Here is a 72089-nt window from a genome sequence, read left to right on the forward strand (position 1 = left end):
TGGTGTGGCTGGCCTGGCATGCACATGAAGGATTGTGTGGATGGTGTGGCTGGCCTGGCCTACACATGCAGAAGTGTGTGGATGGTGTGGATGGCTTGGCCTGCTCATAAAAAGCCGTGTGGATGGTGTGGCTGGTCTGGCCTGCACAAGAAGGGCTGTGTGGATGGTGTTCCTGGCCTGGACCCCTCATGAAGGGCGATATGGATGGTGTGGCTGGCCTGGCCCCCTACATGGAGGGCCGTGTGGATGGTGTGGCTGGCCGGGGAGTTCCGGCGTCTGGCTGGCGATATACCACCTGCCTAGCTCTCACTTGTGTGGCTTCCGTCTAGCATTCTTCCCTTGCACTTATCTCCACGAGAGGTCAGACCTTGCGTCTGAGACACATCTAGGTTATCTTCCTTGTCAGGCACGCCTAAGTTATCTTGGTAATGAGATATACCTATCTTATTCAGAAACATCCAAGTGAACTTTCTAGTGGGAAATACGTAGGTTTTCTCGCTACTGAAACAAATTAATATTCTCTTCCTGTTGAGACTCATCCAAGTTATCATGTTAGTGTGACACACCTAGATTATCTTGCTAGTGACACAGCAATGTTATCTTGTTAGAGAAACACACAAAGGGGTTTCTTGCTCGTGAAACACAACGAAATTATAACACTACCGAGACAACCAAGTTATACTAGGTTACCTTGCTGGTGAGACACATCTAAGTTATCTTATTAATGAGACACACCAGTTACCTCGTTAGTAAGACTCTAAGTTATCTTAACGAGACATCTAGTTTATCTTCTTAGGGAGACACCTTTGAAATCTTGCTACTGATACAACTGGCTTATCTTGGTAGTGAGATACACGGATCGTATCTTGCTAATGGTACACTAAGTTATCTTGTTTGCTAGCGAGACTTCAACGTTATCTTGCTATTGAGAGATTCGTCATCGTGCTAGACACACTCCTATGTAATCTTGCCAGCGAGACACGCCTAGGTTATTTTGTTCGTGAGACAATCTTGCTTGGAAGACATACCAAAGTCATCTAGGATTTTTCCTTAATCGATTTCACGTCTACAGGTGGTATTTATTTCTGCCACGTAGGACTACCAAGATTAGTTAATCACTTTATACAAAGTAATACTTTGCACCCGATAGATAATCCAATACTTCCAGCGCATCACAAACACGGCTGCCTCAGCTGATACTGTTCCAGATCAATTTTCGTGTATACAAATATTGCTGCCCATACCCTGATCACCTGAAAATACCGTTTACTTTCCTAGACTCGGTTACTACTCAAAAATCATCCCAAACATAATCATGTGGATCTGAAGAAATAGTTTTTAAAACAATTTGACGAGAGCTCATTATATTCAAGCACCAGTAATCTTAATCGTCCTATAAAAACCGATTGACTAGGATTGTCAAACCAGCCAAGTCGTTTCATTTGCGTAAATGGGTCATAATATTAATCAAATTCTAAATTCAACTCAAGGATAGTCTTTAACATATTTTAACCAATACTTACATATTTGTAAATTTTACTCAAAGAAGATACTGCTGTCCATACCGAAATGTTATACAAGGTTGAAGAAAAGGTAAGATACCATCATGTTTTTAATACTAAAAATACACTATCAATTCACAATGGAAATTGTGGTGGCCGAGTGGTCTATCAATTCACAATGGAAATTGTGGTGGCCAAGTGGTTATAGGATTCGTGACTAATTTCACAGTTATCACTTCAAGCACACCTCGGTGCTTAGTCATATACCAACCCCACTTATTTGACTCGACCGTAACACCTCAGCTCGAGATGAGAGAAAAAAAAAAGCGGTCGAACGTAACTGACCTTTAAAAAGATCCCTTTTGCCCTTAGGTTACGAAGCTACTGTACTATGAGTAACCACAGTGACCTCCCTCGGCTTAGAATGGGAGAGACTGCCTCCCCCATCTTACATTTCTATATACATATGTACACATATAATACTTTAGCATATGATCAACCTAAATATTCACGATTATCATTCGACTGAGAAAGGTGAAAATACTACTCCTAGAAATGACTACAACATTCAGGTACAGTACTAACTTCGGTGAAGCGCAAGTGGGTGATAAGGAAAAAAAATCCTTCTTTTGTAGCAATCACAAGTTATTGAATCTACATATAAATTAAACATAAATGATAGCAGCTAACGTTTGTACAGCTATGAGGCGCGTATCACAAAGCTAAGCCTTAGAGCTATGGAGAAGCAAAATGGTTTAATGACGTGGTGTAAACGTTCAAGTTCCACACGAATCCGGCGAGGGATGAAGATGAAGAGAGGCATGGTTGAGGGCACTGCCACTCGTGTTGCCATTATTATCAACGAGGACAAGAAGAATCCATCAAGGTGTGTAGTATGCGAGGCGGAGCGGTCCGTCCGGGAGTTACAGTATGCTCCACTTACACGGTCCGTCTCCGGTGTACATGCGTTCGTTTTCCGGCAATATCCCCACCTGGTAATCTCCAAGGGACTGCAGCGCTTGGGCGGAGTGGCCGGCTCCGCGGAAAGCGAGGGTGGCGTCTTGGCCGGCATGTTCCATTATGATATCGTCACCGCCAGGATGTTCACTCAGGAACTTTGTAACATCAAATACCTGTCAAGTATAGTACACACATTAAGTTTACCCATAAACATTAACGTTTCCAGTATGATTACAGTTCATTGTTGGCAACAAGATTCGACAAAAATAATGTTGGGTACGAGCTAGGCTTTTGTACACACCTTGTCATACAAAATGATCCAGCAATCGTGCCAACTGTCGTGTTCGGCAACTTCTCTGATGCTGAACACGTCGAGGCCAGACTGCTCATCCTTCGGCCGATCACGACGTTGCTGGGCGTTCTCACTGTTGCAGGGGTCACGGTATCCTAGAGTGTGGGAGGCGAACTCTAATGTCTGGGCAGCGAAGTTGATAAGTGCGTTGGGCTGCAACACGTACAGGGGCACTCCACCATATGACTGCTTCATCCTGATGGAAGAAAAAATAAATACAATTACAGCTAAACGGTTCTGTTCGTGTTTTTTTTTTCGGAAATATAAAACAATGTAACGTTAAGAGGAAGTATTATGCTTAGCGATGCAAGATACCAGAACAGGTCGACGGAAAATTTCCAAGAGGGCGATCGACCTCCGCTGGCTCGCCAGCAGGTACGGAACTTTCCATATCATCACTGCTCTACCTGGACGACCGTACCCTTTGTAGGTCCTTGCGATATATATATATATATATATATATATATATATATATATATATATATATATATAACTATCTATATATATATATATATATATTTATATATATTGCTATCATTATCCCTGGGGATAGGGGAGAAAGAATACTTCCCACGTATTCCCTGCGTGTCGTAGAAGGCGACTAAAAGGGGAGGGAGCGGGGGGCTGGAAATCCTCCCCTCTCAATTTTTTTTTAATTTTCCAAAAGAAGGAACAGAGAAGGGGGCCAGGTGAGGATATTCCCTCAGTGGCCCAGTTCTCTGTTCTTAACGCTACCTCGCTAATGCGGGAAATGGCGAATAGTTTGAAAAAAAAAAAAAAAAAAATATTGCTATCATACCTATCCTTTGAAAGTCATAAGCATCATACCTATCCTTCGCGGGTCCTAAACATTTTTTTTTCTCGGATTCCCTCTCGTACCTAACCTTTGAAAGTCAGCCATTATACCTCGTAACATAAGCCCTATTGTTTCTACCCTTCGTAGGACCTAGCCATTATACTTTGTAACAGAATTCCTATCTTGCTTCTTTAAAAAAAAAAAAAATCGCTAAGGAAAAACTCACCACATAACAATACTCGCTTAAAATCGCTTAAAATTTTATAAAAACTGCCGAGAATAGAAAGCGTTTATGCTGCTGTTTTTTTTTTTTTTTTTTTGGACAGCTAAGGTTATTCGGCCAAAATTTTGTAACACTCGTCACACATTCGAAATGAACTGGACCGAAATGGAAGGCTGTATTATATATATATATATATATATATATATATATATATATATATATATATATATATATATATATATATATATGCTGATGACCACAGGTGAGATGTAACACTAAGTACAGAGCTCATTTTCGTGTAAATTACATCTTGTATCTCCCTGAAAGATGCAATTTATACTGAAGTGCACTTAGAACTTATTATCCGTCGTCCGCCTTTAAGTTGTCACACCGCAAGCGAAAAGTCACTTTGGCGAGGCTGTATCATTAGGAGTGCAGACAAGTTAAAGGATTTCTCACCCCAAAGAGGAGTCTCCTTTCCATGTTAGTGGAAATAAATCCTTGAGCTGCAAGTGCCATCAGTATATATATATATATATATATATATATATATATATATATATATATATATATATATATATATATTGAAGTAGGTCACAATCATGCATTTGACTTTTCGTAGTTGCTGGTAACAACGAGGAAAAACGAAACACAAAGTCCCAAGTACACTTTCGTGTCATAACATCGTCAGAGATACAGAAATAATCTGATGTAATCATACGAAAGTGCACTTGGGACTCGCTGTGTTTCACTTCATTGTGGTTATCAGCATATATACATTATTCATTTACCCTAGAACTTTTTTCTAAAAGCCAAGGTTGTGCTAGAATCATTTTCAGGGACATTATGGCCTCCTGATGAGAACTAATTGTCGAAAATTTATTCCATTCCGTTGTGACGATATATATATATATATATATATATATATATATATATATATATATATATACACTCACCGAAACTCTTTACTCGCAATTTTACCAAAAACAGACGAAGCCCGGTAATATATACACTTAACGAAGTTTATCTGTCTGTAGACATGGGAGGCAAAATATGAGGGTTCTCACCTTTCAATTTGAAGCTTAGATGTTTCCCTCAAACTAAAGTTGTGCGAGAACTTTCTAGCTGCGATGTGTTCCCTTGTAAGCTCAACGGCCAATCGACACTGACAGAATCTTAGGTTCGCCGTCTGCGCACTGCTTTATATACCGGCACGCATCATGACGACACTTTTGACAGTGTTGCTGAGACGGCATCACTCTCTCTCTTTAACCCATCCTCGATTAACATCATCCTTGCCCTAAATCTCTCATATATGTGTGGCAGTTATCACGACAAATGAGATGATACGTTAACATTAGAAACTTTTCACTCTAGAAGAACAGAGGCCATGGAAATGTACAATAAAACAGTATATTTACGTAGTGTCAACTTACAGTTCGAATCTATGAGAAGCTCGCCAGCGGCGCTTGAGTGGGTCTGGCTGGTTGCGACCAATGAGAAACGAGAACCTGGAGGGCGTGGCAAGCCCCTCATTGGTCAGTTGAACATGGTGCCATATTCACTATGATGGAATTCACGAAAAAGTACAGGTGCATTCGCTGAAGACGTAGTTACGAGACGCAGTATTTACGTTTTCATAGACTCTGTACCTTAGAGCTCGCCTCCTACACGGGATAAAGCGGCGTGTTTTTACAACAATGACCTTGACATCCCTAACTCTAAAAGTAATGTAAAACTACGTTAATGTGACATATAAAGGCTTATTATTGAGTTAAGTGATGAACGTTAGGCAGCATGCACCAATGAAGAGCTAAAAAAAAAAAAAACATGTCTGCTGGTGAAGTTAATAGGAGAATGGGTTCGCCATCATAATTTGCAGTTCCTATGTGCAATCCCTATTTCTATATGAATATTACTTATTGACGGAATCATAAGGAATTGGGTTACGTAAGATAATGTTCAGTCTTGTCTCTGCTGCAGTCAAACTGATATATGCCGTACAACCAACAATATTAAGATAAAACAGTAAAACACGGGAAAAAAGAGCTCAATATGCAGCGCAGAATGACTACATCGACACATCGTCCTGGCGGTCAGGTTGTGGTAGACCAGACCGGTCGTCCAGCCTGAGTAACCACAGGAAGCTGATGTAATATTTACCTGACTTAGAGCAGACGGTACCTGGGTCAGGAGCTGGGGTATCAGACGTTTTGATTTACGTTATAAAGTACGGGAAGTGCCCGAACCATATTGTCAATTATCTTTATGAATTACGTAAATCATCTAGTAAATTTTTACGTTAATGATGGAACGTGCGAGGAATAAACATCCAGGTTTCAAGTTCCTAAGCTCAGGCGGACGGCCTGGCCGGCTCTCCCGCCACCGTCCAACACGTTCCCATTAGCGATCCAGTTTTTGTTGGCTTCACTGAAAACAATGCCCTGCAGTCGACTCATTTTAGCGTTGTTAATTATTTCTCCTAAGAACACAAACTCCCAACTTTGACTCCCGACACATGTGCAGGAAAATGATATTTCAAAGTAAATGAGTTTACCGTAGCTAGTGAAAAAAGAAAAAAGAAATCTCAAAGACGATAAATGAAGGTTAAAGAAAAAATGGGGCGGTGCATCGAATGCGCCCCAGCTCTGCGCAGTCACTCCGCCTTTGCATACATCGTACATTCTTTATTGCATTTATACTTATCGTGATCATATCCCCTTTTGTATGATTAGCTCATGGTTGATAATCTTCGTATATCCCCTTTTGTATGATTAGCTCATGGTTGATAATCTTCGTATGAATACTAATGATGTGATCAGTTTGCTTCATGAATATGCCAATAAAAAAATTCCCATTCTTAATTGAAGGGTTTTGTGATGTGACAACTATTATCATCTGTTCATCCTCCCAAAATTCGTACCAGATCTTCATTAAACCCAAGAAATTCCTTCAGAGAATGAGTGTATTTGCAAGATATGTCTAAGAGAAAAGGCACACTATACCACACTATACCACAAAAAAAGTTGTCGAGTTGTGGCATACCGCTCGCACACTAAGAAACATGAAGCACACAGGGGTTAGCGTCGCTGGATATTGTTCATGCGCGGGCCAATGTAATTGGAAACATGAGGCGCGCCAGTTGTCCACAACCAACTCATACAAGTGTACATGGCGTAGGTCAGTATATGCGTGATTACTGTCTGTATATATATATATATATATATATATATATATATATATATATATATATATATATATATATATATATATATATTTCTTTTTTTTTTTTTTTGCTGTCTCCCGCGTTTGCGAGGTAGCGCAAGGAAACAGACGAAAGAAATGGCCCAACCCACCCCCATACACATGTATACACATACGTCCACACACGCAAATATACATACCTACACAGCTTTCCATGGTTTACCCCAGACGCTTCACATGCCCTGTTTTAATCCACTGACAGCACGTCAACCCCGGTATACCACATCGATCCAATTCACTCTATTCTTTGCCCTCCTTTCACCCTCCTGCATGTTCAGGCCCCGATCACGCAAAATCTTTTTCACTCCATCTTTCCACCTCCAATTTGGTCTCCCACTTCTCCTCGTTCCCTCCACCTCCGACACATATATCCTCTTGGTCAATCTTTCCTCACTCATTCTCTCCATGTGCCCAAACCATTTCAAAACACCTTCTTCTGCTCTCTCAACCACGCTCTTTTTATTTCCATACATCTCTCTTACCCTTACGTTACTTACTCGATCAAACCACCTCACACCACACATTGTCCTCAAACATCTCATTTACAGCACATCCATCCTCCTGCGCACAACTCTATCCATAGCCCACGCCTCGCAACCATCCAACATTGTTGGAACCACTATTCCTTCAAACATACCCATTTTTGCTTTCCGAGATAATGTTCTCGACTTCCACACATTCTTCAAGGCTCCCAGGATTTTCGCCCCCTTCCCCCACCCTATGATCCACTTCCGCTTCCATGGTTCCACCCGCTGCCAGATCCACTCCCAGATATCTAAAACACTTTACTTCCTCCAGTTTTTCTCCATTCAAACTTACCTCCCAATTGACTTGATCCTCAACCCTACTGTACCTAATAACCTTGTTGTTATTCACATTTACTCTTAACTTTCTTCTTTCACACACTTTACCAAACTCAGTCACCAGCTTCTGCAGTTTCTCACATGAATCAGCCACCAGCGCTGTATCATCAGCGAACACAACTGACTCACTTCCCAAGCTCTCTCATCCCCAACAGACTTCATACTTGCCCCTCTTTCCAAAACTCTTGCATTCACCTCCCTAACAACCCCATCCATAAACAAATTAAACAACCATGGAGACATCACACACCCCTGCCGCAAACCTACATTCACTGAGAACCAATCACTTTCCTCTCTTCCTACACGTACACATGCCTTACATCCTCGATAAAACTTTTCACTGCTTCTAACAACTTGCCTCCCACACCATATATTCTTAATACCTTCCACAGAGCATCTCTATCAACTCTATCATATGCCTTCTCCAGATCCATAAATGCTACATGCAAATCCATTTGCTTTTCTAAGTATTTCTCACATACATTCTTCAAAGCAAACACCTGATCCACACATCCTCTACCACTTCTGAAACCACACTGCTCTTCCCCAATCTGATGCTCTGTACATGCCTTCACCCTCTCAATCAATACCCTCCCATATAATTTACCAGGAATACTCAACAAACTTATACCTCTGTAATTTGAGCACTCACTCTTATCCCCTTTGCCTTTGTACAATGGCACTATGCACGCATTCCGCCAATCCTCAGGCACCTCACCATGAATCATACATACATTAAATAACCTTACCAACCAGTCAATAGTACAGTCACCCCCTCTTTTAATAAATTCCACTGCAATACCATCCAAACCTGCTGCCTTGCCGGCTTTCATCTTCCGCAAAGCTTTTACTACCTCTTCTCTGTTTACCAAATCATTTTCCCTAACCCTCTCACTTTGCACACCACCTCGACCAAAACACACTATATCTGCCACTCTATCATCAAACACATTCAACAAACCTTCAAAATACTCACTCCATCTCCTTCTCACATCACCACTACTTGTTATCACCTCCCCATTTGCGCCCTTCACTGAAGTTCCCATTTGCTCCCTTGTCTTACGCACTTTATTTACCTCCTTCCAGAACATCTTTTTATTCTCCCTAAAATTTAATGATACTCTCTCACCCCAACTCTCATTTGCCCTTTTTTTCACCTCTTGCACCTTTCTCTTGACCTCCTGTCTCTTTCTTTTATACATCTCCCACTCAAGTGCATTTTTTCCCTGCAAAAATCGTCCAAATGCCTCTCTCTTCTCTTTCACTAATAATCTTACTTCTTCATCCCACCACTCACTACCCTTTCTCATCAACCCACCTCCCACTCTTTTCATGCCACAAGCATCTTTTGCGCAATCCATCACTGATTCCCTAAATACATCCCATTCCTCCCCCACTCCCCTTACTTCCATTGTTCTCACCTTTTTCCATTCTGTACTCAGTCTCTCCTGGTACTTCCTCACACAAGTCTCCTTCCCAAGCTCACTTACTCTCACCACCCTCTTCACCCCAACATTCACTCTTCTTTTCTGAAAACCCGTACAAATCTTCACCTTAGCCTCCACAAGATAATGATCAGACATCCCTCCAGTTGCACCTCTCAGCACATTAACATCCAAAAGTCTCTCTTTCGCGCGCCTGTCAATTAACACGTAATCCAATAACGCTCTCTGGCCATCTCTCCTACTTACATACGCATACTTATGTATATCTCGCTTTTTAAACCAGGTATTCCCAATCACCAGTCCTTTTTCAGCACATAAATCTACAAGCTCTTCACCATTTCCATTTACAACACTGAACACCTCATGTATACCAATTATTCCCTCAACTGCCACATCACTCACCTTTGCATTCAAATCACCCATCACTATAACCCGGTCTCGTGCATCAAAACCACTAACACACTCATTCAGCTGCTCCCAAAACACTTGCTTCTCATGATCTTTCTTCTCATGCCCAGGTGCATATGCACCAGTAATCACCCATCTCTCTCCATCAACTTTCAGTTTTACCCATATTAATCGAGAATTTACTTTCTTACATTCTATCACATACTCCCACAACTCCTGTTTCAGGAGTACTGCTACTCCTTCCCTTGCTCTTGTCCTCTCACCAACCCCTGACTTTACTCCCAAGACATTCCCAAAACACTCTTCCCCTTTACCCTTGAGCTTCGTTTCACTCAGAGCCAAAACATCCAGGTTCCTTTCCTCAAACATACTACCTATCTCTCCTTTTTTCACATCTTGGTTACATCCACACACATTTAGACACCCCAGTCTGAGCCTTCGAGGAGGATGAGCACTCCCCGCGTGACTCCTTCTTCTGTTTCCCATATATATATATATATATATATATATATATATATATATATATATATATATATATATATATATATTATATTTATTTTGCTTTGTCGCTGTCTCCCGCGTTTGCGAGGTAGCGCAAGGAAAAAGACGAAAGAAATAGCCCAACCCACCCCCATACACATGTATATACATACACGTCCACACACGCAAATATACATACCCATACATCTCAATGTACACATCTATATACACACACAGACACATACATATATACACATGCACACAATTCACACTGTCTGCCTTTATTCATTCCCATCGCCACCTCGCCACACATGGAATAACATCCCCCTCCCCCCTCATGTGTGCGAGATAGCGCTAGGAAAAGACAACAAAGACCCCATTCGTTCACACTCAGTCTCTAGCTGTCATGCAATAATGCCCGAAACCACAGCTCCCTTTCCACATCCAGGCCCCACACAACTTTCCATGGTTCACCCCAGACGCTTCACATGCCCTGATTCAATCCATTGAAAGCACGTCGACCCCGGTATACCACATCGATCCAATTCACTCTATTCCTTGCCCGCCTTTCACCCTCCTGTATTACCAAGAGAGTTTTACACTCGTGTTGTCCTATCTCTTACCCTTGTATATTTGTACCATGTCTTTATTCCTGTCTGTACACACACACACACACACACACACACACATACCAGCCTGAGCCACGTACCCATTTCTCGACCAACCCAGAGGGAGGATGAACATTTGGGTTGGCTGTAGACCGACTGCAGCGCCAAGGATTCGAACCCATGCAGCTCTGACCTCGGGCTGGCCCGTGGTGACTCATAGTCAGTAACGTTAACCAATTGTACGTCTATACATGCAAGGCATGTAAATACAATTATGTAGGCAAGACAGGTAAAACTAACGGTGAGGTGTTATTGGCACAGTTATTCAGTACGCAGGGATGGCCATAAAAATGCGATCGCTAAACATTTTCATGAAAATGATCACCCCATAAACCTTGAAAATCCCGTTATTTCATACCCCTCTGCTGATTATGCCACACGCAACGTCATTGAATCTGTCTAAATTGCTAATACGAAGAACTTTAATTTGTGCCCAGGCAATTTTGAAGCCCATCCTAGCATTAACCAAATCATTATGAGAGAATTGATAAAACATGAAAACATAAAAGAAGTTAGATAGATAGATATAGATATGATGATTACACTAGTCCGTAATGATAGTATTAAGGTGAAACTGTATACGAAAACCTACTGAAGTGCGATTTCACCTTCATCTATATATATATATATATATATATATATATATATATATATATATATATATATATATATATATATATATATATATGTATTTCATATACTTGATCGGAGTTTCCCCTCCCAGTCACACACACAAAAAAAGAATATATCAAAAGTAAACTGGAATACCTTAGATTCGCAAGGTGAAGACACGTGGGGTCTGAAGTTCCTAGAACGAACAAAGCAGAACTAATTTTTTTTCTATCGACCGAGTATCAGAGGTCAATGGGGTTGACTGTGGGGGTGTACCTCTAGTGGCTGGACCTGATCACCGCACGGCACAGTAGCCTCAGAACTTGAGTATTATCTCCTATGGACCACACGACCGAAGAATGTGATAGTTCTCAGAGATGAATCACACAACGAAAGAAGTGCTGGGAGACGAACGAAGGCATGATCCCAAAAACTGAGAGTAGAAAGGGAAAATATGAAGTCAAATTACGAAAGAAGTGTCGAGACGCAGAGGCATGACCCAAAAATAGATAGTAAAAAGGGAAAATATGAAGTCTAACCATGAAAGAAGTGCTGATAGACGAAGGCACGACTCAAAAATAAATAGTGAAAAGGGAAAATATGAAATCAAACAATGAAAGAAGTGTCGAGACATAAACGCATGACCTAAAATAGACAGTAAAACGATGGGGTAAAAAAAAAAAAATGCAGTCAAACCTACTCCATGAAGACATTGGGAGGCTGAAGTCTGTAATCGTGGAGTACAGCAGAGCCAATAAAAAGTGAGTGGAATATACAGCTAGAGGTGTAGTGAAGTACGTGCCAGCAGAAGGGCATAGGGAGAGGTGATCATGCACAAAAATGAGATCAAACGGAAGTTTGATATGAAGTGTTCGTAGAGGAACATGGACGCACGCACTACGTAGACATGCAAAGAGGTAGTTTGATATGAAGTGTTCGTAGAGGAACATGGACGCACGCACTACGTAGACATGCAAAGAGGTAGAAGTGAAACGAAAGACACAAAACGACTAGAAAGGGTTGCATCATAACTAAGGAGGAAAAAGCGAAATGAATAAGGAAGGAAAAGCCAAGCTATTTCATGAATTCCTAAAGGAACGAGTTGACAGTCCAAGACCAAAATACTAGGTAAGGGACATTTGTGACGAGATTAACTCGAAGTTGAATTTCAAGGTGTGTTTAGTCTCGAAGATATCGAGGTACCGGGGGAGGGTGATGCATCGAAGAAAATACTGGAAGGAATCCAGTGCGAGGTGAGGGGATACAAGGAGCAGGTTCACCGGCACACACCTCCCAGGCTAGATAACATCTCGCCATTTGTACTCAAAGAATGTTTGAAGAACCTCAAGACACCACTGTCGATGTTGCCTGACCTGCCACTTGACATCCTGTTCACCATCGGTAGTGAGCGGTATCATTCATATATATATATATATATTTTTTTTTTTTTTTCAAACTATTCGCCATTTCCCGCGTTAGCGAGGTAGCGTTAAGAACAGAGGACTGGGCCTTAGAGGGAATATCCTCACCTGGCCCCCTTCTCTGTGCATAGAAACGCGCACCTTCATAGAACACACGAACCTCCAACAGCCAAGATCGAACCCGGGACCCCTATGCAAGAGGCGGGAATGCTAACCGTTAAGTTATGGCCCATAGCCTAACGGTTAGCATTCCCGCCTCTTCCACAGGGGTCCCGGGTTCGATCCTGGCTGTTGGAGGTTTATGTTTCATATATATATATCCCTGGGGATAGGGGAGAAAGAATACTTCCCACGTATTCCCTGCGTGTCGTAGAAGGCGACTAAAAGGGGAGGGAGCGGGTGGCTGAAAATCATCCCCTCTCTATCTTTTTTTTGATTTTACCGAAAGAAGGAACAGAGAAGGGGGCCAGGTGAGGATATTCCCCCAAAGGCCCAGTCCTCTGTTCTTAACGCTACCTCGCTAATGCGTGAAATGGCGAATAGTTTGAAATATATATATATATATATATATATATATATATATATATATATATATATATATATATATATATATATATATATATATATATATATTATTTATTTTCCTTTGTCGCTGCCTCCCGCGTTTGCGAGGTAGCGCAAGGACACAGACGAAAGAAAAGGCCCAACCCACCCCCATACACATGTATATACATACACGTCCACACACGCAAATATACATATCCATACATCTCAATGTACACATATATATACACACACAGACTTATGCATATATACACATGCACACAGTTCACACTGTCTGTCTTTATTCATTCCCATCGCCACCTCGCCACACACGGAATAACATCCCCCTCCCCCCTCATGTGTGCGAGGTAGCGCTAGGAAAAGACAATAAAGGCCCCATTCGTTCACACTCAGTCTCTAGCTGTCATGCAATAATGCCCGAAACCACAGCTCCCTTTCCACATCCAGGCCCCACAGAACTTTCCATGGTTTACCCCAGACGCTTCACATGCCCTGATTCAATCCATTGACAGAACGTCGACCCCGGTATACCACATCGATCCAATTCACTCTGATTCCTTGCCCGCCTTTCACCCTCCTGCATGTTCAGGCCCCGATCACTCAAAATCTTTTTTACTCCATCTTTCCACCTCCAATTTGGTCTCCCACTTCTCGTTCCCTCCACCTCCGACACATATTTCCTCTTGGTCAATCTTTCCTCACTCATTCTCCCCATGTGCCCAAACCATTTCAAAACACCTTCTTCTGCTCTCTCAACCACGCTCTTCTTATTTCTACACATCTCTCTTACCCTTACATTACTTACTCGATCAAACCACCTCACACCACATATTGTCCTCAAACATCTCATTTACAGCACATCCACCCTCCTGCGCACTACTCTATCCATAGCCCACGCCTCGCAACCATACAACATTGTTGGAACCACTATTCCTTCAGACATACCCATTTTTGCTCTCCGAGATAATGTTCTCGACTTCCACACATTCTTCAAGGCTCCCAGGATTTTCGCCCCCTCCCCCACCCTATGATCCACTTCCGCTTCCATGGTTCCATCCGCTGCCAGATCCACTCCCAGATATCTAAAACACTTTACTTCCTCCAGTTTTTCTCCATTCAAACTTACCTCCCAATTGACTTGACCCTCAACCCTACTGTACCTAACAACCTTGCTCTTATTTACATTTACTCTTAACTTTCTTCTTTCACACACTTTACCAAACTCAGTCACCAGCTTCTGCAGTTTCTCACATGAATCAGCCACCAGCGCTGTATCATCAGCGAACGACAACTGACTCACTTCCCAAGCTCTCTCATCCCCAACAGACTTCATACTTGCCCCTCTTTCCAAAACTCTTGCATTCACCTCCCTAACAACCCCATCCATAAACAAATTAAACAACCATGGAGACATCACGCACCCCTGCCGCAAACCTATATACACTGAGAACCAATCACTTTCCTCTCTTCCTACACGTACACATGCCTTACATCCTCGATAAAAACTTTTCACTGCTTCTAAGAACTTGCCTCCCACACCATATATTCTTAGCACCTTCCACAGAGCATCTCTGTCAACTCTGTCATATGCCTTCTCCAGATCCATAAATGCTACATACAAATCCATTTGCTTTTCTAAGTATTTCTCACATACATTCGTCAAAGCAAACACCTGATCCACACATCCTCTACCACTTCCGAAACCACACTGCTCTTCCCTAGTCTGATGCTCTGTACATACCTTCACCCTCTCAATCAATACCCTCCCATATAATTTACCAGGAATACTCAACAAACTTATACCTCTGCAATTTGAGCACTCACTCTTATCCCCTTTGCCTTTATACAATGGCACTATGCACGCATTCCGCCAATCCTCAGGCACCTCACCATGAATCATACATACATTAAATAACCTTACCAACCGGTCAACAATACAGTCAACCCCTTTTTTAATAAATTCCACTGCAATACCATCCAAACCCGCTGCCTTGCCGGCTTTCATCTTCCGCAAAGCTTTCACTACCTCTTCTCTGTTTACCAAATCATTTTCCCTAACCCTCTCACTTTGCACACCACCTCGACCAAAACACCCTATATCTGCCACTCTATCATCAAACACATTCAACAAACCTTCAGAATACTCACTCCATCTCCTCACATCACCACTACTTGTTATCAGCTCCCCATTAGCCCCCTTCACTGAAGTTCCCATTTGCTCCCTTGTCTTACGCACTTTATTTACCTCCTTCCAGAACATCTTTTTATTCTCCCTAAAATTTAATGATACCCTCTCACCCCAACTCTCATTTGCCCTCTTTTTCACCTCTTGCACCTTTCTCTTGACCTCCTGTCTCTTTCTTTTATACATCTCCCACTCATTTGCATTTTTTCCCTGCAAAAAACGTCCAAATATATATATATATATATATATATATATATATATATATATATATATATATATATATATATATATATATATATATATTGAATCTTCTATCATTAAATACTTAAAACCCATATTTAATAAAAACATTTTACCCACAATTATAATAACATTTTTTTTTTTATAAAATTTTAAAACCTCAAAACCCCATTATTTTCCATCCATTCACCCTTTTCCCCTTTAAATTATAACAATATATATATATATTTTTTTTTTTTTTTTTAAACATTATTTTTAATTATTAAAAAAAGGGGTTCCTTAAAATACCCTTTTTTTTGATAAAACCCAATTCTTTAAACAACAACCCCCAAACCGTTTCAAGGGGAATTTATAAACAATTTAATTTTATCCCATATTTTAATTACATTTTTCCCAATTTGGGTTCAATTTTCTTTAATTTTTTTTCATATATATTTTTTTTCCCTTTTTTAAAAAAATACTTTTTTTCCCTTTTCTTAAACATAAAAAATTAAAATTTTCCCCTCTCTATTTTTTTTTTGATTTTACCGAAAAAAGGGAAAGAAAAGGGGGGCCAGGTGAGGAAAATTCCCCCAAAAAGGGCCCAGTCCTCTGTTCTTAACGCTACCTCGCTAATGCGTAAAAATGGCGAATATTTTTGAAATATATATATATAAAATATATAATATAAAATATATATATTATATATTAAATATATATATAATATATATAAAATATAAAATTATATATTTATTTTTTTCCTTTGTCGCTCCCTTTCCCGCTTTTGCGAGGTACCGAAAGGGGACAAAAGACGAAAAAAAAGGGCCCAACCCCCCCCCATACACATGTATATACATACACGTCCAAAACACGAAATATACATATCCAAAACATCTCAATGTCCACAATATATACACACACAGACTTATGCATATATACACATGCACAAAATTCCCACACTGCCCTGTTTTTAAACATTCCCATCGCCACCTCGCCACACACGGAAAAAACATCCCCCTCCCCCCTCATGTGTGCGAGGTAGCGCTAGGAAAAGAAATAAAGGCCCCATTCTTTCACATTTCAGTCTCTACTGTCATGCAAAAAACCCCGAAACCCAGCCCCCCTTTCCACATCCGGGGCCCCAAAAACCCTTTCCCCGGGTTTTTACCCCCAAAACGCTTCACATGCCCGATTCTCCATGACAGAACGCCCCCGGTATACCACATCGACCAATTCACTCTTTTCCTTCCCCCTTTCACCCTCCGCATGTTCGGGCCCCAATCCCCAAAAAATTTTTTTTACCCCATTTTTCCCACCCCCAAATTTTGGGTCTCCCATTCTCTTTCCCCTCCACCTCCGACACAATTTCCTCTTGGCAATCTTTCCTCCTATTCTCCCATTCCCCAAACCATTTTCAAAACACCTTTCTTCTGCTCTCTCAACCACGCTCTTTTATTTCACACATCTCTCTTACCCTTACTTACTTACTCGATCAAACCACCTCACACCACAAATTGTCCTCAAAACTCATTTCAGCACATCCACCCTCCTGCGCACACTCTACCATACCCACGCCTCGCAACCATACAACATTGTTGGAACCACATTCCTTCAAATACCCATTTTTTGCTTCCCGAATAATTTCTCGACTTCCCACATTTCTTCAAGGCTCCCAGGATTTTCGCCCCCTCCCCCCCCCTATGATCCCACTTCCCTTCCAGGGTTCCACCCGCTGCCAGATCCACCCCCAATATCTAAAACCTTTACTTCCCCCCTTTTTTTTTCCCATTAAAAACTTACCTCCCAATGACTTAAACCCTCAACCCTACTGTACCTAAAACCTTGCTCTTTTTTACATTTACTCTTAACTTTCTTCTTTCACACACTTTACCAAACTCAGCCACCAGCTTCTGCGTTTCTAATAAATCACCACCAGCGCTGTATCACAGCGAACACAACTGACTCACTTCCCAAGCTCTCCTCCCAACAGACTTCATACTTCCCCCTTTTTCCCAAAACTCTTGCATTACCTCCCTAAAACCCCATCCATAAACAAAAAAAACAACCATGGAGACTCACCACCCCCGCCGCAAACCCAAACACTGAAACAATCACTTTCCTCTCTTCCTACACTACCATCCTTCATCCCGATAAAAAATTTTTTATGCTTTTAAAACTTGCCTCCCACACCATATATTTTTAAAACCTTCCACAGACATCTCTTAAATCTTATACCTTTTCCAGATCCAAAATCTACATACAAATCCATTTCTTTTCTAAGTATTTTCACATACATTCTCAAAGCAAACACCTATCCACACATCCTCTACCACTTCCGAAACCACACTGCTCTTCCCTATTGATGCTCGTAAAACCTTCACCCCCTCAATCAATACCCCCCCATATAAATTTTCCAGGGAAAACTCAACAAACTTATACCTCTGAATTTGAGCACTCCTCTTATCCCCTTTTCTTTTACAAGGCACTATGCACCAATTCCGCCAATCCTCAGGGACCTCACCATGAAACATCATACATTAAAAACCTTACCAACCTCAAAATACAGTCAAACCCCCTTTTTTTAAAAAATTCCACTGCAAAACCATCCAAACCCGCCTTTCCCGGGTTTCATCTTCCGCAAAACTTTACTACCCCTCTCTGTTTACCCAAAACAAATTTTTCCCCAACCCTCCTATTTGCACACCACCTCGACCAAAAAACCCTAATCTCCACCTATCATCAAACAATTCAACAAACCTTTAAATACTCACTCCATCCCTCACATCACCACATTGTTATCACTCCCCTTCCCCTTTACTGAAGTTCCCCCTTTGCTCCCTTTTTCTTACGCACTTTATTTACCTCCTTCCAGAACATTTTTTATCTCCCCAAATTTAATATACTCTCTCACCCCAACTCTCATTTTCCCTCTTTTTTACCTCTTTCCCTTTTTCTTGACCTCCTTCTCTTTCTTTTATACATCTCCCAAACCCTTTTCATTTTTTCCTGCAAAAAATAAATATATATATATAATATAATATTATAATATATATATATATAATATATATATAATATAATATATATAAATAAAAAATTAAATTTTTTAAGTAGGAGAGGGCCAGAGAGGTTTTGGATTAGTTTAATTAAAGGGCGGCGAAAGAGAGACTTTGGAGTTAATGTGCTGAGAGGTGCAACGGGGAGGGTTCTGATCATTATCTTTGTGGGGGCAAGGTAAAGATTTGTAGAGGTTTTCAGAAAGGAAGAAAGAATGTTGGGGTGAAGAGAGTGGTGAGAGTAAGTGAGCCTGGGAAATAGACTCGTGTGAGGAAGTACCAGGAGAGACTGAGTACAGAATGGAAAAAGGTGAGAACAAAGGACGTAAGGGGAGTGGGGGAGGAATGGGATGTATTTAGGGAAGCAGTGATGGCTTGCGCAAAAGATGCTTGTGGCATGAGAAGTGTGGGAGGTGGGCAGATTAGAAAGGGTAGTGAGTGGTGGGATGAAGAACTAAAATCATTGGTGAAAGAGAAGAGAGAGGCATTTGGACGATTTTGCAGGGAAATAATGCAAATGAGTGGGAGATGTATAAAAGAAAGAAGCAGGAGGTCAAGAGAAAGGTGCAAGAGGTGAAAAAGAGGGCAAATGAGAGTTGGGGTGAGAGAGTATCATTAAATTTTAGGGAGAATAAAAACATATTTTGGAAATAAATAAGGTGCGTAAGACAAGGGATTCAATGGGAACTTCATTGAAGGGGGCTAATTGGGAGGTGATAACTAGTAGTGGTGATGTGAGAAGAAGATGTAGTGAGTATTTTGAAGATTTGTTGAATGTGTTTGATGATAGAGTGGCAGATATAGGGTGTTTTGGTCGAGGTGGTGTGCAGAGTGAGAGGGCTAGGGAGAATGATTTAGTAAACAGAGAAGAGGTAGTTAAAAGCTTTGTGGAAGATGAAAGCCGGCAAGGCAGCGGGTTTGGATGGTATTGCAGTGGAATTTATCAAAAAAAAAAAGGGGTGACTGTATTGTTGACTGGTTGGTAAGGTTATTTGATGTATGTATGACTCATGGTGAGGTGCCTGAGGATTGGCGGAATGCTTGCACAGTGCCATTGTACAAAGGCAAAGGGGATAAAAGTGAGTGCTCAAATTACAGAGGTATAAGTTTGTTGAGTATTCCTGGTAAATTATATGGGAGGGTATTGATTGAGAGGGTGAAGGCATGTACAGAGCATGAGATTGGGGAAGAGCAGTGTGGTTTCAGAAGTGGTAGAGGATGTGTGGATCAGGTGTTTGCTTTGAAGAATGTATGTGAGAAATACTTAGAAAAGCAAATGGATTTGTATGTAGCATATATGGATCTGGAGAAGGCATATGACAGAGTTGACAGAGATGCTCTGTGGAAGGTATTAAGAATATATCGTGTGGGAGGCAAGTTGTTAGAAGCAGTGAAAAGTTTTTATCGAGGATGTAAGGCGTTTGTACGTGTAGGAAGAGAGGAAAGTGATTGGTTCTCAGTGAATATAGGTTTGCGGCAGGGGTGTGTGATGTCTCCATGGTTGATTTGTTTATGGAAGGGGTTGTTATGGAGGTAAATGCAAGAGTTTTGGAAAGAGGGGCAAGTATGCAGTCTGTTGGGGATGAGAGAGCTTGGGAAGTGAGTCAGTTGTTGTTCGCTGATGATACAGCGCTGGTGGCTGATTCGTGTGAGAAACTGCAGAAGCTGGTGACTGAGTCTAGTAAAGTGTGTGAAAGAAGAAAGCTGAGAGTAAATGTGAATAAGAGCAAGGTTATTAGGTACAATAGGGTTGAGGGTCAAGTCAATTGGGAGGTAAGTTTGAATGGAGAAAAACTGGAGGAAGTGAAGTGTTTTAGATATCTGGGAGTGGATTTGGCAGCGGACTGAACCACGGAAGCGGAAGTGAATCATAGGGTGGGGGAGGGGGCGAAAGTTCTGGGAGCCTTGAAGAATGTGTGGAAGTCGTAAACATTATCTCGGAAAGCAAAAATGGATATGTTTGAAGGAATGGTGGTTCCAACAATGTTATATGGTAGCGAGGCGTGGGCTGTAGATAGAGTTGTGCGCAGGAGGGTGGATGTGCTGGAAATGAGATGTTTGAGGACAATATGTGGTGTGAGGTGGCTTGATCGAGTAAGCAATAATAGGGTAAGAGAGATGTGTGGTAATAAAAAGAGTGTGGTTGAGAGAGCAGAAGAGGGTGTTTTGAAATGGTTTGGGCACATGGAGAGAATGAGTGAGGAGAGATTTACCAAGAGGATATATGTGTCAGAGGTGGAGGGAACGAGGTGAAGTGGAAGACCAAATTGGAGGTGGAAAGACGGAGTGAAAAAGATTTTGAGTGATCGAGGCCTGAACATGTAGGAGGGAGAAAGGCGTGCAAGGAATAGAGTGAATTGGAACGATGTGGTATACCGGGGTCGACGTGCTGTCAATGGATTGAACCTGGGTATGTGAAGCGTCTGAGGTAAACTATGGAAAGTTCTGTGGGGCATGGATGTGGAAAGGGAGCTGTGGTTTCGATGCATTATTACATGACAGCTAGAGACTGAGTGTGAACAAATGTGGCCTTTATTGTCTTTTCCTAGCGCTATCTCGCGCACATGAGGGGGGAGGGGGTGGTTATTTCATGTGATGGTCTGTACAAATTAGATATTACAAATTGTTGATAAGATTTGTAAAATGATAAGTTTATGAACGCTCGTTGTATGTTTTGGACAATCACATGTTTACCAAATGGCGTCCAAGCTTCATCTCTTCGATGTATATCAACTGACTGTTATATTTCTCTCTTGTGTCTCCCCTGATGATGTGATTATTACACGAAAGTGCACTTGGGAACTTCTCGTGTTTCATTTTCCCCGTGGACTCATAGGAACATCTTGATCACGCGCAAAATTGTGATCCTTTCCAATATATATATATATATATATATATATATATATATATATATATATATATATATATATATATATATATATATATATATATAATTAGCCAAGTCCTCCTGCTAGTGGTAACTGGAAAGGGAGGAGAGTGACTGGTTCCTCTCGGTAAAGGTGGGTCTGCTTCAAAGAATGCATGATATCACCATGGCTGTTGAATCTGTTCATGACAGGGATGGCGAGGGAGGTAAATGCTAGGAGGTCTTAGAGTGAAGGGGCAGGCCTGTGGTGTGCCAGGGACAGGGGAGGAACGTAGGGGGTGAACTTTAATCGCTGCTTACGAGATAGATTGCTTAAACACTTCACTCAGAGAAGCCATTCCTTGTTAACACATTTCTCACATTATAACTTCAAATGCACTTCAATCGTCGGGGCACGAAGAGACCCCTACACACAGTCTCTGGACCTTCCGTGCACTCTGCGTCCTCTGTTCCGCCACCTCCCACAGGATGGGTCGCAGCGCAGAATTAATCTAGCCGGTTTGGCGGCAAAAACTAAAGATGACAAGACCTCCTCCGGTGGAGACTTCCAGCGAGGAGCTCAAGATGGGTGAACGGAAGTCGAAAGTAAATGCAAGGCAGCAAGGTCATTGCACTGTGAAGGGGGTTGAAGTCAGGATGGTTCAAGTGCAAACTGAAATGCGGAGGACCTCAAGGAGGATGTAGGTTACTGGAGGTTTCTGGAAGCAGATGGTGTATGGAAACATTGGGGAAGAAAAGACTCGTCAGGTGGAAGAAGAGGGAGGTGCAAGGGTCAAGGATATTTTTGCTGCTATCTGAGGCAATCGTTGGATTGGGTGTACAAGCATGGACTTTGCCATGTATGTAGATCATGGCCTAAATATTTTTTTTTTTTTTCTTGTAAAAGTGGATTCATAGAGAAAAAGTCCCGTGTCAGTCTTAGTTGCCATTTTGCATATCTTGAGTAGTGAGAATCTAATTAACAGACAGCATTCGTGCTGTAAGTGTCAATCTTCGTTGTTAATTGCGTCGATTCTTTCTCAATATTTTTCTCTAGTTCAAGAAATCAGTAAATGAGTGACCATTAAAAAAAAAAAAAAGAAGAAAAACCGGCTGCTAAACATCTTTCGATCAAAGGATTTTTGCATTTTGTTGTAATTAACCGAATTTCGAATATGTAAATGTAGAAGTCATTGGCAAAACAGTGATAGAAAAGATATCTATCTTCAAGAGATAGTGATGCGGTTGGGAAGTTGAGCGGTTAGCAAAACTCAACAACAATGCAACAGGCAAGTGCAATATTTACTTACGAGTGTCACATGTGAGATGACTATATCTCCTTGTTGGTTACGGGATGTATTACGTACAAGACAAACAACTCGCCTCTTGTTTTCACTGCTCAGGAGAAACTAGTCATCAGTCTCCTTGCAGACTGGTGGGTGCGTCGACTCTACTTATACTCTCCCCGCGCTCGCGTCTAGTCAGAGACTTTATGCCCTTCTCACAGCACTGGTCCTAGACTATGTCCATTCGACTAGTATGCTGCAGCTGTGCTTGTGCAGCATGTATGGCAAGACGACCTTCAGGCAGGATGGTTTGAATGTACGTTCAAATGGGGAGAACCTGAGGGAGGGGGTGATGTGAGGTGCTGTAGGTTTCATGGAGCGAAGATCAAAGGCCTTGATAGTGAAGGGTTGATTGGAAACTGATCACTCCACTCCCATCCAGATTGGTGGCATCAGCGAGGCGTAGCCTTTAGACTGTGTGCTGCTCTCCAGACATAGCAGGAGGTCGTATTTGGCTAATAGTCTTGGTTTTACCTAGGCAAGATATTGAGGGAGAAAATGTATCGGTCTTGAGATGTAAAAGAGTCGTTTACTTCGCCATCTCGTGATTAACAAGCAATGTTGAGTCGTCAAAACAGAGACGTGTTATCATTCATAGACGGCTCTTGTGGTCTTGCCCTGGACTTCTCTCTCAGTGGAGGTCGACTAAATAATGATAGTTTGATCTTCTGTCAACGACTGTTTGAATAGAAAATGATCGTTCTATCAGTCACTCACCCAAAACATAATCATACTGTCGTTGCCCTATGTCCTCAGCCTGGTGAACAGAAGATTATGGAGCCGAGTCGATGATGTCCCCTGCTGTCCAGTCTTTAGAGGGTCGTTTTCCCCTTCCAAAAATGAGTCCCTCATTTTATCCATCACTTCAGCCAGACATTGTAGCGAGCAAAGATCCCCATGTGAACTAGATCCCTACCCGTGGTGCTGTATTGACGGCATATTCCCGAGCCTGTCCATGATGGACGCTTCAAACTCTCTGCCGTAAACCTCATTAGATCCAGCCTTGCCACCATTAAGCAACCGAGGACTCTGGGAGTTTGAGGTGCGGCCAACAACTCCAAGGTTACTCTTCTCTTACGAGTCTGGTCAGTGGTCATGCTTAAGAACACCTGCTTCCTCCCACGAACTATGAAGCTGCCATTAGTGCATTCAGCAGCGAATTGTGTGTGTGTGTGTGTGTGTGTGTGTGTGTGTGTGTGTGTGTGTGTGTGTGTGTGTGTGTGTATTTTACCCAGACCAACCCTGTGTCGTATATGGCTTGCCATCCATCTTATATTGTTATGGTCTACGTTAAGCACCCACGGTTTAAGCTTTTTCTTCAGGTAGTCTGCATACAGGGGAAAGCTTGCTGACCGCAGCAACTTGACGCATGTTAAGACGAGGAACTCCAGCAAAAGACCCGTGAGCCAGAAGTGTGGAAGAATCTCTCGTTGCCGTTGAGAACACGACACTGTTGCCTCTCCTCTGGACTCCTAGCTCCAGCGACTTCAAGTACTGGCCGAGGAATTCTTTTTTTCTTTTCTTTTGGAACGAGATGTGCAAACTGCTTGCAGTAGCATGATGTGTACCACTGGTGCGCATGACGTGAGATATCCGCATTAAAGGAACCTTCAGGCATCTACAGATGCTACCTAGACATAGACGAGAATTTCCACATCAACCCGTGTCTCTCAACTCACTCACTCTCCCATCACTAACCGCTGTACCCCTTTGGGTATGGCGTGTAGAGTGGCTGATCCACAGCGATCACTGGTACTTGGGCAGGGTCGAGTTATGCAAATGTTCGTTGTTTCTAGTTGCGAAGTGGTTCTGATATCGGTTTCGATGTGGGTAATTTGTAGCTTGTTATACTTTCATTTGAAAGTATGATTGACTACATGGGCGAGTCATAGGCATGTATATATATAACCCAGACACCCCATTCTATGGGGCTCCAGCAGTTTCCTTCCACACCGCGCTACGATCAGTATCAAGAGAAACGATGGACTCCTTCGGAATGGGAGGAACTTCAATGAGATGGCACCACTTCTCGTCCATTGACGACGATACACAATCTCGCCGTAGGTGACCCGTCACTCTTCGTGTGATCCAACGTGAGTCCATCAGCATCACCACCTCCAACCCTTGTGATGGGGCAGGACGTGTGTCACTGTCGCCCCCGGGCCGCCCACAGGTCAACAAGTCGACCTGAACTCTCTCTCTCTCTCTCTCTCTCTCTCTCTCTCTCTCTCTCTCTCTCTCTCTCTCTCTCTCTCTCGGGAGAGGCCCTTTCTACGTCGGAGGTGCGGTCGCTTCAGTGTAATAAAACAACATGACAGTGTTTTCCGGCCTCTTCCCGCCGTTGAAGTGGTGACCCAGTGACACCACGACAAAGAAATGATACTTCTAAGACTATGCCCAACCTCCCTGACCGAAATCCGTCACTACAATCATCTTGTACCAACCAACTAGTGTTCGTCCACATACCAGAATTACCCCATGCCTGCCTGCTACAGGGTAATCAAACAATGCGTGAACAAGTGCACAGCTAAGCAAGCAAATATAGCACAGGTTTCCCCCCCCATAGGAAGTTTACGTCATCTACTATGTTACTGTAACTCAAACCAACGTGATAATCTTCATCACATAACGTTTATCAGTAACGACATAATGTGCGTCAACGCAGTATTACAGCAGCTGAGCTACGTCGTATGTTACTTTACATCCCTTAATGTTCATTATATACACAATGTATGTCAACACAATACAACTGCCATTCAACCAAACTGTGTAACTTTATATCAACGTTCAACTAATCAACACGAAATAAATGTATGAAGTATAAACCATAAAAATTGCTCAAAAAAAAAAGAGAAAAGATTCCAGTAATATGTAGACATAAAAATTGCCCCAAAAAACAAAAAAGAATCCAGTAATATGTAGACAAACTTCACTCATGTGCTTATCGAAAGCCTGGAAGCCTCTAGACTTACTGTGAACTCAAGTTCTTTTGTGATTTACTTGCTAGTGACGACCATGACCCACAGTCATGTAATACTTCAACTGTATATCTTTAAGCCGAACTGTCGCCCGAATTCAGTGCACAATGATCAAGTACGGAGAGAGAGAGAGAGAGAGAGAGAGAGAGAGAGAGAGAGAGAGAGAGAGAGAGAGAGAGAGAGAGAGAGAGAGAGAGAGAGAGAGAGAGATTTCCGTTAGCCGTTTATCCTTCAGTAAGTTAAAAAGAAAAAAAGAAAAACCGCGTTATGGAACAAAAGTAGAGCGGTGGACGAAGATCCTTGAACACGCAAGATGGAACCTCCACCGTGCCCTCTGTCTCAACAGGTACAAGGCTTAATGTAGCTTCGACCAGACGTGTACTGGGACTCGAGACATCAAACCTCAGTCAAATGTCATAGAAAAAAACACTTTAGCGGAATATTTCATTTTCCAAAAGTCACTCATTCACCTAGGCTTATCGTACTGTCAACATGGGGCATCCACTTTCTTTCTGCCTTCCCACAACATGGGATATCCATTTCATTTTTGCCTTCCCACAAAATGGGACATCCATTTTCCTTTTGCCTTCCACAACAAGGAAAATCCATTTTCTTTTTGTCTTCCCACAACATGGGACATCTATTTTTTTTTTTTTTTTGATTTCCCACAACATGGGACATCCACTTTCTTTTTGCCTTCCCACAACATGGGACATCCATTTTCTTTTTGTCTTCCCACAACATGAGACATCTATTTTTTTTTCTTTTTTTCCTTTTTTTTTGCCTTCTCACAACATGGGATATCCATTTCATTTCTGCCTTCCCACAACATGGGACATCCATTTTCTTTTTGCCTTCCCCACAACATGGGACATCCATTTTCTTTTTGCCTCCCCACAACATGGGACATCCATTTTCTTTTTGCCTTCTCACAACATGGGACATCCATTTTCTTTTTGCCTCCCAATATTCAAAAAAAAAAAAAAAATCATCCAACACCCAGACATCCTTCGTTAACATTACTGTTAACTTTCTAAATGAGATGTGAAGTGGGTCGCTCCACCCCGTACGCGGGACCCCGTGTGATCGGGATTCAAGTTTTTCTCGAATGCCAGCCAACCTGGAAGTATCATTTTTCTGAGAGCTGGCGAACAACACTGAGCTTTTCCCAGAAATCCTTTGCCAAATCTCCTTGGTAGCTGGGGAGGGTACACGCCAGGTCGTCCTTCTTAATAATAGCGGATCACGCGATTCCTATCTACGTGCGTGGGTGTGTGTGTGGGTGGGTGTGCCTGTGTGTGTGTGGGTGGGTGTGCCTGTGTGTGTGTGTGTGAATTCACTTAAGATACAATACCCGAAAGACAGCGAGGAAACATGACCATTGTTGACCTCCTAGCGTTTCCGTGCTAAGGGCCACTTCTAAATCATTACAGTTTGTAAGGTTATATATTTCATTATATATTCCACATAATAAGTTTATGATACACTCGTTCCCTGTCTTGGACAATCATGCGTTTACCAAATGGTGTCCTTCCTATGTCTCTTCGTTGCATATTAGTTGACTTATATTTCTTTCTTGTATCTCCCCTGATGATGTGATTATCACACGAAAGTGCACTTGGGAACTTACCGTGTTTCATTTTTCCCCGTTGTCTCATAGGAATATATATATTATACATGACAGCTAGAGACTGAGTGTGAACGAATGTGGCCTTTGTTGTCTTTTCCTAGCGCTACCTCGCGCACATGCGGGGGGAAGGGAGTTGTCATTTCATGTGTGGCGGGGTGGAGACGGAAATGAATAAAGGCAGCAAGTATGAATTATATACATGTAAATATAATTATATACATGTATATATAAGCCGAAATGTATAGGTATGTATATGTGCGTGTGTGGACGTGTATGTATATACAAGTGTATGAGGGTGGGTAGGGCTAGTCTTTCGTCTGTTTCCTCGCGCTACCTCGCGAGACACCGACAAAGTATAATATATAAATATATATTCTAACGTTTTTCCCACATTATGATTTGGCTGTTACCTTCACGGTCTCCTTGTGATCTTAATGTTGTCCTAGCCAGGCCGTTAAACTCATCCTTGGCGTATGTCTGATTGTACAGTGTTAACGTGCTGGGGGTGGTGGACGTGCCCTCGACTGCTGGAGGTCGCACCGCAAGTTTGTGGATTCACCTTGATAAGAGGCCGTCCAGCAGTCATTCATTGAAAGAGTACCGTCCCGTCAAAGAACTTCTCGCTTCAAAGGAGTCCATCTAATCCCTGCTACTGGACGTAGCGCAGGACCTGCAGGAGCCATTACGAAAGGACGTCTTGGTGTAACACTGGAACCACCCCTTTCAGGAAGGTGTTCCGAGGTACTGATAATAATTCATGACGAATTGCATTTCAAGACTCAAAACACTGCGAGACAAAGTCACTTTGCCGGACGAAAAGTTTAATTTGATCTGATATTATGAAACTTTTTTTTTTTCATTGACTGTCAACTCTAAGGCATTTGCTCCTAAGAAGCTTTTCTTTTTTCATTGAAGTTCCTATGTCAACTCTAAGGCATTTGCTCCTCCTAGTGGTATTAGAAACTTCATGTGGCACTGGCGTATCTCATTCTAATCAAAGACCATTCAAACTTTTGTGAATAAAAGAAATATTCTGAAAGGGAGACATCAAGCAATCTTGATCAAGTTATCACTTTAGAAAAAAAAAAAAAAAGAAAATTCCAAGTTCGATTGTTGAGAGAACCAGTTCAGTATTTCCCGGGAATCTCCCAGAGCTTTCGGCGATTGTCTGTGGTGAAGGCTGTGGTCCTGGGGGTGAAGGTTGTGGTCCGGGATCAGGGTTATGAAGATTGTAGTCCGGTATAATGGATGTGGTCTGATGTGAAGGCTGTGGTCCAGGGTTGGGGATACGAAGACTGTGGTCCGGTAGTATGGATGTGGTCTGATATGGTTTGTGGTCTGAAGTGAGGGTTGTGATCTGGTTGTGAAGGTTGTGGTCTGGGGTTAGGGTTAAGGTGTATGAAATTGTGGTCCATGTTGAGACTTGCGGTTCGGAATGAGGCTTGTAGTCCGGAATGAGGGTTGTGGTCCAGGTTGAGGGTTGTAGCTCGAGGTGAAAGCTGTGGTTCGTTTGAGGGTTGTGGTCGGGGACGAAGGTTGTGGACCGGGGTTAATGATGTAGTCTTGGGTGAAGGGTGTGGTCCAGGATGGAGGTTGTAGTCCAAGGTGAGGGTTGTGGTCCAGGGTGGAGATTGTGGTCCAGGGTGGAGGTTGTGGCAAACAAATTGTGTGACAAGGTGCTAGGCAGGTCCACGTGAACAAAAGAGTAAGCTGTAGAACGTAGTCAGGGAGATATGTGGTAGGGAGAAACTATCGCTGGGACCTGGCTGAAAGGAGAGTCTTATTGGGCCAGGCGAGGGAGCTGATCGCTGAGAGAGTTGGTATTCAGGGAGCTGTACACTGAGAGTTGGTTTTCAGGGAATGACCGCTTGGAGCGTTGGTATCCAGCGAGATGACCGCTGGGAGAGTTGGTATTCAGTGAGCTGAGCGCTGGGAGAGTTGTTCATATAGGATTAGCTTGATAGAGTGGACACCTCTTCAACGCCCCACATCCCCTTCAAATGTCAGCTTAACCACAGTAATGGCGAATTCATGGAGTCAGCTTACATTGCCCAACAGCATCCCGAGTACAGTTGCAACTTGGGGAAGCTGGCAGCTTGAGTGGGCGGGGTTAACGTGGAAGTAAAACCCACTCAACCCCTACGACTATTCCGCGAGCCGTACCCTCGGCCTTAAAACTTCTTACTGTGGTTGACTAAACCTCTATCAACAAGTTTTTTCCGACGGCTGTCCTTGTCAGCTTTGTACATGCCTAAAACGCACTACATATTCATACAAGTACACACGTAACACGCACATATTCTTTGATCGCCAGAGGGCTTGTGACGACTTTATCCCCCCACAGAGAGTCTGTCGATGACATAGAACGTCCTACTCAAATAGAGTGACTGCTCACTACCTAACTGGGGACAGAAGACGTGTCAGTAGCTATTTCCCAAACGAGGCTAGAGTGACAACTGAGGGGTACCTCAGGACACAATGCTGGTACCATTACTATTTCTGGTCTTATGTGAATGATTTGGCCAAGCGAGGTATGTAGGTTCTCGCCCAGATACATTTGCTGTGAAGATGCTATAATTACGAAAGTAGCACCACGCCATAGGGACTGCGAGGTACTGCAGAGAGGCCAAATGGCAGAAGAAATTCAACCCAGGTATAAGTAAAGACATGAAGATATGGAAGGGTTCAGTAGCAGTGGAAATTAGCTGTGAGAGCCGTGATAAGAAAGGTGTGGGGGGGACGTATGAGATGACATCATATCCAACTTGTCACCAGAATAGCGTGTCAAGGAGGACCATGAGGACTGCAAATCACCTATAGGTCGTCAAATTGGCCTTCAAGTATACGGAAAGAGAAGAGTTCAGGAAGAAACAGACGGGTAACGTTCGTTAGAATATGCCAGAACAGTCTGGACCTCTCCCTTGAAGTAAAAGTACAAGAAAAATAATAAAAAAGAACCAGAATCGAATGGAATGAGCTACAAAGAGAGGGTGGAAGCCCTCAATTTAGAAATATCGAATGCAATATCAGAGGAAATTAGAAAGACAAGACTAGTATAAATATATATTTCTTAAGAGACCTTGACGTTAACAGAGCAGAGAGCTTGACAACGTTAAAATAGAACATTCCTTTGGCAGAAAAAATCCCAAGGCAAGATACTTGCACCCAAGTAGATGTTAGGCAAGAGAAGTGTACCTAGGGACGTGACAAAGCATTTCTTCAGGAACAGAACTGGACTCATGGAAGACATGAAATTGAGCCAAGAGAGGATAAATGTGATTATCATTGTACTGAAAAAAAAAGGTCTATTAGACAAGAAAAATGGGATAAGAGGCAGGGCCCCACGAGAATAAAAGCTCCCTCCCCTTACGCACACATGATAAAACACATACACACACACACACACACACACACACACATACACACACACACACACACACACACACACACACACAGTTGACCAAAAGTATTATAATGTCAAACAGCAGTAAACTGGACAATAATATGAAATAAGTTAACGTGATTATCTAAGAGAGAGAGAGAGAGAGAGAGAGAGAGAGAGAGAGAGAGAGAGAGAGAGAGAGAGAGAGAGAGAGAGAGACTCGATATCATTGGGTCTGAAAATCTAAGCAGCGGGAAACGCATTAAAATCATTGTCTACAAAAGCAGATGGATCAGTGAAGAATAGCAGACTGGTAGTTTAAACGCCAAACATTGCAGTAGACTCGTAGATACTCAGTTCCCACAGGACATGCAATGAAATAGTAAGAGGCGAATATAGCGGAGGCAAGTGAGCTAGCCTTGCTAGCTAGACGGAATCAAGGAGTTCAACAAAAAGCACTTGGAGGATAGTCAATCAATTACATTCGTAATATGTGGAACACGGCCGCTAACAGAGATTACGTCCAGTTGTTTTATCAGTATATAGTCATCTGTGATAGGCAGCAAGTCTGGGCAAATACAGATAGAAAAATAAACTGAAGATGTAAAGTAACAATGAGAGAGGCAGAGAGAGCCAAACCACAGAGGCCACTCGCAAGTCGTAGCCTATGCAATAAGCAATGCCAGAATCTTACATTCTCCAACAATTATTCGTACTAATCTTGTTATGACAGCGAAATGCAACTAGAAAAAAACATTCCTTCACCTTTATGACAGGAAACTGTAACAACACAAGCCCTGACGCACAATCGATACCGGTTATCATATTCACTTTCAACAGACTTGGTGACGAGTTTATGTGAATGATGTAATTGCATATACCGAGGATGTTTTCAAATTCGTTCTTATCAAGCTTGTGATCACTTACCAGGTTTACAACACCCACGAAAAACTAACATTTTATCTTCTATGAATATCTTAAATACTGTGGCGTCGCAATATCGAACAGATTTACACAATTCGACTGGCTGGAGAGACGTGCGTTGTTCACATGTCCTTGACATAATAGGGCACTACGTTGTACAAGGGGCGAAGTTATGAATTTCTTTTCCGCACTCGGTCGTCAAGGAATCCTTAAAAAAACGTTAAGTGAATGGGTTGTGTCAACGTACATACATTTTGCTTTACATTTACAACCTTTGAACGGTGCAGCTTGACAGGTACAGAATTCAAGGTAGGATAACACTAGAAATGCGGTGACACAATGACACCTTACAAGATAGAGAGCGTCGCATACTCTCCAATATTCCTTTTATGTTTCTCTTCCCCCCCAAAATGAAGTACTTTATCTTTCAGGATACACAACTTATATGCTTCGTCTATAACATAACCTACACTCTTACAAAATGTTTTCCGCTTTCTGTAACAATACACTAGTCATCCTCAAATTGAACACAAACATACATATAGAAAATGTAGATTTCTATTGGTAGCGAAGCCTGATTGAAAGCTATCTTCAACCGCAAACAATTTCCTGCTAGGATGAATACAACAGAAACCATCGCTATTGGTATTTACTTCTAAATACGCTGGAAAGATTGAATCATCAGGAGCCAGCAGTTTCCTGGTGAAGGACTATACTGTTGAATCTAAGTGCGTAGCCTAGACTGATCCCCAGCTCCGCCCATCAACTACGACAGCTCACCCCACCATCAAGTTGCTCCGCCCACGAGCTTCTGTTGGGCAAACCGACCACCCTCTTCTGCTGTAGTATTCCAGCCCCACCGCTCCTTTTCCGCCTACAGATTGCTTTATCATCCTGTTGCCACAGAGGTTTTTCTATTCTACAAATAATTCTCGGAACCTTTCTTTCCGATGTCCCAACCATTCACGTCTTACTCGAGTCAGGGGAAATATTTACTTTTTTTCTACAAGACGAGGTCTTATTCTTATTTTTTACGTTGGAAGCTCCATTCAGGGACAAAAGTCACGTCACAGCCTAGACTTTACAATGATACATAGAGGATTATGAAAGGGAAAAAGAACAGACAGAGAAAGTGGAGGCAGTGGAAAATCAGTTTACACGAATTTTGGATGAAGTGGGGAAAACCTGTCTTTTAGAATGTACAAGGTCATAGTTATTGGAACAAATATGAGAAGGTAGAGAGTTACAAACCTTCGAGGTGTAAGGAAACTGTTCTGCGTGGTGTGGCTAGCGATTGTGGGACACACAAACAGCCAACTTTCGGGAGCAAAAACCAGATTAATACCCATACAAGTGGGGTAATGAACCAACACTGCGGCGAAGGAGAAGCGGGTCAAGTTTTCAAGTTAGCCTGGGACAGTTTTAGACTAAAGTGTCAATTACGGATGCAGAGCTAGAACCACCCCCGGTGTGAGAGCAGTACTCCACACAAGGATGGATCCATTCTTTGTATGAACAGAGCAACTATTCGGACGGGGGGAAAAAAAGAGATATACTTATCCCTTCGAGTAATGTGGGGTTTCCAAAAAAGAGGTGGATGTCACAGGAATACCAAGTATGTTCACAAGAGTTAAGAGATGGAATTATGGAACCGTCAAAGGGTGCAGGAAAATTACGAGGAATTTTCGATGGAGAGATGTGTAGAAACTGGATCTTGGAGGCATTAAACTTGAGTTTTCGTCTACACCATCCAGAATTCCTAAGTCGAGTTCACTAAGGATGTTATGTCGAATCGAGATGCAGATCGAGAGAAATATCAGAATAAAAGGATGTGTAGGAATGCGGTGTTGAGTATTCAACGTATGAGTGCCTTTGATTTTTTGTGGAAGAGATGAAATCGCTGATAAAATGGAGAGGTGTAGAGAACAGGACAGATCCTTGGGGGATACTATTGTTGGAGAAAGAGAGGAGGCTGATCCATCAACAGATCGGTCGGAGAGGATGCGAGATATGAGGGAGGGAAGCCAAAAGAAGGGAGTTTAGAGATAAGACCTCATTGCCACACCCTGTCAAAAGCTCTGCGTACGTCAAGAGCAACGTCATGGGATTCCCTAAAATCTTTCAGGGATGATGAGCAGACATGAGTAAGGTAGGAAAAATTGTCACCGGTGGATCTCGTTTCACGGAAGTCATACTGGCGATCAGAGAGAAGACACATTCAAGGCATGTATAAGGATGTGGGAGTTCAGGAGGGATTCAAAGACTGTAAATGGAAGATGTCAAGGCAACAAGACGATAGTTCGAGAGTTTAGAACGATCACCCTCATCATGGATGGAATGTATCAAAAATGCTTCCAAGAAAGAAAAGTTTTAACAGAAACGAACAGACGAACGAGCGAAAGTGCAAGTTAAGAGGCTCACACTTTCAGTATACACGGGGATGGATGCCACCAGGACCATAAGATTTGCTTGTGTCCAGAGAGAGAAAAGCGCTTTTCGGACAGACCTATAAGAGATTACGGGGAAGGGCATCGGATTAGCAAGTGGAGCATCAGGGGGAGTGAAGGAATGAGAGAGTCATCCCAGGCGGAGTTAGAGGAGAAATGGGAACCAAAGAGTTTCTTTGTCTACAGGGGACACGGCTGCAGTATCGTCAAAACTGAAAAGCGAAGGTAGAGCGACTGAAGTTTTTCGCTATGCCCTTACTGAAAGACCACAAAGACTCATCATTAGCTGACAAGGAAGGGTTATCGAACTTCCTATTCATTATGATTCTACTTAGCTAGCATGTAAATAATCCGAGACCAATTTTCCATTAGAGCTCTGGTGTTATCCAGGACCTACTCTTAATAGCTCCTGCAACCCAAGGACGCACCACTAACAGGGAAGGTAAATGTAACTCATTAGAATTCAGTTCTCCGACAAGGTTTTATACTCCCGATGACACAGCCTCGCCAAATATGACTTTTCCCTCGCGGTACAAACTAGAGCAGGCGGAGCCTAAGAAGATATACTACAGGACTTCGCCTGTTCAAGGTTTCACCGAGAGTTTACTAGTTACTTTTTGCGAGGCAGTACCGTCAGATGACACGGCCCGGATAAGAAAGAACTCCTCGCTTAAAAGGCGTCCATCTTCGCCCGCAGCGAGTGTAGCACAGCCTATGAGCTGCAGGTATACCACATCGATCCAATTCACTCTATTCCTTGCCCTCCTTTCACCCTCCTGCATGTTCAGGCCCCGATCACACAAAATCTTTTTCACTCCATCTTTCCACCTCCAATTTGGTCTCCCACTTCTCGTTCCCTCCACCTCCGACACATATATCCTCTTGGTCAATCTTTCCTCACTCATTCTGTCCATGTGCCCAAACCATTTCAAAACACCCTCTTCTGCTCTCTCAACCACGCTCTTTTTATTTCCACACATCTCTCTCACCCTTACGTTACTTACTCGATCAAACCACCTCACACCACACATTGTCCTCAAACATCTCATTTACAGCACATCCATCCTCCTGCGCACAACTCTATCCATAGCCCACGCCTCGCAACCATACAACATTGTTGGAACCACTATTCCTTCAAACATACCCATTTTTGCTTTCCGAGATATTGTTCTCGACTTCCACACATTCCTCAAGGCTCCCAGGATTTTCGCCCCCTCCCCCACCCTATGATCCACTTCCGCTTCCATGGTTCCATCCGCTGCCAGATCCACTCCCAGATATCTAAAACACTTTACTTCCTCTAGTTTTTCTCCATTCAAACTTACCTCCCAATTGACTTGACCCTCAACCCAACTGTACCTAATTACCTTGCTCTTATTCACATTTACTCTTAACTTTCTTCTTTCACACACTTTACCAAACTCAGTCACCAGCTTCTGCAGTTTCTCACATGAATCAGCAACCAGCGCTGTATCATCAGCGAACAACAACTGACTCACTTCCCAAGCTCTCTCATCCACAACAGACTTCATACTTGCCCCTCTTTCCAAAACTCTTGCATTCACCTCCGTAACAACCCCATCCATAAACAAATTAAACAACCATGGAGACATCACACACCCCTGCCGCAAACCTACATTCACTGAGAACCAATCACTTTCCTCTCTTCCTACACGTACACATGCCTTACATCCTCGATAAAAACTTTTCACTGCTTCTAACAACTTGCCTCCCACACCATATATTCTTAATACCTTCCACAGAGCATCTCTATCAACTCTATCATATGCCTTCTCCAGATCCATAAATGCTACATACAAATCCATTTGCTTTTCTAAGTATTTCTCACATACATTCTTCAAAGCAATATATATATATATATATATATATATATATATATATATATATATATATATATATATATATATATATATATATTTTTTTTTTTTTATACTTTGTCGGTGTCTCCCGCGTTTGCGAGGTAGCGCAAGGAAACAGACGAAAGAAATGGCCCAACCCCCCCCCCCCCATACACATGTATATACATACGTCCACACACGCAAATATACATACCTACACAGCTTTCCATGGTTTACCCCAGACGCTTCACATGCCTTGATTCAATCCACTGACAACACGTCAACCCCGGTATACCACATCGCTCCAATTCACTCTATTCCTTGCCCTCCTTTCACCCTCCTGCATGTTCAGGCCCCGATCACACAAAATCTTTTTCACTCCATCTTTCCACCTCCAATTTGGTCTCCCTCTTCTCCTTGCTCCCTCCACCTCCGACACATATATCCTCTTGGTCAATCTTTCCTCACTCATCCTCTCCATGTGCCCAAACCACTTCAAAACACCCTCTTCTGCTCTCTCAACCACGCTCTTTTTATTTCCACACATCTCTCTTACCCTTACGTTACTCACTCGATCAAACCACCTCACACCACACATTGTCCTCAAACATCTCATTTCCAGCACATCCATCCTCCTGCGCACAACTCTATCCATAGCCCACGCCTCGCAACCATACAACATTGTTGGAACCACTATTCCTTCAAACATACCCATTTTTGCTTTCCGAGATAATGTTCTCGACTTCCACACATTCTTCAAGGCCCCCAGAATTTTCGCCCCCTCCCCCACCCTATGATCCACTTCCGCTTCCATGGTTCCATCCGCTGCCAGATCCACTCCCAGATATCTAAAACACTTCACTTCCTCCAGTTTTTCTCCATTCAAACTCACCTCCCAATTGACTTGACCCTCAACCCTACTGTACCTAATAACCTTGCTCTTATTCACATTTACTCTTAACTTTCTTCTTCCACACACTTTACCAAACTCAGTCACCAGCTTCTGCAGTTTCTCACATGAATCAGCCACCAGCGCTGTATCATCAGCGAACACAACTGACTCACTTCCCAAGCTCTCTCATCCCCAACAGACTTCATACTTGCCCCTCTTTCCAAAACTCTTGCATTTACCTCCCTAACAACCCCATCCATAAACAAATTAAACAACCATGGAGACATCACACACCCCTGCCGCAAACCTACATTCACTGAGAACCAATCACTTTCCTCTCTTCCTACACGTACACATGCCTTACATCCCCGATAAAAACTTTTCACTGCTTCTAACAACTTTCCTCCCACACCATATATTCTTAATGTATATATATATATATATATATATATATATATATATATATATATATATATATATATATATATATATATATATATTTCATACTATTCGCCATTTCCCGCGTTAGCGAGGTAGCGTTAGGAACAGAGGACTGAGCCTTTGAGGGAATATCCTCACTTGGCCCCCTTCTCTATTCCTTCTTTAGGAAAATTAAAAATGAGAGGGTAGGATTTCCAGCCCCCCCCCCCCCCCCCCCCCCCGCTCCATTCCCTTTTAGTCGCCTACGACACGCAGGGAATACGTGAGATATATATACATACACACACACACATATATATATATATATATATATATATATATATATATATATATATATATATATATATATATATATATATATATATATACAACTTAACGCCAGCTAGCCTACCTCTCACTGCGTGGGTTACATACCATCACGACACCGCTTCCTACACGACACAAAAAAAGTCAACTATCGTCGGTTCGTTACCAATACCACACTGCTTCAAACTTCATACCAGCATCGAACTATACTTCCAGCACTGCAAAGACAGATACAAAAATACTAAATACAATACACAGTAGGTAATATAGTGATAACAATAACATGGAAACACAGGAATATGATGGGAGTTTATCTTGCAAGCTCGAGGCTTCAGGTCCTCACCCCACGCAGGACTGACACACGCCCTGCTATTACGTCACGAGCCCGGGAAATTCCTGGCGTAAGCACTCGCAACAGACATTTCTCTATCTGTATAATGACGACTGTTCCCATCTGGAATTCCCTCAAGGGTGTGGCCACGTCCAGTTTCCATACCCATAACTTGTGAAACATCAAAGCCGCTTCTTAGCATTTCGTGCCCCACCCTTAACAAGCCACTGGCAGAGGACAAACCTACCTCAGTGTTGACCAACTACTTCTACCTAATGCTCTCGCCAACTATTCCTACTTACTGGTTCTATCTAATGTTTCTACTAATGCTCCTAACTAAATGTTTCTACCAACCACTTCCATCGATCGCTCCCACTTGAGGTTACACACGAGTGAAAAGAAACTTTGACGTCAGTCAGGGAGAGGGCCTGGATCTGCTTCAGGGAGAGGGTCAGGATCTACGTCAGGGAGAGGGCCAGGATCTACGTCAGCCAGGGAGAGGGCCAGGGTCTACGTCAGCCAGGGAGAGGGCCAGGGTCTGCGTCAGGGAGTGCACACAAAACAGAAAAAAAAAAAATCTTAATACAACAAGTTACTTCCATTAATCGTCTGATTTTCTTTTCAATTTGCTCAGTGTTTTCAGCAAACCAGAAAACATTTTACTCCATGGAACCCATAGCAGATAATAGATTGGTATTAATATATCTCTACATCTATGATGACTCCCTAGACCCATTTCTTTCTGGTTTTACTTCAGGATCCATCTTCTAGGGTGCTTCTGAGACCCCAAGGCTGCGCTAAGTGCTCTATTCCTAGTAGCGTTGGGAGAAATTTAGCGTGACTACGTATTCCATTTCGTCACCATACGAAAGTGACTCCTCACTCGTAGTGTAACCACAGGCAAGCGGAGTCCGGTAACACCTTGGATCGGCATGAAATGAAGATTAAATAAAGGAAAGTCCATGATTCCACTCCGAAAACTTGCAGTTCAATTGACTCGTTGGTTTGAGAAGGAAACTTTAGACGGATGACGACAAGCGTTGAGTGGTGTCAACGGATAAGAAAAAGATTAACATAATGTCTCTTTCCTTCTTAGATCACCCAGTTCATAATTCACGATTCATGTAGAATACTGAAAGCAAAGTTTATCTACCTTTAATGGCATGTTCTTTAATTCAAGGAAAGAAAAGATAATACAGCGATACTTCAACAGTTGTTGACATTATATTACTAATTCACTCAATAGATGTCGCTATTATTGCAGTGTCTGGCAGCAGCCGCGTGAATACAACATGCACTCAGTCCCGAGCGACTTTCTTGCCTGTTCCTACAACCTGTAGCCGACCTCTTACCGTAAACAAAAACTATAAACAAACCTGTTGATGCAGGTTGTGGGAACTGATAAACGAGGGAGACCATAAGACCCTTAAAAATAAGTGACTTACAATGTATCTGATGAACATAAGATGATTAGTCATCGGAAGTATATAGAAATCAAGCAAACTGCACAGCGAAGACGGGAGAATGATAGAACGTCGATTAAATAACAGGTTTAGTAGGCGCACGGAAATCAACCATAAGTGACTTAAGGTAAGAATGATTGTAAAGTTTGATATTACGGTAGCTAACAGAAATGTGGATCATAATGAGATTGACAAGTTTTTTTTTTTCTGTGATATAAGTTATAACAGGCCCGGCTGATTACCGAAGGGTATCCAAATAAAACTACGGTCTCATATGAGGGGTGTGTCGAAAGGTTTGTCAACTTTAGGGTGGTAACATCAGGTGGGGTTGCCAAGAATTTTCCCTGAGGTAGTAAAGCCATAAAGACCAACAGGGGCTGAAGTGTTTCCGACCCTCGACATGACAGTCGCCCTGCAGGTCATTGCCTAATGAGTGCAATGTAGGCCAATGTTCTCCTTAGCCTGACCTTCAGACTCTCCCTTAATTTTCGCTTAGGGTGAACATTTCCCTAGATTGCTCTCAATATACATTTTCCTACTGGGTGATTTTCTCTTAGGTCGCCAATAGCACTTTGGCCCATTTTGAGAAAAACCACCCGACTACATTAAGCATGTCACTAAAAAGCTGTGGATATTGAGTGATTTAGTAATGCAGTGGTAGTATAATGTTTACAAAATAGGATAAGAGTGACAATGTTTGATATCAAGAGTAATATTGTATTCTCTAGTATTTTGTTAAGCAATAGTAGTGCAGGATATGAAGATTAGTAAAAAGTGATGAGGGTTTATTTAACTCAAAAGTAAGTGGATTACTAGTAGAGTATAAGCTGAAGCTACGAAAGCTCCCTTAAAAGCTAAAATTTAATTTGCTTTTGGTATATTTTGCAAAAACTGGTATGCTAATAATGTGGTCAACTTTTAGAAGTCATTGATAAGACAGTATTTGCATTTCTGTGGTCATGAAATGATACCGTCAGATTCATGTGACGTTGGCCTGCAGACGATGTATTTCAGCAGTAATACAGAATTGCAAAGTAAATTCATGCAGCCAAGATTTACTGTTAATTAAAGTGATATCAGAAATATATCAATGTCTGCAGTATGGCATCACATGGTCTTCAGGTATTCACATGTGTTTATAAGGAAGTAAATAGCCCAGCTTAGGCTTGTAATTAGTGACCACAAGAATCACTTATGTTTCTTAATGAATTAAAAATAAGAATTATTTGGATGATAGAAGAGATTAGGTGAACTTTCTTAGAGTTCTGTTGACTTTTGACGATTTTCAAATTTTATATTACAGAAATTAATTTCACTATTTCCTTGATCTTTGTAACTCTTATTAATATCCTTGTTTAATGTCATAAGGTAAGATTCTGTGCTGCCGATCACACTCCACTCTTATTCTGTTTTGTAAACCGTTCTCTACTATTTCAAGAGAGTATCATATAATATTCAAAGCTATCACTACATATGGGTAAAGTTCTACATTACTAGGTTTACAATGTCAGGAAACATTACACTCTAACTTGGCATATTTTTGTAATATATTTTAGCCAATAATCTGTTTCCAAAACTCAGCCAGAATAGTGGATAGAAAAATTCTTGTTGTCTAAGAAAGTAGCTTATATTATATAAAACTTAAGAGAGAAGAATAACTAACAATGTGAAGAAAGTATTTATGTAGATTTGCATAGAATGATTAAAGAGATATCAGAATAAACATCACTTTGAAGCATATAGCGCTGAAAATAGGAAAAGAAACCCAAGGTATTCTATATTTTTGTTAGAAATGAGTCACTATCCTGTCAGTTGGTCTGGTGATTATAAAAAGCAGTGACTTGGTTCAAAACAGTGAAGCCATAACAAAGAACAGAAATCATTTTTTTTAATCTGTATACACCTTTGAGTATGTAACTCATGTACCAGATCCATTCCCTTCACTAGGAGCTGAAGATATAATGTTTTGCACTAGAGTGAAAGTGTAAAAAAGACAGGCCCAGAGAAGTTTGATACGGGGATGGTGAAAAAAGCAAAAAGCAAGGTAGTTTACTCCTTGACTGCTTTTTTCAGTAAGTTACTTGCTACGAGGAAGGTTTAAGAGAATTGGAAGTTTGCTAATGTGACACAGACATTCAAAAAGCTAACAACTGCTTGCCCAGAAACAATTGCCCAATTACTTTAACATCTGTGGCAGGATAACTTACAGAAATCATCATTTGAACGAGATCATACAGAAAGTCATGTACAAAGGATAACCATTCAATAACAGATTCTCGTGTTTTTCAATGAAATCATTCATATCTTACAAATCTGCTGGATTCCTTTTTTGATATAATGAATGTGTATGAAAAAAGCAAAGTAGGTGATACCACATTTATATTTTCTGAAAATGTTTGATAAACTTCATTCATTGAAACTTCTGCATTGAAACTTCTGCATTGATGATTAATTCTGTGGTTAGACTTGTTTGACTGTTTGTAGACAAAGATTTTCTGTTCCAGTGTCTCACTGTGCATCCTCTAAAGAACTCTGAATGCAGTAGCCCATTACTTTTATGCTCTTTATAATTACTATGTTGCTTTTATTCCTTGTACAGGAGCCACTCCAGCATGCAATCTTCAAGCATACAATCAATATCTGGCAAGGTTGTATCAAAATGCCAACTTTTAGGATGTATTATGGTTCTCAAGAATACTTCGTTAGGACTCTGCTTGCAGTGGCAATTAACTGGAGATCACTGCATGAAGAGCAAAGAGCACTTAGAAGCAGTCATAGTGACAGAGATTCAGGTACTATTAAATTATACTTCACTCCCTTGATAGAGGTCTTTCTTGTTTTATGATAATTATACTATATAAATGGTAGTAAAGAATAATATCCTGTAAAAGCATAGATGTACAAACAGTAATATATACCTGCCAGTGTTTCACTACTTGGCAAAAATTGTATTAGCAGTTGCTTTTGCTTTATTATTCCTGGTTGCATCAGAAGACATTACTTTTGAATGGCCATCATAATTTCAACTATTTTGCCGATATCATACGTTTCATGATCTGTTAAAAGTCTGTTGGTTACTAATGTAACTTATAGATTTAGATGACTTTAGTGCAAAAATGCAAAATGAGTTTTTGACTAGTTATGTGATCATATTTGAAGGCATTTAATAGAAAGGAACATGCTGTCCAGGTTGATTGTAAATAGTCTTATTTATTTGATTATGAATATTATTTTAGTTCAACTGGCTCTATACTCTTTCCATGTGTTCCTTGCCAAGCAACTCTGGTGCTTTTCACAGGCTTATCTTGACTTTTGTAGCATAGCTGTCACCATTCTGTTGATAAGTAAACCAGCATTAAGGTCTGGTTATTAGATATTAACTGTATGTATTTTGGGTAATTTACCGAAGGCATTATATAACTGGTTGGTATCGCTAATATACTAGTAAAACTCACCATGTGCCATACTTTTTTTAATGCAGGCTAATGTGACATGATATAGTTGGAGAAAGATATTCTTTATATAAGCATCAAAGCATAAAATATTTGTATATATAATGTAGGGCATACATTTACATGGGAGCATATTTGAATTATAAAAACAATTATTCTTCTTGTCTGTTAGCTCTCCAAGATTGTCCCGTGATCTGAACCATGCTTTCTTTTGACTTGCAGTAATGTTTTTGTAAAATGAGCCTACTAAATAGGGATTGAAGGCTGTAAAGTACTTGAATTGGTTTTGCCTGTCTTAGTGCCCTCCCTGATATGGAAACATGTGAACTCACACATCATCCAGTCTCTCTTCCATGTTTATTTTCATAGAATTCGAAGATGCCTTCAAGTCACATATGAATTTTCATCACCTTTAGAAACAAAACACCAGAAGAATGTTTACTGGAGAAATAAATGACAAACAGAATTTCATGAAAGGGTCTATCCCGCTCAGTACTGGAAAAAAAAAAACATAGTCAAAAGAGTCAAGTAGGTTGGTGTACACTCAGAGTATCATATGCAACTCAGAAAAAAGAGGAAAATCAAATATCCTTTGTTATTTAAAAAAAAAAAAAGATTGTGCATAATCAAATTTCAGACCAAGGACTTCAAGTACTAATGGTCCATTAATCAAAGGGGGCATATTTATACATGATAACAAGGAATGGGCAAAGTACTGAAAAAAGAAAGATTATAAATCACTGGTCAATGAAGGAATAATCACTAAAGACTAAGGATCCTAGTGATCTTGTTAAGTATAGTGACTCCTGTGTTGTACTTGAATGAATTATCCGCTCTCCATTGGGCCTTGAGAGGGTCTTTACTAGTTTCCTATTTCCTATTAGAAGCCTCTCTGTAAAGAAATGTGAACTTCCAATAGCAAGCGTACAGGACATTTTCTGCATAGTTGAACTTGGACTCTGGTGCTATGCCAGAAGGTCTAAACTGACTCACCTAGCCTTACCTCATAGAGAAGGAAGCAAATCATTGCCCCCCAAAAAAAAATCTTACCACCTACTAGGACTAAACTTTGTAATTATGAAAATCATTTTGAGAGAATCTTCAGTTGTAAAACGATTGGCTTCGATTCAGATAATATATCCAACTTCAAGCATAAGTGCTTCAGGGTAAAAAAAAATCATGCTTAATCATTATGATATTGTAGAGGCACTCGAGGAAAAATGGAATGTTGATACGCACATGCATTGCAGAATGTTTGGATTGATATTGTCATATCATTTTGTATACTGAACTAATATAAGTTACTCTTGTATCTTCAGTTGCCTCATATTTACACATGAAACAACTCCATTATGTAGGGCCAAAAATAGATCCTCTGACATCAGAACATCTCTTTTCCATAAGAGTTAGTTAATCCACAGACTCTGTTCATGTCTTATCTGGTCTTCTTAATTATTCAATAGGGTCTCACAGTAAGTTTATAGAAATGATATTTTAACACAATACACTCAGTTACACCCAAACTTTGCATTATCATGGAGCAGGGATGAATTTCACATGGTCTAAACTGAAAAATACACCCAAAATTTGGCAATGTGGATTTTAAAATTTTTTGATGAAGTTGCAACAAGAAAATTGAATCCATACTGTATTAATGCAGGCTGCAAATTAATTAACATGGTCCCAGCTGTAATTTTTTTTCAATACATTTTTCATTTTCTCTTAAAAAGTTTTTTAATCCCCATTTACCATGTATACAAGTGGCACACATTACCATGCCAGTTGGCGGTCCCCAACTTGTGTTAATGTGTGACCTTGCAGTACTGCCATACATTGTCTCCCTTTACCTTTTGCTCTGGCTAGATGTATCCACACTTGATTTCATGATGATGCCTATGATAATGATTATGTATAGTCACAACCCTTTCTTTAATCAGAGCTTGTTCTTTTGACAGACTGGTGTCAGATTGTATCCCGTTAAAATGGACTCACTGATGGAGAAGGCAGTTTTTGGGAAAATGATGTGCAGTGGAGGAAATAAAGGCACTGAAACAGAACCTATGGCTCTTTTAGTGGTGTGTGACACAGGACAAGTTATGGCTGCCCACTCAAAATTGCCTGGAGTGTTAGTCATCCTCTGTCATATAGCTCAGCCAGTAATTTGGACTGGCATTTTGGAAGGTATGGAAATCTCAATATTAGAGGAATATCACTTTTAGGGAGATAAGGATATTGATGCTGAAGAAATATGGGAATGCTCTTTCAGGTGATCAGGTACTGTGAGACATTGATCAGGTTCTGTGAGACATTGAAGTGCATTGTCCAAATGCTACATATTTTGTCGAATATATTAGGATCTAGGTAATGTTTAAAGGAATGGATTGTACCATTGTATAGAAAGTATTTATTTTTTATCTATTTTAAATTATTACCACAGGAAAATGATGGACTCTTTTGAAACAGAGGTTGTTTGATGATACAGCACTCTAGATAAAACAGCCTCACCAGAAGTGACTATTCACTCATGGTGTAATATGCTGGCAGTGCCTGATAACACAAAAAAATATGCATACATAACTAATGTACAAACTATACATTGCCAAGTATAGGAGGTAAAATGTATGACTGGAGGATGCATGAAAGTAATGATAATCATATGATGTAATAAAGAGGCGAAAAGAAAGGCTTTATGAAATCCTTTTTAGCATGGGTACATCTTAACTGAGAATACTGGTTAAGAAATCATTGTAGAATATGAAGAATGTATGGAAGAGTAACAGTTGAGGGTACCTTTGATTTGCGCTCTGCACAGCCCATGGCTACTTGATTTATACTGTACCATTTATATTTTTATTTATTATACTTTGTCGCTGTCTCCCACATTAGTGAGGTAGCACAAGGAAACAGACGAAAGAATGGCCCAACCCACCTGCATACACATTTATATACATACATGTCCACACACGCACATATACATACCTATACATCTCAACATATACATATATATACACATACAGACATATACATATATACACCTGTACATGATTCATACTGTCTGCCCTTATTCATTCCCTTTGCCACCCCGCCACACATGAAATAACAACCCCCTCCCCCCAAATGTGCGTGAGGTAGCGCTAGAAAAAGACAACAAAGGCCACATTCGTTCACACTCAGTCTCTAGCTGTCATGTATAATGCACTGAAACCACAGCTCCCTTTCCACATCCAGGCCCCACAAAACTTTTCATGGTTTACCCCCAGACGCTTCACATGTCCTGGTTCAATCCATTGACAGCATGTTGACCCCCGGTATACCAAATTGTTCTGATTCACTTTATTCCTTGCACACCTTTCACTCTCCTGCATGTTCAGACCCCAATCACTCAAAATCTTTTTCACTCCATCTTTCCACCTCCAATTTGGTCTCCCACTTCTCCTCGTTCCCTCCACCTCCGACACATATATCCTCTTGGTCAATCTTTCCTCACTCATTCTCTCCATGTGACCAAACCACTTCAAAACACCCTGTTTCTTATTATTATAAATGACCTTTGACTGCTCTCTGGGCTTCTTCCACAACTTTACAACACTTTCAATGACAGCCATCTACCAAAAAACAGAAGCAATAGCCACACTAAACTTCAGGTGGTTTATTTAAGTTTCCAGTATTTCTGTGTAACATCAACAGGACCATACTGTTTTCCTGTCAATTCAGTAATGTTACTAAGAAGAAGGTATTCTTCAAAACTGCAAACTATACCAAATTGAACCATTATTTCATTAATTTAGTTTCACTGCTTAGTGTTTAGTTTTCCATCCAAATATCCACAATTCAGGTACACAAATGCTACATGTAACCTGAAGTTGTTCATTTTACACTTGGACACTGCTTTGTGCAGTTATGTGAGTATTCTACACTTTTTATGTGTAGTACTTTCAATTCAGTGCCTACTTTGCAGTTTTGGAGACTACTTTCTTCTTAGTAACATTACTGAATAGACAGGAAAACAGTATGGTACTGTTGATGTTAAACAAAAATACTGGAAACTTGAATAAACCACCTGAAGTTTAGTGTGGCTTTTGCTTCTGTTTCTTGGTAGATAGATCTCATTGAAAGTGTTGTAAAGTTGTGGAAGAAGGCCAGAGAACAGTGAAAGATCATTTATGTAATAAGCAACAGGAGAGTAATCCCTGTCCCACCACCACCAGTCATGTTAGAAGGAGGTACAAGGACACAACTTTTCCTCTTATGCACCTGTCCATTTTTACATCCAGCTTACTCCACTGCCCTATCAGTATAATGTCTAATGTTATTTACTATTTTCTCTGTTATGTTTGTGCTTATCTCAATAATTATAAGTTTATAATAAGATCTACTAAAGAGACCTATGAAGGAAAAAACATATTAGTAGTATTTCTTAATTTTCTTCACATCTGTTTGCTACTTCTCACATGAGCAAGGTAGCATCAGGAGCAGATTAATGAGCCTTTGGGGAAAAATTTCTCACATGATACTTTCTATACAATTCTGCGAGTATAATTGAATGTGGTCATGTAGCTACAGAATCAATGTTAGCAGATAAGGCCTTTCTTCATCTTTTCCTAGCATAATCTCACTAATGTGGGAAATGATGATCAAATATTAAAAGATATACATATATTGTTGAGAAACTGATGCTTCTGTGCACAAGATTAACCTGCTCATCTGGTGTATGAACTCCACTCCTTTCTCTAAATGAAATGTGGTATCATAATATTAACATTAATTTCTAGCAAATTTTGTCACTACAGTTTCATGTAACATTAGGTAACAGTAATTCCTTATCATGATACTATATTTGTATCCAAGATGAGATAATGATAGTAATTTACTATGTTGATCCTATGAGAGCTGACTAGATGACTGAAACTTATTTAGCCTAAAGGAAAAGATTAAGATGGTATTTGATACAGGTATTCAAAATTGTCATTAGCTTTGATAATCTTGACTTAAGCCGCTGCTTGAGCTAGATTTGTCCAATTTCACTTTTAGTAATGGATACAAACTCATGGGCAAGAGTTTCCTTCAGAAAAAGTAAAGTACATTTTCTTCAACAGGATTGTTAACATATGGAAATATTTGCGAGCTGGAGTAGTTTAATATAGCACCATAAGTATGCCAAAGAAGAGACTTGATGAATACTTTGCTTCTTTTCCATGAGTGACAATTTTTGTGCCTCCTGAGTTGCATATAAAACTTACAGGAATTTCTTTAAATCACATATATGCTCTTCTCCCCTAACAATACCAAACTCTGAGTTTCTGATTTTCTCCTTTATTACAGACAGTCTTAAAAGGAACTAAGGCTTTGTTACTGTTTGAATTCCCTTGTATTTTCTAACAAGTTTTTTGCTTAGTTTCCTGTAGCCTCTGGTTGTTTTACATATGTATCTTTCAAAGAAAGAGCAACCAGGGGCCATGAGTAGGGAACTTTTAGGAGGGATTTTAAAGAAATACCTCTATAGTGTCAGGGTAGTGATAAATGGAATGGACAAGGTGATGAAATTGTGAGTGCTAATGGCATATAGGGGTTTAAAGGGTTATATGATGGCAGAGTTCAAGATCAGGGACCTTGTTACTATGCACCCCATACTTTGCAAATTGGCAAAGAGTAGGTGGTTGCACATGGGACAGACAGTTGGAAATCCGGCATAGACACTCACTGGGTGTTTATGTGTGGTAAGAATGGGGCACAGTGAAAAGAGGCCTTAGTGAGACTATTACATGGTGGGAAATGCACAACAAGAATCTGTATGTGAAAGGAATAAAGGGTAAATACTATCCCTACCTTGACTCAAGAGCTCCCATTAAGATTGTTGAGGAGGTGAACTTTCTCCTTGGAAATATTAGAATGGCATTTGAATACTGTGTTTGGATAAGGAAATGTTTGGTAAACTATTGACGACGTGTATTTGACCAAGGCCGGATTATACTTAGGTACAGTTTTTGTAGGATATGTCGATTTTTATGTTTTTTGTTTGCTGTAATTAGCATATACTAATTAGAGAGTTGAGGTAGTAAGAACACTCTCATTGAGAGGGCTGACCAGGTTGTATTGAAATGTTTCAGACATCTGGGGCAGGCCAGCAAAGGCATACTGACTAAGAAGTTCAGTGTGTTCATCAGAGAATAAGCAAATGGGAAGGGAAGACTGAGAAGGATATGGAAGGATGCAGGCTTTAAGGTAATAGGGCATAAACATTCAGGAGGTTGAGAGACATGCTTCAGAGAGAATAAATTGGATTGATGAGAAATATTAGGGAGTGGTGGGGCATCATGTCATTGGACTGAACCCATGTCTGGTACTGATGAAAAATATTGGGGAGGGATGGGACATTGTGTCAGTGGGCTGAACCATGGCATGTGTGAGACTTGGCTGTGGATGATAGGCTATCGGTTTTAGGATGTCATACATGTCACTTGGAGAATGTATGTGTGTAAATGAGCCTGTTTTGCATTTTTTTCTGGTACTGCCTCTATGGCAGATGAGGTAAAGGGGTATAAAGGAAAATATATGTATGTGTAGATTCCTTCAATGCATACCTAATTTTAACCTCTTTTTACTATTCCAGTCAGTGGTACATCTGCTGTTGTGGTTGTTGGCAAGGCAGCAGTATTGAATATTGGAAAACCTCCATCTGTCATCCACACATCACCTGAACTGTGTGGAAAGTATGGCAAAAGCAGTTTATTTTGGCACACAAATACTCTCACAACAGTTCCAGTGACATGCTTTGGTCAAAATGACACCTTAGTTTTGTCTGATGGTTTTGTTTGCAGGTTGTGCCATATTTCTTTTGTATCAGGAAATAAAGTGGAATTAAAGTGCTGTAAATTACCAATTAATGGTGTTATTGAAATTACTTGTGAAAGCATAGACCATGTTGAGATGTTGACCTGTGATGGCCGAAAATATACATGTTCCTGGAAAGTCCTTACAGCAAGTGAGAAAAGTGATACCTCTACATTGAATCCCAGGTTGACTGATAAGGAAGTACCTTATACAATGGAAGGCATAATGACTGGTATCCAGCGTTGCTCAGAACTTATGAGTATAGAAGGAAAAAGCATCTACACATTAGATATGTATATTAAACAGCTTAGCATAGCACATAGACTATTAACTGAATCACAGTCATCTATATTTTCAACTAGTGTAAGAGTGGAGCAAAGTATTGCTCATAGGAATTCTTATTTTGCGGTTATACAGTTTAGCAAAATTGGAGCCAATATTGATCTGGATGGGAGATGGTGGAGACTTTGTATTGTTATTCCTGGAGCTGACAGGAAACACTTTGTAAGTGCAAAACTTGATAGTGAATGTTTTAAAACAGATATATGTATGTCTGTGGCACTACCAAGGTTAAATCTCAGCAATACTCTTGATAGCATAACCATAGAAAGTTACCTGGTGCTAGAACACTTCTCATCATATCGACCAGTGTGTCGTGTATTTGCATGTCAAACAAAGGTTGACATATTTCACTTTCTTGCATGCCAGCGTAATTTAAGTACCTTTGATGTTTTCTCTCCAAAGTCTGTCAAGTTATCTTACACATTTTTTCCGGGGAAAGAAAGCATCAGCTTTAAATCCGGTATGAATCGGAATCCAACCCCTTATTGCAAAGTTTTCACATCATTTATAACTCATGATAAAATCACAGCCTTATTTGGGACTTTACTCAACTTTGTGTCACCATCATATCCTAAAGATAAAACAAGTGAGGTTCCAACCCACCAAGTTTCTCTTTGGTATCATGATGTTCGGATTGATCTTCATTGCTCCATGATAGGTGATAGAACACATCTCACCCTTGAGGGTCATAATCCATTTGTGGTTCTTTCAATAAAGGCATCCTTAGAGAGGAGGGTGAAAGAACTTGGCTTACCCTCTTTGCCAGTGACACTAACCCCAGCAGTCCTAAAACAGGCACACCTCACCCATAGGATACTGAATTTTGAAGCTAATGTAGCTACAACACCAGCAGCCATTAGTCACTTGTATCAAAGTATTACATATCTAATGTCACTGTTACCTTTTTCTTAGCTCCTTAGTGACAGGAATTACTCAGGACATTTTGTCACTGATGTTGTCATAATATATTATCTAGCTCAAGGATATTCATGTATATAAATCATATAATTTCAAAGTTAAAGTCTTTTATTTAGATCCTACCTCTACCTCTGTCCCTTGGCTTTATATTTGATTTTAAGTCCACCTGACCTTTGAAAAGGGAGCTTGCAAGTTATTTCCAGTTTTTTTATGAATAGTCTATATCCATATTTTTTGCTTCTCACTATTAAATATTCACCACTGCCTCTCCTTAACAACGTAGCCATATTGAGCAAAACTTGGTGGGCATGTGAATTAAATGGATTGCTTTTAAGATTATGTGTTAAGCTTAATGTTAAAAGTCTTACAAACTGAACCCATTTTTTCCCACCTGACAGCAAATTTAGCCCTGTGACATCTAGATTGGGTAAGTTAGACTACCTGGTAGGATAAATACATCTTCCCAGCAAACAATACATCGAGACAGCACTCAAACTTCACCACAAATATAAAGCAACTGACCCCTCCAACCCATATCAGCAAACACGAACTAACTCATCTCCCAAACCCCCCACCTCCAACAGACTAAGGATCTACCTCTCTCCAAGACCCACGCATTCACCTTCACCCCATCCATAATTGGATCTAACAGCAGACCTACCGTCACCTGAAACCACTCAACCACCTTTCTCCCTACTAGTGCACAGGCCATGCTCTCATAAATACAACATACAAATCCTGGCAGCGGATGGAACCATGGAAGTGGAAGTGAATCATAGGGTGGGGGAGGGGGCGAAAATCCTGGGAGCCTTGAAGAATGTGTGGAAGTCGAGAACATTATCTCAGAAAGCAAAACTGGGTATGTGTGAAGGAATAGTGGTTCCAACAACGTTGTATGGTTGTGAGGCGTGGGTTATGGATAGAGTTGTGCGCAGGAGGGTGGATGTGCTGGAAATGAGATGTTTGAGGACAATGTGTGGTGTGAGGTGGTTTGATTGAGTAAGTAATGTAAGGGTAAGAGAGATGTGTGGAAATAAAAAGAGCGTGGTTGAGAGAGCAGAAGAGGGTGTTTTGAAATGGTTTGGGCACATGGAGAGAATGAGTGAGGAAAGATTGACCAAGAGGATATATGTGTCGGAGGTGGAGGGAACGAGGAGAAGTGGGAGACCAAATTGGAGGTGGAAAGATGGAGTGAAAAAGATTTTGAGTGATCGGGGCCTGATCATGCAGGAGGGTGAAAGGCAGGCAAGGAATAGAGTGAATTGGATCAATGTGGTATACCGGGGTTGACGTGCTGTCAGTGGATTGAATCAGGGCATGTGAAGCGTCTGGGGTAAACCATGGAAAGTTGTGTGGGGCCTGGATGTGGAAAGGGAGCTGTGGTTTCGGGCATTATTGCATGACAGCTGGAGACTGAGTGTGAACGAATGGGACCTTTGTTATCTTTTCCTAGCGCTACCTCGCACACATGAGGGGGAAGGCGGATGGTATTCCATGTGTGGCGAGGTGGCGATGGAATGAATAAAGGCAGACAGTGTGAATTGTGTGCATGGGTATATATGTATGTGTCTGTGTGTGTATATATATGTGTACATTGAGATGTATAGGTATGTATATTTGCGTGTGTGGACGTGTGTGTATATACATGTGTATGGGGGTGGGTTGGGCCATTTCTTTCTTCTGTTTCCTTGCGCTACCTCGCAAATGCGGGAGACAGCGACAAAGCAAAATAATAAAATAAATAAATCCTTCTGTTTCCATAAGTATTTCTCAAATTCTTCGAAGCAAACCCCTGACCCACACATCTTTTACCACCCCTGAAACCATATTGGTCATCCCCAGTCTGATGACCTATGGATGCTGCTACCCTCTCAGGCACAACTCTCCCATACAACTTACAGGGTAGACTCAACAAATTTATACCTTTGTAATTCATCAAGACCCTCTCAGGAAATGACGAAGGGAAGGAGGTAATGGGAGACTTTGCTGTGAGTGAATATCTTTTCTACCATGCCATCAATCTGCAAGCCCCCACATTGTCACAACTAACAGTCTCTGACGGCACTATGTGATAAAACTGACAGATAAAGACCAAATGGTGTGTTACATCCAAAAACTGATAGGTCACGCGTTATGCCATCGCTGACACTCGAGGGCTACTTACTAATCTGTAAGTCATGACTGACTTTCACAAACCATATACTAAGACGTACCTGACGGTTCCAAACCATGTACTAGGTCCTAACTGACAGTCACAAGCCACGTACGAAGCCATAACTGAGTACTAAAGTTGAAATTGAAAGTCACAATCCACGTACTCGATCGTAAATGACAGTTCCAAGCCACGTACTGTCATAAATGACTAGCACAGGAAACATAGTAAGTTGAAACCAACTGTCACAGGCCACGTATTAAGTTGTAACCGACTGTCACAGGCCACGTACTAGGTCGTAGCTGACTGCCACAGGCCACACGTACTAAGATGTAACCGACTGACAGGCCACCTATTAAGTCGTAACTGACAGTCCTTAGCCACACGCAAATCGTAAGTTACAAGCAGTAAGTGACAGTTAAAAGCTACATACTCAGTCGCAACCGAGTCACAACACGTACTAAATCGTAATTGACAAGCACAAGCTATTTACTAAGTCGTAACTGACAGTCACAAGCCATGTAGTAACTCGTAACTGACAGTCACAAGCTCATGCTAACTCGTAATTGACAGTCCCAAGTTGACGAACCATACAATTCAAGTCACACACTAGATGACAGCTAAACAGACCTTAGCTACACAGTCACATCCAGTGGTAACAGGGGGAAATATTGGCTACAATGACGCACATCCAATCGCTAAGGGAGTGGGTGTCATTTGCGTCACTGACAAACACCCAATTGCTACAGAATGGACAAATGATGTTCCAACTCACAAAGGTCACGAAATCTGTACATTTTTCCCTATCATTTCTAAAAAAAAATTGTTGCTTGTGGCCGAAATGAGCAGCGTAAAAATCAAGAAATTATCTGAGAGGCGGCCATGTCAATACTACAATCTTGCTCCTTATTGCATAATGTTAACCTTTCATTTTACTCGAAAATTGGCATCTTAAGGGCGACTTTACGGTCGTTAAGCACAGTGATATAAACCCCGGAGCTCGACGGTGCAACCCTTTTTTAGCACGGCGGTACGACTCTTGCATATGATGGCGTAACATTTCATCTAACTTTAGTTAGGTCAAAGGTCACCCCGTGCCATCATATCTAAGAAATCCCACTGTCGTGCGTTCGTGCTTAAGAATCGTACGGCATTGCTCAAGGCGTCAAAAAAAAAAAAAAGAATCAGGTTTGTCAACTAGCCAGTCGGGAGCAGACCCCATGTGTGTGTGTGTGTGTGTGGCACTGGCACGAAATGCACGAGAAGGGAACACATGTCACTCAGCTGGCACGAGGAAGTCACGGTCAACGAACTGTGTCATAATTTGATGTCACAGAACACTTAATGTGACGCAGCTGACTGCTCCAGTACTTTCACTGTGCCGGAACAGACTGTTCCAGTACACTTACCGTGACGTTAATGACTGTTACAGTCCTCTTATCGTGACTTAACTAACTGACATGTTCCAGTCCACTTTCTATGACGGAACTGACCGTCATAGTCCTCTTCCCGTCGCATATGACTGTCTTATCTTGTTTCCAATGACAGGAGCGGCTGGCAAAATCTACGCGCACACTCTGTAGCCTATCCGTCATGCCTGGCCATTACGCTACCTTCCTTACCGTCACATGTATACACAATTCCATCAAATAGAACTGGTTTCCCATATATATATATATATATATATATATATATATATATATATATATATATATATTTTTTTTTTTTTTTTTTCTTTTCCTTCAAACTATTCGCCATTTCCAGCGTTTGCGAGGTAGCGTTAAGAACAGAGGACTGGGCCTTAGAGTGAAAATCCTCACCTGGCCCCCTTCTCTGTTCCCTCTTTTGGAAAATTAAAAAAAAAAAAAAACGAGAGGGGAGGATTTCCAGCCACCCGCTCCCTCCCCTTTTAGTCGCCTTCTACGACACGCAGGGAATACGTGGAAAGTATTCTTTCTCCCCTATCCCAAGGGATAATATATATATATATATATATATATATATATATATATATATATATATATATATATATATATCCCAGTGGGATCTTAGAGTATATAGACTTCTGTTTATGGTGGTCTATGAACTGAAATAATGATTATTTACGACACATTGGCTCGATTTCTGATCTTGATGTATCGTCAACTCTGCAATATTTGCTCTCTGAGCATTTCATGTCTTTGTTGTCGTTGCAGTTGTTGATAATGAATAAGAATGAAAAAAAAAATGCGACGTGATGAATGAATCCATAAAGTATTTCCTGGACCCTGATCCCAGTTGGCAACGGCTATGATCTTAAAATATCGAGGGGTGTAAACCACGTGGGGGAGGCTGGTAGGTGGAGCCTCTTCTCTCTCTCTCTCTCTCTCTCTCTCTCTCTCTCTCTCTCTCTCTCTCTCTCTCTCTCTCTCTCTCTCTCTCAACCCCCTCCCCCATCCCCCCCTCTCCCCCAGTATATAGGAGTCCACCTCCCACACACCTGGCAGTGCAGACTCCACCTCAGTGCGGGAAAGGAACCGTCTTTTGAGAACATCTCCCACCGCCCGGAGACCGTTGCGGTAACCCGACCGACCGACCGTAGTAGAGGAACAAGAGCAGCCCTCCCTCCCGTCGACAATGGCGTCCATCCAGAAGAAGACGACGCGGACGACGAAGACGACCTCGACCGAGGCAACCGGCGAGGTTCAGACGAAGTCCTCGACCACAACCTCGGCCGAGATGACCTCGCAGAAGTGCATCACAATCACAAAGAAGGGCCAGTTCTTCAGCGACTCGTGTTTCGAGGACACTCGGCAAGACTACCAAGACGCCATCAAGGACGTGCTCTCAAAGTGGGGCGACAAGACCTCCACGACCGACGACATGACGTCCTACAGACAACTTCGAACCCGGGATATGCGAGACGAAAATATGGCCGTCAAGTCATCAGACGACGAGCTTTATCACAAGGTGCAATATATATGCAACATATATGCAAAATATATGCAATATATATGCAGAATATATGCAATATATATGCAACACATATGCAGAATATATGCTATATACATATTCTCATTTTTACTAAATGTACGTAAATCATGACGGAAAAAAGTATGGTTTAAATACATGCGCCCCAAAAAAATCATGATCGGGTGTGAATCTTACACGACTATTTCTTACCAGATCGTCGTGGACGTGAACGAGTTCATAAAAGATGGAGATGTGAGTGTGAAGACGGTGGGCGAGAGGGAGCTGGTCGTGCAGGGTCGCATGGAGAAGCAGGAGGGCAACAGAAAGTCTTCCAAAAGCTTCAAGAGAAGCTTCATCCTCCCTGAAGACGTCGAAATAGAGACCCTGACGTCTGTCGTGTCCTCGGACGGGGTTATGATCATCAAGGCCAGGAGGAAGGTGAGTATAGTGGCTCTGTCACATTTCGTTACGTGATGAATTAACGAAAAAGAAAGAAAAAAAAAGCGTCGGAAGGATGTGTTCCGCGATGACAGAGGGCGACCGTATGTATATGCCCCGACAGATGGGGTTCCAACACTAACTTCGTAAATTTTGAAAAAAGAGCGAATATAACACATTTTCGTTATGGAAAGATATATAACATCGATAGCAAAGCGTAGAGCGAAGAAAAAAAAGACAGTTTGTCTCTGTTAAAGAGACGACAGATAAATAATCGAAAGGAAAAAGAGGGAAAGAGAAAATGATACGTTTCAAGTTGTGAAAAAAAATTGTCGCCCAAGATGGAAGAGGGCAAAAGCGAACTTCACGGGAATGATCTTGTCAGTGACAAAGTGTGGCAATGATGACAGGGTCTCTGGAGACATGCTAAGGGCGTAGTTAACACGGCCTTTGAAGACAAATGTGAATTCATTTGACATTTCGAAGTGAAATTCAGACAGCAAGAACACAGGCGACAACACGGAGGAGGAAGACGACAGTATATATATATATATATATATATATATATATATATATATATATATATATATAATATATATATATATATATATATATATATATATATATATATCGTCTTAATGAGACACTCGAGACGCTGAGTGTTGGGGATGCTAGTGTATGGTAGCTCATCTATAGCTAATGGGGAAATATAGCCTTTTTCATGGCTAAGATCCAAGGCATGATAAAGCTGGCCTTAGGTAAGTACTCGCGAGTGTGGCCAAGTCTGGGCCAGCTTGTCCATAATATGGGTTATCGGCATGGAAAAGCCACCGACTGCCTAAGAAATCCATCTTTACACTAGTCATCCAACTGGGGCAGCAGTGCGCACCGTGTGGTTAAGGGGATCAAGTGTAGTCAGGGAAGGTCGATCTCTCCTTGGAGATGTGAGGTTAACGCATCGTCGAAGTAGGACCTAGAGGTCCCAGATGCAATGGCAACGGCGAATTATACGAGTACACCATCACTTGTCACACACATCAGACTACTTCGTCCTCCCTCCTGCTTAGCTAGGATGCTCCTAGTTATCATAAACTTCGTTAGTTCGTCCTCTTCAGAAAGCGATGTCATCAAAATCTACCATAGGAAGTCAAGTGCCACAGTACCGCACCCGACCTCTGACAATCTACTTGACATATTGAAAGAGAAAAAGCTTTCCATTCACCTGCAAGGGAGCGACAGATACACAAGTCGGCCTTTGGAACACAGCAACAGTCGAGGTAAAAACCTGGTGTGCGGTAGGGTAGCTCTGGGGTTCCCCTTTTACACATGACGCTAACCTCATAACCCGCAAACTCACGGTGGGATGGTTTTGGGGGGGGACACGTCTGGTTCAACGACACATTGATTACTTAAGGAAAGAGTTTTGCTCAGCACTTCGAGAGAAGCTCTGTACTTTAACGTATCAACGAGTATGAGACATTTACGTTACCATGAAACTCAATGAGAGTTAAGCAAAATGTATGTAAACGGCCCTGGACGAACCCCTCCCCCCACCCACCCCCACTCTTTTTATATGGGTGTAAGATCCTGAATATTCGGGTAATGACGTAGCGACTGGTGCCCCGTGCGCCTCCATACAGTTGAATATTCAAGAAAGAGCATTGTGCTAGGTGCGCATACTTCGAGCATTCCCCTTTAAGAACAGCTATATTCCCTTATTCTGTGAAACTAAAACAGTTACAGTGCAAGTGGAGCTAACCTGACCTAACATAACCAAATCTGGTAGTTAACCAGTATAAAGGCAGTAGACAACTTAAACCCAACGAACTTGAAATGGAACTGTTGAGAGGTCCATCATATCAACTGACATGATGCATCTCGAAGCCCAAGCAGGCGAATGTCAATAGTGGAGATGGACTCCTGATGAAGTAACACAGATATCTCCAAAGTATCATCGCTGTGGCTGCAGACGGTCAATGTCCAGTGGGCAGTTACCAGTACGTACTGGAAGTTTCGAATATCTGAAGTCGTCGTGAAAATTAGTCTGTAGGGTCACGGATTTTATAATGGTGATAATGTGCTCTTTCCCGCCGAGTCGGAGGTTCAGCATGAAGCCGAGTATTTAGGTGGGCTTTTATGACTTGGAGGAGGAGGGAGGCCAGCCGAGAGTTCTGTGAGAGGAACGAGGCTGGAGGTGCAGGTGTAATAAAGATGAGTAATTGTGATCTTTTTTCGGATGATGAGAATCCAAGGTGGCAGTAATCCAAGTCTGATTCCGTAGTTAGGGGATTAGTCATTAATGGTGACTCCCCGGGGACGAGTCATCAACAATTCCAGTGGAAATGAGTATATCTTGGACGACATCCATTGATGAGGATGAAGAAACGATTCCATTTTCGGCTTGCGAGGTCCCCTAACCTCACTGAAAGCTGGAGATGGCTCCGCGAGAGTGGATAGCTTACCGGCACTCATACGATCTATAGATTATAAAATGAAGAACTCGCTAAATTCGTGATCAGGTACCATGGATATGATTCTTTCCTTTTAGGTCTCTTCGCCTCTATTTACACGCATGGACGGCAGCCTGCCCAAGCACGAACTGGTGAATCACCCGGACGATATCCTTACCCTTCCATTTTGCTTATCTTACGCATATTTATTCTCGTATTTGGTCAGAACTCTCAGTTAAAACCAGAGGATTCAGGCACCAGTGTTAGTACTGGCTCTCTGTCAAGGCTGCTGTGTCAATAATTGTGTACACCGGAGAAGCGTCGTCGTGCTGCTCCCTTAATTAGGAGTTGCATTGGACGCATGATGTGGTCAAAAATTCTTATAGGAACTCAGGCAGTCTTTAAAAACCAAGGACACTGCTGTCCTTTAAGTTACAGGGTTTCACCTTAATGATCATTAGCTGCTGTTAAGCACTAAACCTAACAGTAAACGGAAGGGTCGTCAGCACTTCCACATCTGGAAGAAAGCCAAAGAGAACCTCATACTGGGCTGTCAGACCCCGAGTGACACGCACAGCTCATGGCAGAAGCGGTGACACTAAAGTGGATACCGTGTTTTATATTTATGCGTAGTAACACCACTTTTACCCTCAACGTCACTAGAATGAGTTCCTGTTCTCCTTGTGGTTTGTGTGAACTTAGGAGCTTGCAACTCCCGCGTGCAGTTGCCAATCCGGAAAGGCATATAGGGAGACACGACCCCTCACAGGTGTTCAGACCCGAGAGAAAGGCCGGTAGAACTAGCGTCAAAAGTCATGTACGAATACTTTACCCACTTCTGTGGGAGTCGTGATGGTTTTTGGGTGTAGGTCACTTCGCCGCTGCCTACAGTCTTCCTGGTCTGCGTGACAGTATCATGCACAAGTTAAACTGAGCAGATAATACGTAACTCCCATTTCTACCGTGTCTTTATAGGGGCTAACATTAACCTAAATGTCTTTCCATCAATGACACCCATTGATAAGTCGGATCCAACGGGAAAAATTCGTCACATGTCATTCCAACATCAGGCTTGAGTGTCATACACACCACCTCATCTGTAAACGTCCGCCTCTATATTCTTCACTCAGTGCTGACATGACAACTCTGTGCTCGAGTTACCGACACCATTTCTTCGAGGAAGCGAGCATAATTATACACCGAGTCACTGAATCAAATGATAAGCTTAGGCTATTATTAGAAGATAACTATTATCGATATTCGTACAGCAACTGCAACCTTTCACATGCTGTTTCACAACATTTCGTTGTATAACCGGAAATTATGTCGTGATGATCATTAAGACGGTGAAAAAAAGGGAAAAAAAGCATGAAAGCGCGTGGGTGTACTGTCAGCCAATCACTGGTCGCAACAAGAATAATATGATGACTGTAACAAACTTTGAGCCAATCACTGATCCTTGTTCAGACCGCGTTGGCAAACGCTGGCCAACAGCGGAGTAATATCTGTGATGTCATATAGACGGAAGAGTCTCGCGGGCCAAACAAGTGGTTCCTGATCCCTTATCCAAGAAACCCACTTTTCTCCTAGTTGAGCCAAATGCTCTTATAAGAGATTACCCCTAGCATAAAATTTTGTATGGTTAGAGATGCGAAAGTAAGATTAAAATTATGTTAAACGACGACTAATTAATGTAAGGTTACGTTAAATATCTCCACTTGGTAACAGTAACATGGCTTTCAAATCTCTCTCCTCAAATAAATGAAAAATGTTTATTTTTACGCTTACGTGTTTGCCTCTATGTGCCTACGTATATATACATTGTATATATACATGAAAACACAGAATCACCAAAACGACTACACGTAATCAAGGAAATCAACTGAACACAAAATAAACCCATAGGGAAACAATAAGAAACACATACACAGTCACACACATGTACACACGCACACTTACTTGGCTTAGGCTGGTGTGTGTGTGTGTGTGTGTGTGTTGTGTATAAAAGTAAAGACGATACATATGTAAGAGACGGGGCAACACAAGTATATGTAGCTCTCTCCCGTAACACACAAATAGTAATCACACACACACAAGAGTATTGAAGACATGGTTTCAGCAAAGAGCATATTTAGGTTGTGACAGATATTGTTTATGAGATGGGGCCCCACGAGTGTAAAACTCCCCCCCCCATATGGTACAAGTAGGTGTACATGCACAGTACAAACACACACACACACACACACACACACTCTCTCTCTCTCTCTCTCTCTCTCTCTCTCTCTCTCTCTCTCTCTCTCTCTACCTCTCCAAAATCCACAGCGTTTCTCCCGAGTCAGATGCTCTATGCATGCCATCCCCTCTCTCAATCTACCATGCACTTTCCTTGGTATACTCAACAGACGTACACCTCTGTAATTCGAACATCCACTTTTGTCACCCTCACCACCTTCTCTTTACACTAGGGGCACTTGCAGACATTCCAACCGTTTTCAGGCACCTCCCCTTTGGCCATACAAACACCGAACTGCCTCCTACTTTACCAATCAGCAACACTGTCACCCCCTTTTTTTGAGATATTCAGTTTGCAATCCCATCCAATCCACCCTCTCTGCCATTTATTTTCTTACGCAAGGCTTTCAGTTCTTACTCTCTTTTCATCATACCATTCACCATGTCACTCAATATTCACCATGGCCCGGATACATCACATCTGCCTCTCTATCATTTCACGCATTCAGCAATCCTTCAAAATACTTCCTGTATCCCTTGTTCACCTTTTCTCTTTGTGTACTCTTGTCTGAAGAAATGACGTGAAAAATTACTAGAGACACAAAGGACTTATAAGCAGTATTTATGGATCTCGAGAAACGGTATGATATGGCTGACAGAAACCTTGCTGTGAGGGGTACTACGAATCTATGTGGTAAAGCGATAGTTACTGGATGTAGTTAGAGAATTTTATCGAGTGAGTAAGGTATGTGTGCGAGTAAGAAGGGAAGATGAGTGCTTCCTGAGGAAGGTAGGTCAGCTACAGAGATGTGCCATCATGGCTATTTAATCGTTTATGGATGGAGTTAATGAGGCAGGCAAAAGCAAGTCTTAGGGTGAAGGATGGACCTACAATACGCTGGGATAGGGGATGTGCGCAGTAGGTGAATCAGTTACTGTATGCAAATGGAAAAACTCTTGGCGGTAAACCCCTAGAGAGAAACTGAAGCCGGTGGAAGATTCTGGGAGTGTGTGGAATGAATAAACCGAGAGTAAATGTGAACGTAATAAAGGTGCTGAGTTGCAGCATTTGTGTACGACAGGTCGGTTAGAGTGTAAGTTCATGTAGGGAGGACCAAGAGGAAGTGGATTACTTCAGAAACCTGGTAGTGAACCTAACAGCGAATGGAACATATTGGGGTTAAAGAGAATCATAGGGTGGAAGAGGTCGCTAGGGTATTGGGTGCATTAAGGAGCGGGTGGGTATGTTGGTATCTGTAAAGGCAAAGATGGATGTGTTTGAAGGTATAGTGATCCCAGCACTGTCGTGTGGTTGAGAGTCTTGAGCCCTGGACACCTGAAGAAAGGAAGAGGGTAAATATTTAGGATAAGAAATGCCTCACATACTGTAAAGTTTAACATTGCTGAGGAAGATGTGGTGGTAAGTGCAGTCTGACCGAGAGGGCCGGTTGGGATGTGCTGAAATGGAGAGGATGAACAAGGATAGACTTACTAAGAGGATTTATGTGTCAAATGTGGAGAGAGCAAGGGAGATGGGACAGATCTAACGGGAGATGAAAGGATGGAGTAAAGGATGCCTTACTTTATCGGTGCTTGAAGATTCAGTAGGACAACTGGTGCGCACTGGATAGAAAGATTTGGATTGGTATGGTGTACAAGGAACGACGTGCTGACAAAGGACTGAACCAGGGTATATGAAGCAATCAGGTTAAGTCATGAAATTAGTCTGTGAGGCTAAGTTGTGGATGGTTGGCTTTGGTTTACCTAAACTGTACAAGAAAACAAGGGAATATATAGTCGTGCTCTAAAGTCGAGCGCATAGCCTATCACAATGGATTGCGATGCCAACTATCGGTGAGAAACAAACCCATCGTCCACCATAACCGAAATTTCCCATCACCGATATCAGTGATGACGTAAGTAATCTAGGAATTATCATCGCTTGGAATACGCTGTCATTACGAAGTTTAGCACACCACCTCATCTTCACTTTAATGAGTTACGAGAAAAAACACAGAAATAACTTGTAATATTCAATTCATCGGTATTTGATAAGTAACAGAAGTGGGTACACAAGTACGCAGAACAGTAGTACAGCAAACCAGTACGATAATGGTGTAGTGCTGTCGTAACTGTTGAGTTTCTTCCCGCTAATAAAGAAATGCCTATATAATAGTCAAATGCTGAAGGAAAGCATTTCACACGTGTAAAACGTTAAAGAGAATGACATAAACCTGTGTTCCAGTAACAGTTGACTGTGGAGGAAAAAGACAGTCAGTGTATGGGAGCGAAAGTCACTGAGAAGTTAGCCGGTCGTCACCGAAGCTGTGTGGAACGGGGAGTAGAGGGAAGGAGGGAGGGAGTGGAAGCACAATAGCACAATAAGAGTCGATTTCCTCCTAATACAGAGTTTAAGTAACAGTCGGTCACATATGTTAATTATAATTTCTCATATATCGTATATATTGCTCGTAAGTAACGCCTAAACGTAGGTTTCTCTCCCGTTCTAAACTTCAAGTACTTTCCTAATTTAACTCAACAATCACATGGAACCGTAAGCTGTGTAGTCTTCATATTTCCTATGCTAAGCAAAGACATGTGTGTGTGTGTATTATGTGAAGGTAATACGAGCTACATTCGATCACGTATACATAATTACTAATACATTACATATTCAGTCAGAAAATCAAAGTCATCCTAAAAATCACTGATTATCATTTATAGGAATAGAAGAATAGAAGATCACAGAATTTTACTTACAAAATCGTTTCTTTAGCTAGAGGCTGTTCGGACGCGGGCAGAGGTGTAGGCTGTGTTGTGGGATCGGGAACGCAACTGTGGCCTGTATGCTGCACACACAGCCATCACGGCTTCCCTCACCAAAAGTTAAAGTGAGGAAGATTGGCCTAGCACTGGGCTGTCTTTGTGTCACCACCTGATAGAGAGTAATGATATTTCTTTTAGGATTTACCCGATTGCGCAAGTCTGTTAAGACAGGAGGTAAGGGAACATTGGACCAAAATACAGTGGACCAAAATAGTCTGGGAATTAAAACGATCGTTGGAGGGTCGTTATGAGAGTAGTTCTTTCATTTGCCATTTGTTTCATCTATCATAAATGCACTATTGTCAATGATGTTCATCATGGAAATAACCGTAAGAGTAGCAGCAGGTATTACTAATCTCATTTTTTATAACATAAATAATACGGCAAATTTGTTTACCCGATCCTATTACTTGTCGAATGCGACCAGAATTATTGTTACGGTTTTCTCCTTATGTTTTGATATACAACACAGTTTTAATTAACGTCATATCTCCTGCAACAGATGACGCTAAGTCCTATAAATAGATCATCAGACGTTTAAAAATGAGAGATTATATTTCACTGCAGATATTAGAGACAGTAATTCCTTAGTTAAGATGAAACACCACTTCCTCGCCTCGCAGGGAAAGGGAACCATAATCAGTGTTGTGGGGCTGGTGGTGAGAGACTGACTATACATTTCTAAAAGAGGCCACTGTTCGCCAGCTCCTCATGTTTACCTCACTGAGGTGAAAGAAAAAAAAAACTTCGTTTGCTTCTCGCACTACCTTGGCAAGCTAAATCGGGAAACGGTGAATAAATACGAAAAAACTATGATTCATATATATATATATATATATATATATATATATATATATATATATATATATATATATATATATATATATATATATATATATATATATATAATGCCTAATTGGTGTTCCCTGCTCAGCAAGGAAGCGTCAAGAAAAAATGTGCAACGGTTTCGTTGGCACGCCTCCAGTCTCTAGCTGTCGTGTATATCGTGCTGACACCATCTTCTACCAACCACTGTTAAGCCTCACAGACTACTCCATCTTATCTTGATTGACTCATATAAGCCCTTGTGCAGCCCACTTACATAATATTGCTCTTCATACTCCACGTTGCTCCAGTTCTTTCTGTGCAGTGCACACCTCTCGCACAGACCCCGGCACCCCAAAGCCTCCTTTACTCTATCCATCCATTTCCTCTTCATTTTTTCTTTTCCCCTGGTTCCCTGTGCTTTCGACGCACAGACCCGACACAAATTTATATCTACCTAATTCACTATATATATATATATATATATATATATATATATATATATATATATATATATATATATATATATATATATATATATATATATATATATAATTCCTATGATACCACGAGGAATATGAAATCGCATGTTTAGCAAATGGCGTCTTAGCTACGTCTCTTCGTTGTATATCAACTGACTATTATATTTCTCTCTTGTGTCTCCTCTGATGATGTGATTATTACACGAAAGTGCACTTGGGAACTTATCGTGTTTCATTTTCCGTGTGGATTCATAGGAATAAACTTGATCACGCGCATTATGATCCTTTCCAATATATGTGTGTGTGTGTGTATATATATATATATATATATATATATATATATATATATATATATATATATATATATATATATATATATATATTCCTTACTAATGCATCTATGATATCCTCACATGCTACAGCAATCAACAGAGCAAATGACGGGGGTTAGTAAAAGCATCAATGTTCAGAAAACAGAGACCAAGAAACAAGTGCAGACTTCATCCACAACCACAACGGCAGGCCAAGACGTCAAGACAATGGTGGTAAAAACACAGGAAGTTCCAGAGGAAACTGTTACCCAGAAGAAGGTAACGACTGTGACTCGGGAGGTGAAGACTATGGAAGACGACACTGGCAGTAGACCTCTGCCCATCACCAAGAAAGGGTCCTTCTTCGATGACTCTTTCTTTGAGGACTCTCGCCAAGACTTCCAGACAGCTATCAAGCAAGTGCTGCAAAAGTCCAACGTGACATCTCAGACTGACGACATTACCACCTACAGGAATCTTCGTCAGCAGAACCTGAAGGAGGAAAACCAAGCTGTTACTGTTAGCGACGACCAGCAGACTCATAAGGTGGGTGACTCAAATCAGCTTCACTTAAAAAGGCAGAAACTATATGTGACTGTGACTGTTCAGTAGTTGGACACTATATAATAAAGAGATGTGTGGAAATAAAAAGAGCGTGGTTGAGAGAGCAGAAGAGGGTGTTTTGAAGTGGTTTGGGCACATGGAGAGAATGAGTGAGGAAAGATTGACCAAGAGGATATATGTGTCGGAGGTGGAGGGAACGAGGAGAAGTGGGAGACCAAATTGGAGGTGGAAAGATGGAGTGAAAAAGATTTTGTGTGATCGGGGCCTGAACATGCAGGAGGGTGAAAGGAGGGCAAGGAATAGAGTGAATTGGATCGATGTGGTATACCGGGGTTGACATGCTGTCAGTGGATTGAATCTGGGCATGTGAAGCGTCTGGAGTAAACCATGGAAAGTTGTGTAGGTATGTATATTTGCGTGTGTGGACGTATGTATATACATGTGTATGGGGGTGGGTTGGGCCATTTCTTTCGTCTGTTTCCTTGCGCTACCTCGCAAACGCGGAAGACAGCGGCAAAAAAAAAAGAAAAAAAAAATCATTTGGTAATACTATTGGAGTACACATTACTTATATATCTTCACATATACAATATCTGAAGTGTATGTATAACAATTACGTTCCAGATAATAGTAGATGTCCAAGATTTTGTGAACGGTGGAGTGATCAATGTCAAGACGGTGGACGACAGGGAGGTGGTTATCGAAGGCCATATAGAGAAACAAGAGGGCAACACCAAGTCTTCCAAACGCTTCTGTAAACGATTTACTCTGCCTGAAGACATTCTGGTCGAGTCTGTGTCTTGTGTGGTGTCAGCTGATGGAGTACTCACTATCAAAGCTCCGAGAAAAGTAAGTAACTTATAATGATGCTCACAAACATTGTTGTATCTACTAGAAGAGAAAACAATGTGGATTTTCTTCACTATCTTTCTATGGCTGAACAAAATATGTAATGACAAAAATTCCTTTGTCTTCCATCCACTTACCAGCCATCAACGGAACAAGTGACGGGAATCACTAAATCCATTGATGTCCAAAAGACAGAAACCAAGCAACAAGTGCAGACTTCAACCACAACAACGACTGAAGGACAAGACGTTAAGGCCGTGGTGGTGAAACCTCAGGAAGTTCCAGAGGAAACTGTTACCCAGAAGAAGGTAACGACTGTGACTCGGGAGGTCACCACTACGGAAGACGACACCGGCAGTAGACCTCTGCCCATCACCAAGAAAGGGTCCTTCTTCGATGACTCTTTCTTTGAGGATTCTCGCCAAGACTTCCAGACAGCTATCAAGCAAGTGCTGCAAAAGTCCAACGTGACATCTCAGACTGACGACATTACCACCTACAGGAATCTTCGTCAGCAGAACCTGAAGGAGGAAAACCAAGCTGTTACTGTTAGCGACGACCAGCAGACTCATAAGGTGGGTGACTCAAATCAGCTTCACTTAAAAAGGCAGAAAATATATGTGATTATGACGGGCTCTGTCGTTGGACGCTTCTTAAAGTAGTTTGTATATCACTTGGTAATACTATTGAAGTACACAATACTTATGTCTGAACTGTGTATATACGTTCCAGATAATAGTAGATGTCCAAGACTTTGTGAACGGTGGAGTGATCAATGTCAAAACGGTGAACGATAGGGAGGTGGTTATCGAAGGCCACATAGAGAAACAAGAGGGCAACACCAAGTCTTCAAACGCTTCTGTAAACGATTTACTCTGCCTGAAGATATTCTGGTGGAGTCTCTGTCTTGTGTGGTGTCAGCTGATGGAGTACTCACTATCAAAGCTCCGAGAAAAGTAAGTAACTTTTAATAATATTCACAAACATTGTTGTATCTACTAGAAGAGAAATCAATGTGGATTTTCTTCACTATCTTTCTAAGGCTTCACAAAATATGTAGTTATGACAAAAATTCCTTTGTCTTCCATCCACTTAACAGCCATCAACGGAACAAGTGACGGGAATCACTAAATCCATTGATGTCCAAAAGACAGAAACCAAGCAACAAGTGCAGACTTCAACCACAACAACGACTGAAGGACAAGACGTTAAGGCCGTGGAGGTGAAACCTCAGGAAGTTCCAGAGGAAACACAGGAAACTGTTACCCAGAAGAAGGTAACGACTGTGACTCGGGAGGTCACCACTACGGAAGACGACACCGGCAGTAGACCTCTGCCCATCACCAAGAAAGGGTCCTTCTTCGATGACTCTTTCTTTGAGGATTCTCGCCAAGACTTCCAGACAGCTATCAAGCAAGTGCTGCAAAAGTCCAACGTGACATCTCAGACTGACGACATTACCACCTACAGGAATCTTCGTCAGCAGAACCTGAAGGAGGAAAACCAAGCTGTTACTGTTAGCGACGACCAGCAGACTCATAAGGTGGGTGACTCAAATCAGCTTCACTTAAAAAGGCAAAAACTATATGTGATTTTGATGGGCTCTATCGTTGGACGCTTCTTAAAGTAGTTTATATATCACTTGGTAATACTGTTGAAGTACACAATACTTATGTCTGAACTGTGTATATACGTTCCAGATAATAGTAGATGTCCAAGACTTTGTGAACGGTGGAGTGATCAATGTCAAAACGGTAAACGATAGGGAGGTGGTTATCGAAGGCCACATAGAGAAACAAGAGGGCAACACCAAGTCTTCAAAACGCTTCTGTAAACGATTTACTCTGCCTGAAGATATTCTGGTGGAGTCTCTGTCTTGTGTGGTGTCAGCTGATGGAGTACTCACTATCAAAGCTCCGAGAAAAGTAAGTAACTTATAATGTTGTTCACAAACATTGTTGTAACTACTAGAAGAGAAAACAATGTGGATTTTCTTCGCTATCTCTCTAAGGCTTCACAAAATATGTAGTTATGACAAAAATTCCTTTGTCTTCCATCCACTTACCAGCCATCAACGGAACAAGTGACGGGAATCACAAAATCCATTGATGTCCAAAAGACAGAAACCAAGCAACAAGTGCAGACTTCAACCACAACAACGACTGAAGGACAAGACGTTAAGGCCGTGGTGGTAAAACCTCAGGAAGTTCCAGAGGAAACACAGGAAACTGTTACCCAGAAGAAGGTAACGACTGTGACTCGGGAGGTCACCACTACGGAAGACGACACCGGCAGTAGACCTCTGCCCATCACCAAGAAAGGGTCCTTCTTCGATGACTCTTTCTTTGAGGATTCTCGTCAAGTCTTCCAAACAGCTGTCAAGCAAGTACTGGAGAAGTCGAATGTGAAGTCTTCTGAGACTGACGACATCACCACCTACAGGAAACTCCGTCAGCAGAACCTGAAGGATGACAACCAAGCTGTTACAGTCAGTGACGACCAGAAGACACATAAGGTGGGTCATGCAATTTGTACCATTTTTGTGCCTAAAATAAACTGAGTATGGTTGCAATGTATTCTATGTTTGAACTTATAATGGCTGCAAAGTATTCTATGTTTGAACTTGTAATGAACAAAAGACAATTCTATATCTTATTGAAAGTGGCCAATTATGATTCAAACTTTGAAATATGTTAATTTGCGTATACTATGATATACCTTTTGTGTTCAGATCATTGTAGATGTCAAAGACTTTGTGGATGGTGGAGAGGTTACCGTCAAAATAGTGAAGGAAAGAGAAATTGTCATCGAGGGCCATATCGAGAAACAAGAGGGCAACACCAAGTCTTCAAAACGCTTCTGTAAACGATTTACTTTGTCTGAAGATATTCTGGTGGAGTCTGTGTCTTGTGTGGTATCAGATGACGGAGTGCTCACAATCATAGCTCCAAGAAAAGTAAGTATTCTTTGCATATATCATGACCAAGAGAAGCTACACTGCCTCTGAACCATTAGTATTTATGCTGATAGAGAATTATATCTGCAATACTGCTCATAAACAAATTAACCAAAAATACCTTTAACATGTCTCCATCTACAGCCATCACCAGAGCAAGTGACAGAGGTTAGTAAAACCATCGACGTTCAGAAAACAGAAACCAAGCAACAAGTGCAGACTTCAACCACAACAACGACTGAAGGACAAGACGTTAAGGCCGTGGTGGTGAAACCTCAGGAAGTTCCAGAGGAAACACAGGAAACTGTTACCCAGAAGAAGGTAACGACTGTGACTCGGGAGGTTACCACTACGGAAGACGACACCGGCAGTAGACCTCTGCCCATCACCAAGAAAGGGTCCTTCTTCGATGACTCTTTCTTCGAGGATTCTCGTCAAGTCTTCCAGACAGCTGTCAAGCAAGTACTGGAGAAGTCGAATGTGAAGTCTTCTGAGACTGACGACATCACCACCTACAGGAATCTACGTCAGCAGAACCTGAAGGATGACAACCAAGCTGTTACTGTCAGTGACGACCAGAAGACACATAAGGTGGGTCATGCAATTTGTACCATTTTTGTGCCTAAAATAAACTGAGTATGGCTACAATGTATTCTATGTTTGAACTTATAATGGCTGCAAAGTGTTCTATGTTTGAACTTGTAATGAACAAAAGACAATTCTATATCTTATTGAAAGTGGCCAATTATGAGTCAAACTTTGAGATATGTTAATTTGCTCATAATGATATATCTTTTGTGTTCAGATCATTGTAGATGTCAAAGACTTTGTGGATGGTGGAGAGGTTACCGTCAAAATAGTGAAGGAAAGAGAAATTGTCATCGAGGGCCATATCGAGAAACAAGAGGGCAACAAAAAGTCTTCAAAACGCTTCTGTAAAAGATTTACTTTGTCAGAAGATATTCTGGTGGAGTCTGTGTCTTGTGTGGTATCAGATGACGGAGTGCTCACAATCATAGCTCCAAGAAAAGTAAGTATTCTTTGCATATATCATGACCAAGAGAAGTTACACTGCCTCTAAACCACTAGTATTTATGCTGATAAAGAATTATATCTGCAATACTGCTCATAAACAAATTAACCAAAAATACTTTTAACATGTCTCCATCTACAGCCATCACCAGAGCAAGTGACAGAGGTTAGTAAAACCATCGACGTTCAGAAAACAGAAACCAAGCAACAAGTGCAGACTTCAACCACAACGACTGAAGGACAAGACGTTAAGGCCGTGGTGGTGAAACCTCAGGAAGTTCCAGAGGAAACACAGGAAACTGTTACCCAGAAGAAGGTAACGACTGTGACTCGGGAGGTCACCACTACGGAAGACGACACCGGCAGTAGACCTCTGCCCATCACCAAGAAAGGGTCCTTCTTCGATGACTCTTTCTTTGAGGATTCTCGTCAAGTCTTCCAAACAGCTGTCAAGCAAGTACTGGAGAAGTCGAATGTGAAGGCTTCTGAGACTGACGACATCACCACCTACAGGAAACTACGTCAGCAGAACCTGAAGGATGACAACCAAGCTGTTACAGTCAGTGACGACCAGAAGACACATAAGGTGGGTCATGC

General features: G+C 41.5%; 3 protein-coding genes across 4 annotated transcripts in view; 2 read left to right on the plus strand and 1 right to left on the minus strand.

The window, feature by feature from the left end:
- Positions 1 to 1599: 1599 nt before the first annotated feature.
- LOC139756795 (cytochrome b5-like) lies at positions 1600 to 5076 on the minus strand. Its single transcript, XM_071676594.1, has 3 exons — positions 4901 to 5076; positions 2764 to 3010; positions 1600 to 2635 (listed from the first exon to the last, which is right to left on the minus strand). Exons 2-3 carry the CDS (start codon positions 3007 to 3009, stop codon positions 2426 to 2428), a joined length of 456 nt encoding a protein of 151 aa, XP_071532695.1. The 5' UTR covers position 3010; positions 4901 to 5076; the 3' UTR covers positions 1600 to 2425.
- A 34657-nt stretch (positions 5077 to 39733) lies between these two features.
- Positions 39734 to 51520, plus strand: LOC139756796 (uncharacterized). Of its 2 annotated transcripts, XM_071676597.1 has the most exons (5): positions 39735 to 40007; positions 42480 to 42672; positions 45288 to 45513; positions 49440 to 49554; positions 49943 to 50076. In XM_071676597.1, exons 2-4 carry the CDS (start codon positions 42493 to 42495, stop codon positions 49469 to 49471), a joined length of 438 nt encoding a protein of 145 aa, XP_071532698.1. In that variant the 5' UTR covers positions 39735 to 40007; positions 42480 to 42492; the 3' UTR covers positions 49472 to 49554; positions 49943 to 50076. The 2 variants fall into 2 exon arrangements, with proteins under 2 accessions (XP_071532696.1, XP_071532698.1); XM_071676595.1 differs by lacking the exon at positions 49440 to 49554 and having other exon boundaries at positions 39734 to 40007; positions 49943 to 51520.
- A 4537-nt stretch (positions 51521 to 56057) lies between these two features.
- Positions 56058 to 72089, plus strand: part of LOC139756942 (uncharacterized) — a 22941-nt gene continuing 6909 nt past the window's right edge. Inside the window, exons 1-14 of the mRNA XM_071676886.1 lie at positions 56058 to 56524; positions 56741 to 56965; positions 66203 to 66637; positions 67280 to 67504; positions 67645 to 68079; positions 68237 to 68460; positions 68507 to 68519; positions 68604 to 69047; positions 69205 to 69429; positions 69573 to 70019; positions 70236 to 70460; positions 70605 to 71051; positions 71266 to 71490; positions 71635 to 72078. Coding sequence (XP_071532987.1) covers positions 56192 to 56524; positions 56741 to 56965; positions 66203 to 66637; positions 67280 to 67504; positions 67645 to 68079; positions 68237 to 68460; positions 68507 to 68519; positions 68604 to 69047; positions 69205 to 69429; positions 69573 to 70019; positions 70236 to 70460; positions 70605 to 71051; positions 71266 to 71490; positions 71635 to 72078 — 4347 coding nt within the window. The 5' untranslated portion in view covers positions 56058 to 56191. The remainder of the gene's footprint in view (positions 56525 to 56740; positions 56966 to 66202; positions 66638 to 67279; positions 67505 to 67644; positions 68080 to 68236; positions 68461 to 68506; positions 68520 to 68603; positions 69048 to 69204; positions 69430 to 69572; positions 70020 to 70235; positions 70461 to 70604; positions 71052 to 71265; positions 71491 to 71634; positions 72079 to 72089) is intronic.

Source organism: Panulirus ornatus, chromosome 23, assembly GCF_036320965.1.
Source record: "Panulirus ornatus isolate Po-2019 chromosome 23, ASM3632096v1, whole genome shotgun sequence".
Classification (NCBI taxonomy): Eukaryota; Metazoa; Arthropoda; class Malacostraca; order Decapoda; family Palinuridae; genus Panulirus; species Panulirus ornatus.

Bases quoted from the DNA above. Each gene is read 5' to 3' on its own strand.
- LOC139756795 (XM_071676594.1), bottom strand. From the start codon at position 3,009: ATGAAGCAGTCATATGGTGGAGTGCCCCTGTACGTGTTGCAGCCCAAC. The intron at 2,636-2,763 runs GTGTGTACAAAA...TATACTTGACAG, and splicing joins GGATCATTTTGTATGACAAG to GTATTTGATGTTACAAAGTT.
- LOC139756796 (XM_071676595.1), top strand. From the start codon at position 42,493: ATGCAATCTTCAAGCATACAATCAATATCTGGCAAGGTTGTATCAAAA. The intron at 42,673-45,287 runs GTACTATTAAAT...TTCTTTTGACAG, and splicing joins TCATAGTGACAGAGATTCAG to ACTGGTGTCAGATTGTATCC. The intron at 45,514-49,942 runs GTATGGAAATCT...TTACTATTCCAG, and splicing joins TTGGACTGGCATTTTGGAAG to TCAGTGGTACATCTGCTGTT.